Genomic DNA, 72,089 nt, shown 5'->3' with positions numbered 1-72,089 from the left:
ACACAACATATCGGCATCTCTGTATGTCTCACTCATGCATGATCATTTGCACATTAACACCTATCTATGTCTCTATCACATGCACACCGTCTCCACATTGCCCTTCCGCCACAACACACATATGGACACATCCACGCGTTCTCTCTTAGTAACACACAAAATCAGTATTAAAAAAATGTCTAGGGTGCACCTAAAACGTCCAAATCCAAATAAGCACGAACTGAAGCTAATTTCAAATATGTGGAAATATTTTAGCTCAAAAATCTTTTTCAGGAAAAAGTAGAGTAATGTTTTGTGATTGTTTTCACACACACGAAAAGGTTTGGTGGATGTCCTTCGAGCGTGACACGGTGACGCACCGTTCGATCGACCACGTGGCCGCAGTGCACGTGCTTGCATAGGATTCCGTATCGATGCTATGCTAACTAATGTAGTAGTATAAGCGCTGCCTCAGTCTAATGTTTACATGTACTAGTACGGCGTTCTTTTAAGTTTGATCAACCCTATATAAAACTAAACTTAGCTCCCATACGCGCACTCATCAATATGTCACCGCAGCCGTTGCACATGCCGGCACCCGCCTGCTCTAGCCGACCATTTCTCGCGCATCAGCGATGTGTCCCCGCCTTCCCTGTGCCATGAAGCTGAAGGCTCGCCAGCTCATGCCGTCTGCAGTCCCTCCTCGCGATGCCGCCCCACATCCAAGCACGCGAGCAGGTGGAGCCGCATCTATGCCCGCAGCGCATAAAGAGGAGGACGAGCGCGTGCTCCAGCAAGCCGGCAAGGAGGAGCGCATTCTCCAGCATGCCCGCGCGAAGGAGGCACACATGGTGGTTGTCACGGCGGAAGCTGGCCGTTCCCGCACCATGCCTGCAAACCAGGTGCGGACGTGGAATCTACCTTCGAGACCTTGAATGCCACACTGATCCTGCAATCTGAAGGAACAATTTGGGTTAGTCGACTTTTCTGAGCCGTTGGATGCAATACGGACGGCTAGAAGGGCTTCTTCAACCTCCAGAAATGATGCATTGTTTATCTTCTCTCTCGGGCATCGAGCCGACAACCCGCCACGGTCCTAACTGCATGCCGCCCTGCCCTGCCCTCCCCTAAACCGCTTGCCACCGCCATGCTCCCCCCAACCCCCGCCATCCATTTATCCTCGGGCATGATCCATTTTTTCCGGTGAACTGCATTCCACACCCAACACTCATAAGATAGATCATGGGCACCCTACCACCCTAATATAGGTACTGGGGTAGCTTCTCTACCGTCTTCTTCCTTCACTCCGTCGAACTTCTTTCACAAATTGACTGACCCAAATAATACTACTAGTACCTATTAAGTACAATAGGAACACGAAGATACGAGTAGTAGTACCAACTACATGAAGAACAGTAGTAAGACATACTTGTACTACTGTACGTACTAAAGAGTTCAAATAACGAGAAAGAACATAACATAGTTTTTCTGGGGGCTCAGCACAACACACCCCTAAAATAAAACTAAGCAACTAGTCTGCTTGACACTACAGTAGGAGCAGCATGAGCAACTGCACTGCCACCTTACTCGGAGTCCGAGTCCACGTCCTCGTCCCTATTCCTCTTCCTCTTTGCCGACACTTCTTTGCTTGAACCGAACACTGGGCACTTCTTCATCATCCAACCCTTGTAGGTATTTAAACAAAGGTATGCATTTGTTGCTGCATACATGATGTGATCTTCATCTATTGTCTTCGACTCCCACGCATGATGAAACTCCGGGTGAGGTTTCTTCAGTTGACCGTACGAAGGATCAATCATGGTTGTTGCCAAGGTTAGCATTGAAGGCTGAGAGGAGGAAACCAGGCTTTCCTTCTAGAGATCGAAGGGCTGGCCTACAAATAGGCCTACCTGATCCAGGACTTTCCTTTCGTTCGTAAAGTCTTTAGTAACGAATTTCACTCTTTTGTCCTTGAGGAAGAACTCAGAATCCTGGCACCTAATGTCTGCATTGCATATGTGGTAGACCAAACACAAGTTATGTATGCAAACCTGGATCATGGTGGGCTTCTTCATCTCTGCCACCTTTAGAAGCTTCTCCTTTTCCAGGACTATGGTGTACTCAACATCTAGCCCAGCGACCCACTCATCCTTTGAACTTTTGAACATGTGTAGGAAGCAACCAAAGCATGCTTCCACTGTCGTGGATCTACGGGTGTAGATGACAATGAACTTATCGCCGGTTATGGTTCTAACCTTTTACTTGCCGCTAATCATGGAGATTTGGGAGACCATGGATTTTGGAGGCGGGTTAGGAGAAGTGGAACTGGGGTAATGTGAAAGGACGGGACGACTGGGAGCGAACTGTTGTAAGGTAGAAGATGGGGACGAGTAGGGCGTGCGAACAGTGTGGGGTGGTGGCTTGCCCGGTGGATAAATAGCTGCATGCCCCCAAAGACTTCTCGAGTACTATGCGGGACCCACTAGATGTCATGTCTACTAGACCCCATCGTAGGCCTGACGGTATAGCTTCTTCGTGTTCACATGCCATGCCGGTGCATGCATGTAACTTCACTTAATTCCGTTAACCGTCGCGCCACCCATGACCTTCTCCTCCCTCGCTCGGTCGCGCCCTTTGAGACATCGGACGGCTATAAATGAGCATTTTTTGCCTACTCTGCATGCATGATACTCCCTATGGTCCTTTTTACTCCGCGTAAGATTTGTGTCAAGTCAAAGTTTGTAAAGTTTGACCAAATTTATACTAAAAATATCAATATCTACAATACTAAATATATATATATATATATATTATGAAACTAAATTTCATACTGAGTATAATAATATTGATTTGACATTGTGAATGTTGATACAATGTTCTATAAGTTTGGTCAAAGTAGAGGTACATTGACTTCAGACAGAACCTGTATGCACAATGAAGACTAGTTCCTCCATCCAGGTGTGTGCCATGTCCTATCTAGTCATCACAACAAGGTTAGCTATTAGAGTACTACTACCTCCCTTCTAGTTTAAAGGGCTAGATTCAAAATTTTCACCTACTCTTACCAAGTTAGAGGCGGTGGAATAGTTTCTGTAGTCTACAAAAGTACTCAATTAATGCTCTCGTTCTTCACAAAAAAATGTGTTTACCAATGCATTATCGCATTGCATGCATGCATGAACACTAGTAAATGAAAAATATTTTTACATGCATTAGTCAATATTCTCTTTAGGCTACTCACCGTGGAAAGTATCATATACTAGTATCATGTGCATGATACTAGTGTATGATACGGGACTGCCTTTATAGTGCCATGCATGACACAAAGTAGCATTGTATTTAACATGATATGGTGTCTACCTATGTTACTCTAACCCCCTCTCTTCTTTAATTCTTTGCCACATCAATTCATTTGCTATCCTGTGTGCATTATACCAGCTATGGCCAGCCTTAATCATTGCATGCAATAATTTAGTGCACCTTGAAATTTGAACATGTGTGGGGCGTGTATGTCTTTAATGACTTGAGATTATATCTAGCCCTACATGCAATGGTCAGTTCATTGCATGTAAGATGACTTATTATGCACTGTTCCCCATACCTATAAGAAGCCCGTTCGTCTCCAAATCTTTTCCTCCCTATTTGTGAAAACAATCTTCCTGCTTGACTCTCCTTCTCCCTCTGAGAGTCCCACCACTCCACCCTGTGTGAAAAAAATCTTCATGCGTGACTCTTCTCCCCTCGCGCTTGTCCAATTCGTTGTGAGAAGAAACCCCTCCCCCGTAATTTACTCCAACAAATATGCCCACCTAGCTGTTACGTTAATCACGGAACGTATCTTATGTAGGTGTGCCATTGCTCGATGTAAATACTGTGCCTCCCATGACATTCGGAAGAATGCTCACATTCATCGCTATCTCCTCCCCCTCCCTCTCACGTCGACCACCATGGCATCGCCCCTCGCAAGACCTAGGAACCCCTCGCTGCCCCATGGGGAGGGTCACACATCATCGTTCCGTTCCTCGCCGCCACTTGTCGAGGAGGATGCATCGGTGTTCCACTCCTCGTCGTGACGCATCGAGGTAGACGCGTCGGCGTTCCACGACTCGCCGCGATGCGTCGAGGTGGAGGCGCCGGTGTTCCCAATCTCGCCAGCACGCGCGTCGAAGGACGCATCGGCTCCCCCCTATGAGGAGAACATCGTGCCGCCCCCCGAGCCCCCCAGCCTTGAGCAGCTTTGGAAAGAAATGGAAGTCGTCTTCTGGGAGGCTTTGCCGCCAGCAGAGCGTGCCAAAATAGAGGTGGAGAAGAAGGCCGAGGAAGAGAAGCACGCCGCGAGGCATGCTGCCTGGCAGGCTTATGTCACGTCCGTGGCAAAAGGCTCGTGCGAGGGCCGTGAGGGTGGCGGAGGAAACCAATGCCAAAGCCCTGAGTGTAGTCGGGCCCAAGCGCCTCATCTATGGTTGGCGGTACGTGGACTAGGTGCATGCTTCCAGCAAGGAGGAGTACCTGTTGGCGCCGGATCACCAAACTGGTAAGATCGTGCTCGTGTGCCGGCAAGCCGCCAATCAGCACCTCGCGAGTTGCGAGGCTGAGGAAGAGGCGTTGTGTTGACAAGCTAGGAAATGGCCACGAACCAGGGCACTTGTGGTGTGCCACAATCACTCCTACGAGCATCGTGGCTTTTATTAGGAATAATTTAGTTTCATAAGGCAATCTCATTAGTTTTGGGACAGAAATGATAAATCCCGAACATTCGGGAATTATTAGCATCCTTAATTAAGTTAGTAAAAGGAAAAGTTTGGAAACCTTGTGTATCCGTACATGTTTTGTAATTACGTGCATATAGCACAAACTTAACTATATATCGCACTACACGTCTCTCTCTATATATGCTTGCAGACTGTGCTGCTACTATTACTTATGTACATGCAAATGCACGTTTTAACATTACGATGCGGTTTTGTAAAAGTAGAAAAACAACACTAGTCAAGCTTGTGAAATGATTCAATGCAAAACAAATGAAAAAATGACCGTTTGATTGTTTACTTTTAGCTTCCTTCTCTGTGGTTATTTCTCTATCGTACTTTGTATGGAGTATCTCACTGGTCAGGAAGGCATGCAAATTCCCAAACCACTTCGTACACCCTGTATCGAATTTTTTGCCTAACAAGTTGTGCCATGCAATTGGAATTCCAACTTGAGTATTACTACTTGAAGTACCAGGGGCCAGTTCTTTTAGCCACAATGAAGAGTACCTACACTAGTAACATACACATATCCCTAGACTATGTTACTACCTTCATAGTAGTAACATAAGTGTGGTGTCATGCAAAGCTTCATTTATTAGGTTATAGACTCATATTGCATTGGGACATGTGATGTTACAGTAACTAGCTAAGTTACTCAAACTACCTCTCTCCTCATTAACTCATTGCCACATAAGAAAATTTGCTGAGTTGGACTTGATGTTACTGCTGAAGTTACTCCCACTTGGCTAGTCTTAGGCTTCTATATTAGTAGTCCCGTATCTACTACCTCTGTCCTTGTTTATTGGTCCCCATTGTAGTCCGTGTCAAATTTTGACCATAAATTTAACTTATGACATCTTTATGCATGTCACCAAAAATTATATCATTGGAAATTATGTTCAAATACGAATCCAACAATATGACATTTCTTGACATGCACTAACATTTTATTAGTTAAATCTTTGGTCAAACGTTTAGCACAAATTACAATGGTGACTTATAAACCAGGACAAAGGAAGTAGTTTAGAAGCCCAACTGAATGAGTGAGGCGTGTTATGTTACTCTCCACTGTGACTAGTCTTATGGGAAAACCTGGGGAAGAGACCGCTTATTTTTTTAAGACGCCAAAAGAACTAGCCCTAGGAGTAGTAGCTAGGGATACTAGGGTAGCTTGGGATACTAGGAGAATTAGCTAGGGATCGAGTGTGCATGATGAGCTTGACAAAGTAAATGCAGAGAGATGTGAAATGAAAAAAAGACAGAGGGGTGTGATGGTAGCTTGTCAGTTTATTTTACCTCGCCACTTATTACTAGGAGTGGTGGGGTTTTGTGATATGACGGCTTTATAGCCGCATCACGAGTTGGTTGAGACTCCCGTGCAGCGCCGCCCTCTACACTAGTATTGTACTACCTCGGTTGTGGTTTATTAGTCCCTAATGTAATTTGACTAAAGATTTAACTAACAAAATGTTAGTGCATGTTAACAAAAACTATATCATTGGATTCGTATTTGAACATAGTTTTCAATCATATTATTTTTGATGACATGCATGAGCATTTATCATGCTATATATAATGTTAGTTAAATTAATGGTCGTACTATATATAGTAAGGTGCCCGTGCGTTGCACGAAACAGTAAAATACATCGATCGGGGAGCTGTTTATATTGGCAAAGTATATGGGGGTCACCTCATGTGTACGAGTATCGATAGGTTTCTTCAGATATTATTTCTTCTCCAGAGCTCACAAGCATCCGGGTGAATAGTAAATGTAGGATAAATAGATAAAAAGGTATCTTTTGCAAACAAAAGCGTTCAACTGTTCAACCTGCATCCAAAACTTTTTAAGAAATAACACTTATTGTGCTTTCCAAGAAATGATCTTTAAGAATTATTTTTTCAGTATCGATTTTGTTTATTTTTTCTAGACCACCATAAATGTAAATTGAGATGACTTGGAAGGGGGCAGAGGAGATGTCAGAAATGGTTCATCTTCAGTCTTGCACCGTTACTGTAGTAAAATTTGCAATTAATCTCATAAATGGCAAGCGAGAACTCTAATGGAGCAAAAGCATACAAGGAAGATTCTTGACTAAACCATAAAAAGATACACTTTAATTGAAGCGCGCTACTCTAATAGAGCAAGATCATGCATGGAAGGTTCTATACTATATAAATAAGAAGTCTCCACATGCTTAGACATCATTTACGTTGAGCAAAGACTAATGATGAATAGTTAACTTGGTAATGCATATGACCAGGTGAACCTCCTTGGAGTCCATGTGCATCATCTTGGGGTGAAAATCATACCAGCTATCTTCCATGTGCACATTATCGGGAAAGGAGCAACTCAACACAGTGCCATTCGGCGTGAGGGAGGTGACAGGGCCATCCTAGTAATTCGAAGGGGCAGTAACAGTGAGCACACACCGGTACAGTAGCCTCGTGTCAGCGTCAGTGGTGTTGCCCCTGGCGCACACTAGAGAGACGGGGCGACGGCCTGCGCGGGCCTTGTCGGTGCCCATGGCCAAGAGGAAGACGCTATCGTCCTCCTCCGCGACTAGTAGGTGGTGGTGATCCTCCATCAACTCCAGCATGGCAAACAGGTAGCATGCGCGGGCCAGTAGTGATTGAGGGACGGTGCCGTGACGTGATCCATTAGGCTCGCTGGAGAGCCCTCAAACAATGGTGTGCACTCGTAGTAGTAGAAGGGCGCATGCGCGCATCTGGAACTATGCTCTACCAGCGAGTGCTGGTCGATGTACCTCTCACAGCTGAGACTCTTGTAGAAGCAGGGCACCTTGCATGCATTGACCTGGTTGTCCATGAAACGGGAGTGGCTATAGGTGACGTTGCGCTCGCCGAATGGAGCGCAGGAGTAGCACATGAAGCAGTAGATAGTGTCCTTACTAGTACTCCCTCCATTGCTCTGCTCTCTACTTTCTCTACTTCTCTACTTTTTTTCTCTACTCCAATAAAAGACTCAGTTGGTGAGGATGGTGTGTCTGCCATCCCTCATTCCTGACCATTAGATCTACATCTAACGGCTGTGAGGTAAGTTGTGGCATTTTTGCAACAATAGCCCACTTCTCTGCTCCAATTTGTAGAAAACCCCTTATTATCTTATAAGCAACCACATCCCTCCCTCACCTCGTCAAAACAGCCTGAGAGATATATTTTGAGTGAAAATTAATATGTTTTTTTGTGGTATATATGTATATCAAAACAAGAGTGTTTTCTTTCAAGTTTGTGAACAAGTACTATTCTACTTTGGATCCGTTGCAACGCACGATTACATTGCTAGCCATATAAAAAACCGAGTTGGTGATGATGGTGTGCCTGCCATCTCGCAATATAGGCCGCTCGATCTATATCTGACGGATCAAAAGGAAAGTATGACAATTTTGCAAAAAGATACCCGCACCACTCTCCATGTTTGCAGATTAGGCCTTCCCTCGTTCATCCTTATCTCGCACAACCTCATTGTTGAGCATTTTAAAAAGGAAGTCTCTTGAACAATCTGGCATGGTGGCCATTGCCGGCGCCGTCCATCCCCATGCCTCCGCCCAATCTGACCACAAGTCGCCTCCACGCCCCACTCCTCCTCAACTTTTCTCTCATCTCTCTCGAGATAACATTTTTTCGATGAAATTCTTGAGATACCATTTTTCTGATGAAATTCTCTAGATATCATTAGTTTTTACACTTGGGATTACTCCTGCATGGGTTAATCACAATAGGTGTTTTGTAAAAAAATGAATCTTGATGTTCCGTGCAATGCACGGGCATCTTGCTAGTTTGCATATAATTCCAAACACCACGTAGACACGTTCTTTGACCATTTTACAACTATGTCAGTATCATTGTTAGTGGTCAGCCGGTGCAAGTTATATCCCCGGGTGTTTTAACCTTTTTTGAGTAATGATATCTAGTGATTGTTTGCCACGAGTCCAATCCCGGCGAATCCCACATAACTGTCAGATTTCCATCCAACGGTGGCCTGTTTTTATGCCATAGTATTTGAGAAAACCGCCATCCTTACACACGTACTGTAACTGCATCGCATGCGTTTGCAATTGCCATGTCTCCCAGCGAACATTTGTTGGGGATTGGAATTAGCACCGATGGTGGTTCATAGTCGTTCCACGCTTGGGCATTGAAGTTTGTAACTATTTTACAATAGACTACTCCTTCGGTGCTAATAGTAGAGTCATACGTCTCCAACGTATATATAATTTTTGATTGCTCCATGGTATTATATTATCTATTTTGGATGTTAATGGGCTTTATTTTACACTTTTATATCATTTTTAGGACTTACCTATTAACCGGAGGCCCAGCCCAAATTGTTGTTTTTGCCTATTTCAATGTTTCGCAGAAAAGGAATATCAAACGAAGTACAAACGGAATGAAACCTTCGGGAACGTGATTTTCTCAACAAACGTGATCCATAAGACTTGGAGTTGGCGTGAGGAAACAACCAAGGAAGCCATGAGGCAGGGGGCGTGCCTACCCCCCTAGGCACACCCTCCACCCTCGTGGGCCCCTCGTTGCTCCACCGACCTACTTATTCCTCCTATATATATCCACGTACCCCCCAAAAATCTAGAAGCACCACGAAAACCTAATTCCACTGCCGCAACCTTCTGTACCTGAGAGATCTCATCTTGGGGCTTTTTCGGAGCTCCGGCAGAGGGGGCATTGATCATGGAGGGCCTCTACATCAAGTCCATGACCTCTCCGGTGATGTGTGAGTAGTTTACTTCAGACCTACGGGTCCATAGTTATTAGCTAGATGGCTTCTTCTCTCTCTTTGGATCTCAAGACAAAGTTCTCCTAGATCTTCTTGGAGATCTATCTGATGTAATCTTCTTTTACTGTGTGTTTGTCGAGATCTGATGAATTGTGGGTTTATGATCAAGTTTATCTATGAACAATATTTGAATCTTCTCTGAATTCTTTATGTATGATTGGTTTATCTTTGCAAGTCTCTTCGAATTATCAGTTTGGTTTGGCCTACTAGATTGATCTTTCTTGCAATGGGAGAAGTGCTTAGCTTTCGGTTCAATCTTGCGGTGTCCTTTCGCAGTGACAGCAGGGGCTGCAAGGCACGTATTGAATTGTTGCCATCAAGGATAATAAGATGGGGTTTATATCATATTGCATGAGTTTATCCCTCTACGTCATGTCATCTTACTTAAAGCATTACTCTATTATTATGAACTTAATACTCTAGATGCATGCTGGATAGCGTTCGATGTGTGGAGTAATAGTAGTAGATGCAGAATCGTTTCGGTCTACTTGTCACGGACATGATGCCTATATACATGATCATACCTAGATATTCTCATAACTATGCTCAATTCTATCAATTGCTCGACAGTAATTCGTTTACCCACCATAATACTTATGCTCTTGAGAGAAGCCACTAGTGAAACCTATGGCCCCCGGGTCTATCTTCCATCACATTAATCTTTCAACAATTAGTTATTTCTATTGCCGTTTATTTTACTTTGCATCTTTATTTCTCTTTATCATAAAAATACCTAAAATATTATCTTATTATATCTATCAGATCTCACTCTCGTAAGTGGCCGTGAAGGGATTGACAATCCCTTTATCGCATTGGTTGCGAGGTTCTTATTTGTTTGTGTAGGTGCGTGGGACTCGAGCATGATCTCCTACTGGATTGATACCTTGGTTCTCAAAAACTGAGGGAAATACTTATGCTACTTTACTCCATCACCCTTTCCTCTTCAAGGGAAAACCAATGCAGTGCTCAAGAGGTAGCAAGAAGGATTTCTGGCACCGTTGCCGGGGAGATTCACGCCAGGTCAAGCCAAGATTTGACTCCCGACAACGAGCCATTTCTGGCACCGTTGCCGGAGTCTACGCACAAGTCAAGACATACCAAGTACTCATCAGAAACTCTTATCCCTCGCATTACATTATTCGTCATTTGCCTCTCGTTTTCCTCTCCCCCACTTCACCCTTGCTATTTTATTCACCCTTTCTTTTTCCGTTCGCCTCTTTTTCGCTTGCTTCTTGTTTGCTCGTGTGTTATTGCTTGATTGTCATGATGGCTCAAGATAATACTAAATTGTGTGACTTTACCAATACCAACAACAATGATTTTCTTAGCACTCCGATTGCTCCTCTTACCAATGTTGAATCTTGTGAAATTAATGCTGCTTTGTTGAATCTTGTCATTAAAGATCAATTCGTTGGCCTTCCTAGTGAAGATGCCACTACCCATATAAATAGCTTTTTGATTTGTGTGATATGCAAAATAAGAAAGATGTGGACAATGATATTGTTAAATTGAAGCTATTTCCTTTTTCCCTTAGAGATCATGCTAAAGCTTGGTTTTCGTATTTGCCTAAAAATAGTATTGATTCATGGAATAAGTGCAAAGACGCTTTTATCTCTAAGTATTTTCCTCCCACTAAAATCATCTCTCTTAGAAACGATATTATAAATTTTGAGCAACTTGATCATGAACATGTTGCACAAGCTTGGGAGAGGATGAAATTAATGATACATAATTTCCCTACACATGGTTTGAATCTTTGGATGATTATACAAATTTTTTATGTCGGATTGAATTTTTCTTCTAGAAATCTTTTAGATTCGGCCGCGGGAGGCACTTTTATGGAAATCACTTTAGGAGAAGCTACTAAACTCCTAGATAATATTATGGTGAATTATTCTCAATGGCACACCGAAAGATCTACTAGTTAAAAAGTGCATGCAATTGAAGAAATTAATGTTTTGAGTGGAAAGATGGATGAACTTATGAAATTGTTTGCTAATAAGTGTGTTTCCTCTTATCCTAATTATGTGCCTTTGTCTACCTTTATTGAGAATAGTAATGAATCTATGGATATGAATTTGTTTGGTAGGAACAATTTTGGTAATAATGCGTATAGAGGTAATTTTAATTCTAGGCCGTTTCCTAGTAATTCCTTTAATAATTATGGTAGTTCCTACAGCCATTCTTATAGAAATTTTAATAAGATGCCCTCTGAATTTGAGACTAGTGTTAAGGAGTTTATGAATTCACAAAAGAATTTCAATGCTTTGCTGGAAGAAAAATTGCTTAAGATTGATGAGTTGCCTAGGAACGTTGATAGAATTTCTCTTGATGTTGATTCTTTGAAAATTAGATCTATTCCACCTAAGCATGACATCAATGAGTCTCTCAAAGCCATGAGAATTTCCATTGACGAGTGCAAAGAAAGAACTGCTAGGATGCGTGCTAAGAAAGATTGCTTTGTGAAAGCGTGCTCTTCTAGTTTTCATGATAATAAAGATGAAGATCTAAAAGTGATTGATGTGTCTCCTATTAAATCTTTGTTTTGCAATATGAATCTTGATAATGATGGGACTGAAGATGAGCCACCTTTACCTAGAAGGCGTTCCAAAAATTCAGAGTTTTTAGATCTTGATGCAAAAATTGGTAAAAGTGGGATTGAAGAGGTAAAAACTTTAGATATCAATGAACCTACTATTTTGGATTTCAAGGAATTTACTTATGATAATTGCTCTTTGATAGATTTTATTTCCTTGTTGCAATCCGTGCTAAATTCTCCTCGTGCTTATAGTCAAAATAAAGCTTTTACTAAACATATCGTTGATGCTTTGATGCAATCTTATGAAGAAAAACTTGAGTTGGAAGTTTCTATCCCTAGAAAACTATATGATGAGTGGGAACCTACAATAAAAATTAAAATTAAAGATCATGAGTGCTATGCTTTGTGTGATTTGGGCGCTAGTGTTTCCATGATTCCAAAAACTTTGTGTGATTTGCTAGGTTTACATGATTTTGATGATTGTTCTTTAAACTTGCACCTTGCGGATTCCAGTATTAAGAAACCTATGGGAAGAATTAATTATGTTCTTATTGTTGCAAATAGGAACTATGTTCCCATAGATTTCATTGTTCTTGATATAGATTGCAATCCTTCATGTCCTATTATTCTTGGTAGACCTTTCCTTAGAACGATTGGTGCAATTATTGATATGAAGGAAGGGAATATTAGAGTCCAATTTCCGTTAAGGTAAGGCATGGAACACTTCCCTAGAAAGAAAATTAAATTACCATATTAATCTATTATGAGAGCCACTTATGGATTGCCTACCAAAGATGGCAATACCTAGATCTATCCTTGCTTTTATGCCTAGCTAGGGGCGTTAAACGATAGCGCTTGTTGGGAGGCAACCCAATTTTATTTTTATTCCTTGCTTTTTGCTCCTGTTTAGTAATAAATAATTTATCTAGCCTCTGTTTTGGTTGTGTTTTTTGTGTTTAATTAGTGTTTGTGCCAAGTAGAACCGTTGGGAAGACTTGGGGGAAGTCTTTTTGATCTTGCTGTAAAAAACAGAAACTTTAGCGCTCACGAGAATTGCTGCCATTTTTATTTGGAAAGTGATATTTAGTTATTTATTTTTGCATATGATTAATAGATAAATTCCTCACTTCCATCACTTTATTTTAGAATTTTTGGGGTTGCATAAGTTTGCGTTAGCTACATATTACTACAGACTGTTCTGTTTTTGACAGATTCTGTTTTTCGTTTGTTGTTTGCTTATTTTGATGAATCTATGGCTAGTAAAAGTGTTTATAAACCATAGAGAAGTTGTAATAGAGTAGGTTTAACACCAATATAAACAAAGAATGAGTTAATTACAGTACCTTGAAGTGGTGTTTTGTTTTCTTTCGCTAACGGAGCTCATGAGATTTTCTATTTTGAGTTTTGTGTTGTGAAGTTTTCAAGTTTTGGGTAAAGATTTGATGGATTATGGAAAAAGGAGTGGCAAGAGCCTAAGATTGGGTATGCCCATGGAACCCCAAGGTAAAATTCAAGGACACCAAAAAGCCTAAGGTTGGGGATGCCCCGGAAGGCATCTCCTCTTTTGTCTTCGTCTATCGGTAACTTTACTTGGAGCTATATTTTTATTCACCACATGATATGTGTTTTGCTTGGAGCGTCTTGTATGATTTGAGTCTTTGCTATTTAGTTTGACATAATCATCCTTGCTGTACACACCTTTTGAGCGAGAATCACATGAATTGAAATTTATTAGAATACTGTATGTGCTTCACTTATATCTTTTGAGCCATATAGTTTTTGTTGTAGTGCTTCATTTATATCTTTTAGAGCACGTTGGTGGTTTTATTTTATAGAAATAGTTGATCTCTCATGCTTCGCTTATATTATTTTGAGAGTCCTTTAGAACAACAAGGAAATTTTCTTTAATATAAAAACTTTCATAGAAGTGCATGAGAAGTTTGATACTTGATAATTGTTTTGAGATATGGAGATGGTGATATTAGAGTCATACTAGTTGAGTAGTTGTGAATTTGAGAAATACTTTTGTTGAAGTTTGTGATTCCCGTAGCATGCACTTATGGTGAACCGTTATGTGATGAAGTCGGAGCATGCTTTATTTATTGATTGTCTTCCTTATGAGTGACAGTCGGGGACGAGCAATGGTCTTTTCCTACCAATATATCCCCCTAGGAGCATGCGTGTAATACTTTGTTTCGATAACTAATAGATTTTTGCAATAAGTATGTGAGTTCTTTATGACTAATGTTGAGTCCATGTATTATACACACTCTCACCCTTCCACAATTGCTAGCCTCTCTAGTATCACGCAACTTTCGCCGGTACCATAAACCCACCATATACCTTCCTCAAAACAGCCACCATACCTACCTATTATGGCATTTCCTTAGCCATTCCGAGATATATTTCCATGCAAATTTCCACCATTCCGTTATTATGGCACACTTCATCATTGTCATATATCTTGCATGATCATGTAGTTGACATCGTATTTGTGGCAAGGCCACCGTTCATAATTCTTCATACATGTCACTCATGCATAATTGCACATCCCGGTACACCGCCGGAGGCATTCACATAGAGTCATATTTTGTTCTAAGTATCGAGTTGTAATTCTTGAGTTATAAGTAAATAAAGTGTGATGATCATCATTTTTAGAGCATTGTCCCAAGTGTGGAATGGATGATGGAGACCATGATTCCCCCATAAGTCGGGATCAGACTCCGGACAAAAAATAAAAAAAAGAGAAAAGAGGCCAAAAAGAAAAAAAAGGCCCAAATAAAAAAATGAGAGAAAAATAGAGAAGGGACAATGCTACTATCATTTTTCCACACTTGTGCTTCACTTCATGATAGAGAGTCTCCTATGATATCACTTTCATATACTAGTGGGAATTTTTCATTATAGAACTTGGCTTGTATATTCTAATGATGGGCTTCCTCAAAATGCCCTAGGTCTTCATGAGCAAGCGAGTTGGATGCACACCCACTTAGTTTCTTTTGTTGAGCTTTCCTACACTTATAGCTCTAGTGCATCCGTTGCATGGCAATCCCTACTCACTCACATTGACATCTATTGATGGGCATCTCCATAGCCCGTTGATACGCCTAGTTGATGTGAGACTATCTTCTCCTTTTTTCTCTTCTCCACAACCACCATTCTATTCCACATATAGTGTTATATCCATGGCTCATGCTCATATATTGCGTGAAGATTGAAATTTTTTGAGAACACTAAAAGTATGAAACAATTTCTTGGCTTGTCATCGGGGTTGTGCATGATTTAAATATTTTGTGTGGTGAAGATAGAGCATAGCCAGACTATATGATTTTGTAGGGATAACTTTCTTTGGCCATGTTATTTGGAGAAGACATGATTGCTTAGTTAGTATGCTTGAAGTATTATTATTTATATGTCAATATTAAACTTTTATCTTGAATCTTTCGGATCTGAACATTCATGCCACAATAAAGAAAAAATTACATTTAGAAATATGTTAGAAAGCATTCCGCATCAAAAATTCTTCTTTTATCATTTACCTACTCGAGGACGAGCAGGAATTAAGCTTGGGGATGCTTGATACGTCTCCAACGTATCTATAATTTTTTATTGCTCCATGCTATTATATTATATATTTTGGATGTTAATGGGCTTTATTTTACACTTTTATATCATTTTTGGGACTAACCTATTAACCGGAGGCCCAGCCCAAATTGTTGTTTTTTGCCTATTTCAGTGTTTCGCAGAAATGGAATATCAAACAAAGTCCAAACGGAATGAAACCTTTGGGAACGTGATTTTCTCAACAAACGTGATCCAGGAGACTTGGAGTGGGCGTCAAGAAACAACCGAGGAAGCCACGAGGCAGGGGGACGGGCCTACCCCGCTGGGCGTGCCCTCCACCCTTGTGGGCCCCTAGTTGCTCCAGCAACCTACTTCTTCCTCCTATATATATCCACGTACCCCCAAACATCCAGGAGCACCACGAAAACCTAATTCCACTGCTGCAACCTTCTGTACCCGAGAGATCTCAACTTGGGGCCTTTTCCGGAGCTCCACTAGAGGTGGCATTGATCACGGAGGGCCTATACATCAACTCCATGGCCTCTCCGGTGATGTGTGAGTAGTTTACTTCAGACCTACGGGTCCATAGTTATTAGCTAGATGGCTTCTTCTCTCTCTTTGGATCTCAATACAAAGTTGTTCTCGATCTTCTTGGAGATCTATTCGATGTAATCTTCTTTTGCGATGTGTTTGTCGTGATCCGATGAATTGTGGGTTTATGATCAAGTTTATCTATGAACAATATTTGAATCTCCTCTGAATTCTTTTATGTATGATCGGTTTATCTTTGCAAGTCTCTTCAAATTATCAGTTTGGTTTGGCCTACTAGATTGATCTTTCTTGCAATGGGAGAAGTGCTTAGCTTTGGGTTCAATATTGCAGTGTCCTTTCCCAATGACAGCAGGGGCAGCAAGGCACGTAATGAATTTTTGCCATTGAGGATAAAAAGATGGGGTTTATATCATATTGCATGAGTTTATCCCTCTACATCTTGTCATGTTACTTAAAGCATTACTCTGTTCTTATGAACTTAATTTTCTAGATGCATGTTGGATAGCGGTCGATGTGTGGAGTAATAGTAGTAGAAGCAGAATCGTTTTGGTCTACTTGTTGCGGATATGATGCCTATATACATGATCATACTTAGACATTCTCATAACTATGCTCAATTCTATCAATTGCTCGACAGTAATTCATTTACCCACCGTAATACTTATGCTCTTGAGAGAAGCCACTAGTGAAACCTATGGCCCCCGGGTCTATCTTCCATCATATTAATCTTTCAACACTTAGTTATTTCTATTGCCGTTTATTTTACTTTGCATCTTTATTCCTCTTTATCATAAAAATACCAAAAATATTATCTTATCATATCTATCAGATCTCACTCTCGTAAGTGACCGTGAAGGGATTGACAACCCCTTTATCGCGTTGGTTGCGAGGTTCTTGTTTGTTTGTGTAGGTGCGTGGGACTCAAGCGTGATCTCCTACTGGATTAATACCTTGGTTCTAAAAAACTGAGGGAAATACTTGTGCTACTTTACTGCATCATCCTTTCCTCTTCAAGGGAAAACCAACGCAGTGCTCAAGAGGTAGCATAGAGCAGAGTCCTACTCCACTATATGCAAACTAGGGCATATACGTAGGTATTGCAGTTTATTGTACTAGTATTGGGGTAACTCAAGTAAGTTGTCTGGCATCAATATGGCCCTACACTGCTGGGATGTGTCCCCTAAGTCAACCGACATGTAGTTTTCATCATCACCTGTCCACTTCACGCAACACATATTTGCTTCTCCGTCCTCATCTACACATAATCGTCCAATCTTCCATCCCCGCTAGGCGCCTCCCCCCTCTTCCTAAACCCAAGCACTAATAATGGCAGAACCGAGCAGCATCTTCCGAAAGAGTGGCTGGAATTCGCTCCCATGAATGTAATCAAGTTCATTTTTTCGCGTGTAGACAATCTCAGTACAATGCCTCTTGCTCATTGGGGCTGTACCGTTTACTCAAAGCCCTCAGGCCGAAGCTTTTTAAGCTAGCTCCTTGCTTGCTAATGCCTCCTAATCTTCGGAAACAGCGTGTCATGCAGCATAATGATCGTAGGGTGGCGGGCATCAACCCCCTTGACTATGATCTGATCCCTGCCACCCTCAACTACATTAATGGTATGTACTGGGTCTGCATGACCACGTCTTTGATGATGCTCGTCGACGGTCGCGTCAGTTGGATGCTCGTGGTGTTCTACACCCATTGATTGATCCCCCATCCTTCGATTAACACTGCACTGCTTTGGCACCGCGGCCCAGAATACTTGAAATCTTACTGTAGCCACCATGATACCAAGTTTGATTTCCTCAAGGTTGTAATTTGCCAAGTGCTCACAAGATCTGCGAATTATAGAGACTTCAGGCTAATTGCGTTACTCAACCATAGCCTCGCCTACCTGACAGGTCACTGCGGTAAGTGGATAAATCTGCACGTCCATCATAGGATCATACATCCTCCATGGTTCTCTGATGCTAGTGAACACAAGGGCTTCATTTACGATGTGGACTCCTTCTATGGATGGACATATTGCTGGCCTACTCCAGTCATCGCTACAAACGACAGTTATAGCAGTATGTTGTGATATCATGATGGCTTTTTTATATTAATGTCAACATTTAATTAAAAAATATTCATGCTCATAATGTGTTGTTCTTAAGATTGACTACAGTACAAGCCCCTTTTTATTTGACTACAACCTGATATGATGTTGTAGGCCGCCTGGTGTCCTAAACCATCCTAATGCCAGAACCTTTCAAAGAAAAGTGGCATGGCATTTGCAGGAGGTTCCTGGCTCGATCAGACAACGGTGAACGATTGATGATATTTCGCACGTACCAGACATGTTGTTTCGCATAATACAATTACAGTCACTCCAAGGTCTTTGAGCAGGATACCAGCTTCTCTGGGCCTTCAGGAATTTTTTACCGAAGGCTCGTAAGTAGTCTTGGTAAATGCTCTCTGTTCCTCGGACTGAATTATCCGATTAACCAGGAGATAACCGATGGCAAGGATCATGATGGCAACGCGGTTTCATTCATCAGGCAAAACTATGTGTACACAACGTACCATGCGTCTCTCCATGCACCATATCCTGATATGTGCCGCCACGCTCTGCAACCTATGTAGGGCAGAGGGTAGTAATTATCAGACTTCGACCTGCTAGCTGGAGTTCCCCCCGTTAGGCACCCATCTGGTTCAAGCCGTCAGCTAATCTCCACTGCTTAATAAATAGTAACGTCTAACTGAGCCAGTTAGTTCGATGCATACACTTGCTGTAGTAGGATCTTTATTTAGTTCGATGCATACACTTGTTATTTTTTGCTGTCCCTTTTGTAATGATGGCTGCTGTTTGGTTTGGAAGGGAGAGTTGTGGCTTTACTCTTCTGGCCTACTTATTTCTTCTGTTTGCACCACCTGCCGTGGTTGCTGTTGCTACTGTTTTATATGTACAATCAGTAGTATATTTCGTCTGTTGGTTGAACAAATGTATTGTTAGAACGACAAACACAATGTTTTGGAAGTCGTTGCACGGTCTCATCCATTAGTGCCCCATACGTAGCGCATACTATTTTTGGTACGGAACACATTTTCCACTTGTTGCAAACATGCAGCCCTATGATGAAGGCCCAATGGAGGAGCCCATAACAAACTGGAAGGGAGGCTCTCACATGAATCCGGCCCAGGTATATGCCCATGGTCCCCTAAACATAAATAAGTAAGTAAGTAAATAAATAAATAAAGCAAAATGCTCATGCACCAGTTGTTTAAATTTATGAGTTGAAAAGTCAAAATTTGACAGGAGGATATTATTTCCTATGAGAGTGTTGTTATATTCAGTCGATATTATTCTTAGGCAAAGATAGTGACCAATATTTTTTCTCCCACCATTTTCTTCCTGCAACCAGTGGACCCATGCAAATCATATTCGACATCGTAAATAGTCCAGGTCCATTATTATTTTTTGATAGGAATGCCCAACCCAGCCGAACACATTGGCGGCACCACTTTATCCCATGGCTTCTAAATGCGCTCGGATTCACACCTCAAGAAGAAAATTATCTCAAAAAAACCTCAAGAAGAAAATGGTCCTCCGCAGCATTTTACAATAAGTTTTGGCCATATAAAATTAATTCTTATAATCCAGCATAATGAGTTTTTGGGTTTGACTAGTCCAGCCGCCAAAACCAAACATGCGCTGGTGGGAGTGCATGTTCCCGCGTTCTACGACTGGTTGCACTGTCGTGAATGTATCGCCGCAGTGTCGAACCCTGAAATGCTGGGCAGGCCATCCCTTTACTCCCCCCTGACATGCTATTCTTCTCCAGCGAAACCAGGCTACCCCGCACCAGAACCAGTGAACCCTCATACTCCCCTCCGCCTAGGTCCACACTGCCGCATGTTCCCCATCCCCTGTTCATTCCCGTCTGAGGCCTCATCATCGTCCTCTGGCTTGGTGCACTCGCAGCGGCACCACCGTCCAGCCCTGTCAACATAGTGAATAAGGAGAGGACTGTAGTTGTGAGTACGATAGTACGGACCCACCAAGTCCACTCCCGAACACAAGCAAGCACCTCTTTTACTACTGAGATGCACCCCTCGTTTTTTACTCTAATCCACCCTGCTGATATCTGGGACACACATCATTGTCATTGTATAGTCAATTAACGACATAATTGCACAATGTTTTTTTAGGATTGGTTCAGAGGAGCAGGCTATAAACTAGGTTGTGCGGTCTTTGTGGCACGTCTAACAACATGACTAGCCTAGCAGTTTTTTCTTTGGGAAAATAGGTAGCCCACTATTTCTTTTTGAAGAATACCCAAGCTAGGCCTATTTATTTTCTCAAACTCCCTGGGCTGCAAATCTTTCAAGACGGGGAGGGATGCATTCCTGCATGGCCGAAGGGGATGGGCAGTAAATCTTAAAAGTAATATGAAAGGGGTTGCAAATTCCAAAAAAATATAGCAAATGGGCAATTATTTTCATTTTTTTGTTTTTGTTCTTCACTGATATTTTATATTTCATTATATTTTCACATAACATATTACTACTTTATTTCTAAATTTGTTTTAGTATGGCTACTAATTTTTGGACTAAGAATATTTTGTTCCCCAGCAAAAATATGCGAATTTTTAAAATTTTGCTTATTTTTAGGTGAAATTTAATCCTGGCACTCACCAAAAAAATGGGCAGCAATTCTAAAAATGGAAAATGGGCTGCAATAAATTCCATATGAATTAGCAGATGGGCTGTAAATTATAAAAATAATAGCAAATGGGCTGTACACGCCACGGATATCGAGGCTGACTTGTTTACGCAAGGCTTTTTCAGTCAACACATGATTCTAGCAGCAGTGTCTATTGGATGTCCATCCAATAGCTGACGTGCTTCTTCAATCTCTGATCTTCCTGCTACAGCCACCTAAACCAGCGCTGGCGGGACTGCTTGCTCCCTCCTCTTGTGGCCGGCTGTGATACCGCGCAGGCTTCACCGGCCCACCCTACTCCCTCCGCCAGCATGGCCATCCGTCTACCCACCCGCACATCATGTTATTCTCCGGTGACTGCAGCCTCACACCTTAGCCAAACCAGTCAACCGTCATACTCTCCTTAGCGTGGGCATCCACTATTGTGTCTTCGCCTGCTCCGGGTCGTTCCATTCCTAGGCCTCACCGTTGTCCACCGCATTGGTGCTCTAGGCGCAGTGTGTTCAACATTCTACAAATGACAGCCATCGGAATAGGGATGTACGTGGAGAGGCTGACAGTAGGGACCCCCATGGTCCATGGCCGCACACAAGCAAGTACGTCCTTATTACGCGAAAAAAATTATTCCTCCCACTGACATCTAGGGCGCACCAGTCGGAGGCTGACCTGTGGACCTACTAAGTTGACGCGTACGCAGGGCTTTGTCAACTTAGTCAACAAATGATTCTAGCAGTAGTGACCGTTGGATTTTAATCGAACAGTCCTGCTGCTTCTTCAATCCCTGCTCTTCTTGCACTAGCCGCCCAAACCAGAGCCGGCGAGACTGCCTGCTCCTGCCTCCAATGGCCGGCTGTGCCACCGCACGGGCCTCACCGCCCCACCCTACTACCACCGCTGGCCATGACATCCCTCTGCTGACCCAAAACCTGTGTTATTCTGCGGCGATGGCACCCTCACACCGTAGCCGAACCAGTCAACCCTCGTACTCCTCTCCGCGTGCGCATCCACTCCCGCGTCTTCCCCGGCTCCGTGTCGTCCTCTTCCAAGGCCTCGCCGACGTCTACCGCCTTGGTGCTCTAGACACAGCATGGTCAATGGGGTGAAGGAACGACTTCCATCGGAAGAGGACTATACGTGGAGAGGCTGACAGCTGGGGCCACGGCCGCAGCACGGAAGTGCCTCCTTATTAGGCGTAAAATAATTATTCCTCCACCTGACAGCGGGGAACCACCGAAAGGGACTCTGTATTTTGCACAGCTGGGACCTACCAGCTACATCTTCACACGCAAGGAAGTGTGTCCATATTACGAGCAAAAAAATGATTCTCCCAGCTAATCGCTGGGACCCACTATCAATAACTTCGCATGCAAGGAAGTGCCTCTTTATCTCCCTGACAGTCGGGACCCACCTGTTCCAAGTGTACGTAGCATTGCTATTCTGGTCGCAAATGTGTACGTACATACTGGTCGATCGGTCTCTCTACAACGATGAACCGTGGCCGAGCAAGCAGCGGCATATGTAGTAGTAAATCCCCCGACGTAGCACCTCAGGCACACCAGTGAAAACCATGTACACATATGTACAACTAGATGCTAAAAAATACGTCCATGTACGTAAATATGGGCAGGGTCTCGAACGCCTACTCGCGCATATGTAAGACTAGGGACCGTGTACATTGAGAGGCAACAGATGGCAGCAACGGCGTCCTATTCATCAGCAGCCAACCGGCTGAGTTGGAACAGAGAAATAGCATCCTGTTCATCGGGAGGCGACAGACTAGGACGGAATGGGTCATGTTCAACGAGAGCCAACTAGCTTGGACGGAACAGCCGGAACGAGGTCTGGCGTACTGCAAAACGAAGGAAAACAGTCTTCTGTTCGACCACGTACGGTCGAAGCGGGGTCATGTTCATCAGGAAGGGTTTGTCGTACCGCAAAACATAGGGAACATACCTGTGTTCGAGAGCCTATGATCGAAACGGGGTGCTATTGATCGGGAGGGTGTGGCGTACCGCAAAACGAGGAAACATTCTTGTGTTGGTGCACATATGGTTGAAACGGGGTCCTGGCGTACCGCAAAACGGGACTCCATGGGCTACTGTTTATCCACTATCTACTGCATCGCTCCAACCTCCATGGGTACTGTTCATCCACCGTCGACTTCCTCGAGACTCCACCTGCTACCGTGCATCCAACGTCGACTTCGTCCAGCCTCCACCAGCTAGTGTTCACCACGGTGTCCTGTTCATCCAGCCTTCATGCGGCCACCACGTGGCGCCTGGGAGCCGGAAGGGCCTGACAGGCCACGCGCATGACAGGATGGGGCGACGGCCTGGGACCCGTCGCCGCACGCCCTCGTCCCACGCGCGGGGATTTATTGCGGCGTCCGCGGGTTGGTTAGCATTCTCGAGGCAGTTACTGCATGCGTACGTGCGCACTTATTGCGGGGAAGTGGGAGGGGCTAGCGCAAACGATCCGACTTCCCCACATTTTGAATCATGGCCTATATATTGGGCGCGAGGGGGGCGGCAGAGATCATTCACGCTCGCGCTCCCCTGCCTCTTCATCCTCCCTCTGCTTCCGACGGTCACCGCTAGTTGCAATGCCTGTCGTCCCGAGCAGAGCTTTCTTGCCATCTTCTTTTCCCTCTCCTTCTTCTCTTTCGCGCACGGGTTGATGGCGCTGCCGTCAGGGAGGAGGAGCTCTGTGTCGCGACATGTATTTCTTCTTCATGCTCTTTTCTAGTGGGGGGGCGCTAGCGCACCCACTGGGTGTAGCCCCTGAGATTCGGGCCAACTACGTAGCAGTTGGGTCGAATCTTAAAACAGTACTTTGTCGCTGAGTTTTTTCTTCTGCAGCCGAGGTGCTGTCTTGGAGGACCCGACTGATTTGGGCCGGTTTTTGCTATGACCGGCTCATCGCAGACGTCGGCCAGCTCGGGGCCGAGGTGGAGACGGCGAAGGCGGAGGCGACGGTAGCCTGGCGGGTGCTTGACAAAGCTAGCCGGCTGCGGGAGCAACTGGCGGGTGACAAGATTCGCCTCGAGGCCGAGGTGGAGCGCCTCAAGGCGGAGGCCGCCAAGGTCGTGGAGGCGCAGCAGGCCCTTGCCAAGGCGGACTAGCAACACGGTAAGCTGGCCGACGACAAGGGGTAGCTCTAGGCTGAGGTGGAGCGCCTGAAGGCACTGGTGGCCACGACGGAGGAGACACGGCAGGGGGAGACCCGGCTCCGTGAGGAGGCCGTGAAGGCGGTCGAGCTGAAGGGAGCCCCTACCAAGGTCGCCGACCTGGAGAAGGCACTGGAGGAGCATGACCGCACCATCGCCCGGGAGTGGCACGGTAAGTTGCTCGAAGCGCAGCACTTGGAAGAGTCCTTCTCCATTAAGTGCTTTCTGTTGGTTTTGTTGTTGTTGCCGGGTTGGGACTCCGACTTCCTTTCCTTAGTAATTTTCTTCTAACTTGCTCTTCTTCTCGGCAGGGGCCTTTCCGGAGACGCGCCTGCTGGCGGAGGAGGCGGTCCGCTTCCAGCGCGACCCGCAAGGGATCGTCGGCTCTAGGACCGACCCGCAGGTGGCCTGGACCTTCCCGGAGAACGTTGCCGCTGCCGAGGCCCGTCTGCGAGTCTTGAACGAGCAGAGGGGACAGCTCTCTGAGGCCGGCGTGGCGATGAAGGCGGCCCTCTAGCCGGGTGCCGTCGCGCCGACCAGCTTCACGCGGCTGGCGCGGTGGTTGGAGGCGGGCCCGGACCGCATTCACGAGTTGCGGGTTTCCATTGCTCGTGCTGGCGCTGAGATGGCGCTTCGGTTCATGGTGTCATGGCATCCGGACTTGGCGCTGGATGCATTGATGGGCCAGCGAGCCGGCTCGGAGAGCCAACTGCAGGCGGAGGCTGGACGGATCGCCGCCCGTGCCAGCTACATCGCCGAGTTCGCCTTTGATGATGAGTTCCAGCCGGAGCGGGCGGAGGATGGCGGAGTCGTGCCTGCCGAAGACTACTGCCTGCTTATGGATGACCTGGAGGGCAGCTCCAAGAAGTCAGACGTCTACCGTGACGCGGACGCCGAGGAGGATACCGGCACCTCTGCAGACCCGGTGGCTGCGCGCTCTCACGGTGGCGATGCCTGATTTCTTTTAACTTGTAGAAAATTTCTGTTTGGTAGCAGGTCCACCCACCCACTGGGGGTTGACTGGGTGTAATGAATTCTGGCCTTGGGCCTATTTAAATTTATGATGTATGAGCTGTGTGAATGTTTGCGCCTTTGCTTCTCATTTTTGGAGTTGTTTTCTTGCGATTGCCTCCCTTTGGGTTTCACCCCAGCAAGTCTGACGGCCAGGGCTCTGGTCCGTGACAAGGGGTTTGGCCTTTGAGAGGGATGTGCAATACTTGGGATTTTGAAGCGTTGAGCGTGAGCGAAACACCCATTGGGCCTGCTGGTGGCAATCCGGCGAGCCGGGTTGGCGAGCATCCGGTCGTGCAGTAACTTAAAGTGGTGGGGCCTGGTTGAGCGATCCGGCGATATGCAGAAACTTTGTGGATGCCTACGCTTTCGCTTTTCATTTTTAGAGCCATTTTCTTGAAACTCTCCCTCTTTGGGCCTCCCCCCCCCGCGAGCCTGACGGCCAAGGCTTTGGTCTGTGACAAGGGGTTCGGCTTTTGAGAGGAGCATTAAATACTTAGTCTTTCAAAACGTTGATGGTGAGCGAAACACCCATTGCCATCCGACGGGGCCGGGTTGGCGAGCAGCCGGTCGTGCGGCGACTTAAAGTGATAGGGCCGGGTTGGGCGACCCGGTGGTTCTTGACTGAGTGTTCGTGGCGCGCTGGTGCTTTTGTTCTCATGCGCTTGCCAGCCCACAGCCGAAGCCGGATCTACAGCTTAGGGCGAAGCGAGAAGCTATGGCGAGGCAACACGTTGAGAACCGCTAAGAAAAAACGGCGAGTGGCCAAGATGGCCAGCCCCCGAGCCCCCGGGTCGAGCAAGTCAACCCGGTGGCCGGGTTCGGCTTAAGATTTAAAGTAGTGCACAAATGTAGGAGACACAATAGCTTGGTCACAAAAGGGGCAGCCCCCGAGCGTCGTTTGGGGACCCCATAGTTTCAGATGGTTACGAAAGTCAGCGATACATACGTGCACTTGGCTAACTGTAAAACGGGCGGAGGAGCTCTGCATTCCATGGCCGGGTTGTTTCTTCGCCGGCGGTGTCCCTCTTGCGCTTGTTTGTATTGCGGGCGTCGATGAGGTAGTACGTGTTGCGGTCGCATAAGGCCTTGCTGACGATGAAGGGGCCCTCCCAAGGGGAAGACAGCTTGTGTTGCCCAGTGTGCTCTTGGACGAGTCGGAGGACGAGGTCTCCCTCTCGGAAAGCGAGGGGCTTGATCTTCTTGCTATGGTAGTGCATCTGACCTTGCTAGTAGATGGCAGAGCGACTGAGCGCTAGGAGATGTGCTTCTTCAAGTAGGTCAACGCCGTCTTCGCGGGCTTCCTTTGCTTCGTCTTCCGTGTACATCATGACGTGCGCCGAGTCGAACTCGACGTCAGTCGGGATGACGGCTTTTACTCTGTAGACGAGGAAGAACGGGGTCAACCCGGTCGACCTGTTTGCGTGGTGCGGAGACTCCAGAGGATGGCTGGCAACTCGTCAAGCCAGCTGTCGGGCGAGCAGATGAGCGGCTCGACGAGTCGCGGCTTGATGCCAGATAGGATGAGGCCATTGGCCCACTCGACCTGGCCATTGGACTGTGGATGTGCAACGGAGGCCAGGTCGAGGCGGATGCCGGAGACAGAGTAGTACTGCGCGAGCGCGCCCTTGGTGAAGTTGTTGCCGTTGTCCGTGATGATGCTGTTCGGCATGCCGTAGCGCACCGCGATGTCTTTGATAAATTGAATGGTCGTTGGGCCGTCCAGCTTCTTGATTGGCCTCGCCTCGATCCACTTGGTGAATTTGGCCACCGCCACCAGCAAGTGCATCATGCCGCCTCGAGCGGTCTTGAAGGGTCCCAGCATGTCGAGTCCCCAGACCGCGAAGGGCCAGGCGATCAGGATGGTCCAGAGTGCCGACGCCGGATGGTGGCTGCGCTTGCTGAAGCGTTGGCATCCCTCGCACTTGAGGACGAGCGACTCAGCGTCTTTGAGGGTCGTGGGCCAGTAGAAACCGTGGCGGAGAGCCTTGGCCACCAGGGACCGCGAGGCGTCGTGGTGCCCGCACTCGCCTGGTGTATGTCGAGGAGGATCTCAATGCCCTGGTTCTGTTCGATGCAGCGTTGGAATGCGCTGGTGGAGCTACGCTTGACGAGCTCGTTGTTGATGATGTTGTAGGCAGACGCTCGGTGTTGTACTTGCCGAGCTTCGGTCTCGTCCATGGGGAGGACTCCGTTTTCCAGGAACTCTGAAATGGGCAGGGCCCAGGATGGTGCCGCGACCCTAGTGAGGGCGGCCATCGCGATGGGTTCCAGGGTGGGAGCCCCTGAGTCGGGTTCAACGACTCGAGGGCCGGGTTGGGGTGTGGTCGGGCTGGCTAGAGCAGTCCCCGGGCTGGTTTGAGGCGCGGCCGGGTCGGTTGGAGCAGTCCCCGGTCCGGGTTGAGGCGCGGTCGGGTCGTCTAGGAGATGGCTGGACTCGGAGTCCGAAGAGGGCTTGACGGACAGCTTGTGCAGGTGCTCGAGGGGGATGCCGGACGGATTGGACTGCCGGGACGAGGCGATTTTGGCGAGCGTGTCGGCCGTTTCATTCTCTGCGTGCGGGACGTGGAGGAACTCTCAGCCCGCGTAGAATCCGGACAGCTTCTGGACAAGGAAACGGTAGCTCGCCATGTTGGAGTCGTGGGCGTCCCACTCGCCAGAGCTCTGCTGCACCACCAGGTCTGAGTCACCTTAACACAGGATGCACCGGATGCGAGTTCCTTGGTAAGCTGGAGGCCGTGCACAAGGGCTTTGTACTCGGCAACGTTGTTGGAGGCAGCGAAGTGGATCTGGAGCGTGTACTTGAGCCGGTCGCCCTTGGGGGAGGACAGCACAATGTCGGCCCCCAGGCTGAGTCGCATCTTCGAGCCGTCGAAGTGCATGCGCCAGTGTGTCGAGTCCGGCGGTGGCGACAGCTACTGGGTCTCGGTCCAGTCGACGAGGAAGTCGGCTAAAGCCTGGGACTTGATAGTGGTGCGGGGCTCGTAGAAGATGGTGTGGCCAGCTAGCTCGAGCGCCCACTCAGCGACCCGGCCAGAGGCATCCCGGCACCCGATGATCTCGCCGAGAGGGGCCATATTGACCATGGTGATGACGTGCTCTTGGAAGTACTGCTTCAGCTTCTTGGCTGTGAAGTACATGCCGTAACACATCTTCTAGTAGTGCGGGTAGTTCTGCTTCGAGGCGGATAGCACCTCGCTCATGTAGTAGACGGGACGCTGGACGGCGTGGACCCTGTCCTTCTCTGGTCGCTCGACCACCATCACCGTGCTGACCGATCGTGAGGTCGCGGTGATATAGAGCAACAACGGCTCCTTCTCGTCCGGTGCGGCCAGGATTGGTGCGGTAGGGAGCATGCGCTTGAGATCCCGGAAGGCTTCGTCCGCCTCGTCATTCCACTCGAACGGCGTCGTGTTCTTCATCAGCTGATACAGGGGCAAGGCCCTCTCACCCAGCTGGCTGAGAAACCGGCTAACCAAGGCCAAGCAGCTAGTGAACTTCTGGACATCGCGCAGCCGAGCCGGCTTGCGCATGTGCTCGATGGCCTTGATATTCTTCGGGTTTGCCTCAATGCCGCGCTCCGAGACGAGGAAGCCGAGTAGCTTTCTGGCTAGGATGCTGAAACCGCATTTTTCTGGGTTGAGGTTAACCTTGTATTCATGCAGGTTGGCGAAGGTTTCCTTCAAATCGTTGAGGAGTGTGAGGTGCTGCTTGGTCTTCACCACGATGTCGTCCACGTAAACGTGGATGTTGCGGCCGAGTTGCGGCAGCAAGCATTTCTTCATGCAGCGCTGGAAGGTGGCGCCGGTGTTCTTCAAGCCGAACAACATGGTGATGTAGCAATATGCCCCGAAGGGCGTGATGAAGGACGTCTTTAGGGCGTCGGCTGGGTCGAGCTTGATCTGATGATAGCCAGAGTAAGCATCCAGGAAGGATAGGAGCTCGCACCCGGTGGTGGAGTCGATAACTTGGTCGATCCGCGGGAGGGCGAACGGGTCTTTGGGGCAGGCCTTGCTTAGGCTGGTGTAATCGATACGCATGTGCCAGGTCTTGTTCTTCCTCAGGACGAGGACTGGGTTGGCCAGCCACTCGGGGTGAAATACTTCCATGATGAAGCCGACCGCCAAGAGCTTGGCGACTGTCGGGACCCCGATTCTAAGTCACACCGATCTAGCATGTAACACCTCATATCACTTTGCGGCCTCACGCACGGTATTCCCACGGGTGTCGCCTTACCATGGCCCGGGACCGTTTGCGCCTTTTGGCTCACGTATATGATAGTGTCGCTAGCATCCGTATGACAGAGAACCCGGGCCGACATGGCTAGTCGTGAACCCAAAGCGGCACAGACCTATGGAGACAGGCATACATGAATCACATCGAGCATGTCGGTCAAAGTGTATGAATCTGGGCTGTAGCACTAGGCTAACAGGACTCCGGAAGTCACCGCGTGACATTTCCCCGAAGGAACAGACACAGGAACGAAGTGAAACACATGCCGGCCAGTCAAGTGTCCTGAACAGTAGTGCTGGGCTAGCAGGACTCCGGTGAACCGGGTTGTAGCGGACTACTATGGCTCAAGGAGACACTAGACTACATTTCCCCATAAGAGAGGCTGACAAGGATAAACAACTAGATTGTCGGATCCCACACATAGCAATACACGTTACACGTACGCATAACATGCAAGTATGTGCTGTATAACATGGCATCACAACATAACGCAAACTCATATAGATAAAGGCCCAGAAGAGCCACATGGCATTAATACAAATAGGGGTCATATGACCCATCATTCAGAGCATACAAGCAACGGAAGCATTACATGTCTGAGTATAGACAACTACAAAAGAAAAAAGCCGAGAAGCCTGACTATCTACAAGTCCCTCCAAGGTACAAGATCGTAGCTGAGGTAACAAGCTACTCGTCGAAGTCCAAGCGGTACTACTAGTGAGACAGATGTCTCACCTGCAAAACATAAATAAAGCAAACGTGAGTACAAAGGTACTCAGCAAGACTTACATCAGATCCTATCATACATGCATTTGTATCAAGAAGGTAATGTGGGGTTTAGTTGCAGCAAGCCAGCTTTGACTCGGTGGCTATCCTGTTCTACGACAATGAGAAACTTCTTTGAGGTGAGGCAGCGCACACGAGTCCACTAATCACCACATCAATACACAACTATGGATTCATCCCCGTCTCTCCTACAAGAAGGCCATCCATAGCACTCACGCTTGTCTTGAGAATTTTAGAGTATCCACTTTAAGTTGTCTATGTACCACGTAAGCATCCAAGAAGTCCATAACCGAGGACACGGCTATTCGAATAGATCATGATAACCCTGCAGGGGTGTACTTCTTCACGCACGCTCTCACCACTTATCACCATATACACGTCATGTATCTCGGCAACCTTCAAGCGGAAGCCTGGCGAAGGTGTCGGCCACGACCTGACTAACCACGCAAGGCTCTAGTCCAGGTTTATCACCTATTTGGGTTCCATCCGCAAGGAGATCCGGCCAAGGTTTCGCTCACAGCCCCAAACGATGTGTACAGGGTTCCCGAGCCCACCATCCAGGTGCCACTCGGTACACCGGGCCACGTGTGCCTAGTCTGTCCCAAGTCCACCCTGCCGGGTGCCACTCGGTAGAAAAATAGCACTACCTACAAACACCAGAAACTATTTGCAACTCCTGGACAGAGTTCAAGGCGGTTAATAAGTCGAGAGAGCTTGGAGCGCCCGGAGCCCAATGTGTGGTAGTAGCTAGTCATTGGACAACTTACACAGAACTCAGTTCTTAAGGACGGTCCCAATGAGACAACCCACCATGTACTCCTACATGGCCTCTCACCGCTACCTTTACCAAATCGTGTTCACATGCTTAACTCTCAGCACCAGAACATATCATAACACTCCAATTCATTCCCGATGAATCATACCTGACACAACTCTAAGCAATAGCAGGCATGGCATGGTAGAAGCACATCATGGCTCAAACAACTCCTACACATGCTAGTTGGTTTCAACTATTTACTGTGGCAATGACAGGTCATGCAGAGGAATGGGTTCAACTACCGTAGCATAAAGTAGCAGTTGAATCATTGTTGTCCTAATGCAATAAATGAGATCAGGAGCGAGAGAGTAGGATTTTATCGGAATGAACAAGGGGGGGTTGCTTGCCTGGTAGATCAACAGGGGGCACTACTCCTCAGACAGGTATTCTCGAACACTCTCCGAAGCAGGACCTATCGAGAAGGAACGGTGTCGGAAATCAAACACAAGCATATGCAACATTATGATGCATGAACATGGCCTGAGTATGTGATGTTGTTTGAGTTAATGCATCTAGCATTTATTTGGTTGAAGTCCATTTGAACCAAGGGTTCAAATACAACTCCAAATTAAGTTCTTAAATATGCCATAAGTGTGTTTTCATATATACAACATGTATAGATGGTTTGTCATGCATGAAAATGGTATAGATGGATAGATTGAATTTTTCTGATAATTTTTCATATATAAATTATTTCAATCTGAGCTATGGTTGAATTTCTATGAAATTTTGATGTTTATATCATTTTTTGGAATTTCCTAATTTATTTTTAAACCAGAAAATGATATATTCCGTCAGCATGATAGCAGCATTGGGTCAGCAGGTCAAACCTGACGTGTGGGGTCCACACGTCAGTGTCTGTGGCTAATCCTAATTAAATTAAACCTAAACTGGCTTAGTTAATGGGGTTGGGCCCACGCGTCAGTGACCCAATTAGTTAACAGGGTTAAATTAGTTGTTAAACTAATCCTAACTAAAAATTAATAGGGCCGGGCCCCACATGTCAGCGACCCATGGGAGGTCAAACCTCCTGGTCAGCGGGGTCAAAACCCGCCGGTGGCTTGACGCCGGCGAGCCAGACGCGGCGGAGGACCTCGGATTCGTCGCTCCGGCGACCATTCAGGCGGCGGAGACCACCTACGTGAAGCCCAGGCTCGCGCGCATCCAGTGGGACACGCAGGAGACCGTGGGGTGGTCGGAGCTCGCCGGAGCGAAGCTCGCGGCGGCGGCCGAAGCTCGACTTGAGCGGCAGAGGGGCTAGAGGGCGCCAGAGAGGCAGGGAAGAGGGGGGTTCAACGGCGGGGCTCACAGCGGATCCAACGGAGGGGACGGCGAGCTCGGGGAAGGCTCGGTGTAGCCGGAACGTCGCCGGCGATCTCGGGTGGCTGACGAAGAAGACGACGGCGGTGACGACGATACGGGGCGCCCGGAGTTGCCTGGCTTGACGGAGAGGACGAGGAAGGTGGCGCGGAGCTTGTGGGCATGTCGGAGGGGCGAGGCCGGGGCGGTGGTTGCGGCTATGGCGAACGGCGGTGACGGCAGCGTTCGGGCGCGGTGAGAGAGAGCGAGGGAGAGGAGAGAATGGGCACGGGAGAGTGAGGGGGAAATGGGGCGGCGCGTGGCGTCGCGCGGGGAGGTTAGAGCGACGAGGAGGGGAAGCAGGAGGTGGCGGGGAGACGTGGCCACGACGTGTGTCGTGCCCGGCTTCTCCTCTGCCTACTGGCAAGAGGTAGAAGACGGGGCTGCCCCTGGTGGGCTGGGCCGCCAGGTGGGCTGGCCAGCTGGGCCGCCAGGTAAGGCCAAGTAAAAGTTTTCTTATTTCCTGTTTTCTATTTTCTGACATTTGTTTTGATTTGATAAAAATACCAAATCGTTTTATTTAATTCTGACAATTTTTGCAGGGACCTAAGGGATTATTCCAAAGCCCCTCACCAAAAATTCAGAATTTTTGGACATATATAAAATATATAACATATATATCCAATGCAAATAAATATTAGATTAATTCCAAATGCCCAAAATAAATACTTATGAGATCCTAAAAATATTGGTTTGATTTTTATCTCTGTCCAATATTTTCAGAGTGCAACATGAACATTTTATTGGACCTTTTTGGAGAAATTTTTATCTAGGTCATTTCCAGAAATGATTTCTGAGGGTTTCGCAATCCCCATTTCAAAGTTAAATGAAATTTAAACATGATGCACACATGTCTAGCTAGCCTAGGTCATACCAGAACTAGGGATGTGACAGCGACCTCTTCACCGATGGTCCTTCTCTTCTCTTCGGAAAAGCGTCATAGGGGTTGACGGACAGACTTGGCGTCCTTGCGGACGTGGAGTTTGTGCTCGGCGTACTTCCTCGGGATACCTGGCATGTCCTTGGTGGTCCATGCAAAAATATCCCGATTCTCACGAAGGAAGTCGACGAGCTCGCCTTCCTATTTGCTGTCGAGGCCGGTGCCCACGACAACGTACTTGCTGCAGCTGGAGTCTTCTAGGTTTAGCTTCACCTTCTTGGTCTCCTTGGAGGACTTGAACGCGGCCTCATCGGCCGGCTCCTCGATTGGGATCTGAGTGGCCGATGCCTCCTGGGCCAAGGCGACGATCCGGTCGAGTTGGCACCGCTCCTCGGCTATGACCAGTGACTTGGCTAGCTTGGCGCCGTCTCGGGCGCAGTCCAGGGACTTGCGGTAGTCGCCGGTGATGGCGATGAGGCCCTTTGGACCCAGCAGCTTCATCTTCAGGTAGGCGTAGTGGGGGACCGCCATGAACTTGGTGAGCGCGGCCCTACCCAGCAGCGCGTGGTACGCGTTGGATAGGTCCACCACGTCGAACCAGACTGGCTCGCGTCGAAAGTGGCTGCTGTCGCCGAACAGGACGTTGGGCAGGATCCGGCCAATTGGGGAGCTGGAGAGGCCGGGAAGATGCCGTGGAAGAACGTTTGGGTCGGCTCTAGGTCCTTGGCCTCGAGGCCGAGTTTGGTCATGGCGTCGCGGTAGAGAATGTTGATGTTGCTGCCGCCGTTGACGAGAACCCAGGAGAACATGCATGTTGCACGTTGGCGAGCTGGTTGAGGCTGTCTTGCTGCACGTTGGCCGCGGCGAGGAGGTCGTTCACCCTCTTGAGGCAATCCTGCAGCTCCTTGCCCACGAGCTAATCCATGCCGGCCGTGGCCAACTGGTCGGCGCACATGTTCTTCATGGGAGTCTCGTAGATGGGAGGGAGGGTGCCGAAAGCACGCCCAATCGCGCCACCCCGGGCACGCACATCGTCGACCCGGCTTAGCTCGGGGGAGGTAGGCGTGAAGCTGTAGGCGGCGTCGCGCTCCAGCTGGGCGGAGTCAAGGCGACGCTGCGTGGTGGCGAGTGTCTCGGTGAGGTCCAGCAGGTGCTGGCAATCATCGTTGAGGCGAGTCCGAGCCTCGGCGATGTTGGAGGCGTCGATGTCGGTGCCGATGGGAACGCAGAGGCTCTGTATCATGGCATGCAGCGGGTTGGGTGAGCCGGCCCTATCCGCCGCGGCCTTAGCTTCGGCGACCTTCCTTGCCACGCTCGACGATGAGGAGGCGTCGATGTCGGTGACGAAAGCCTCCACGCAGAGGTCCATCGCGCCGGTGGGAGCCCCGTCGTTGATGGGGAGCAGGGAGTCAAAAAAGCTAAGTACCTCACGGGGGTAATCGTCATCCGTAGGCTCGTCGGAGATGCGCAGCTTGGCAAAGGAGGCGGTGAGCGCGTCGATGACGTTGTCTGGCAGCGTGACGGGATTCTCAGAGTCGGAGAAGATCCCCGTCTGAAGCATGCTCCCGGCCAGTACCTCGAGCGGCCCCATGGTGGGCGCCAACTATCGTGGTGGGCGCACGATAGATGCCAAGGGATGGCTAAAGATAGGAGGAGGCTCAAGGGCACTGGTGGGGCTCTCGGGAGAGATAACACCCCTAGTTCTGCCGGCTGTGGTTTGTATGTAACAGTACAGAGCTGCTCCTAGAGCTGTATGGAGGAAGAAGGAGGTCTGGCCAAGGCTTAGGCTGCTCCCTCTCCTCGGGTGTTGCTTGCTAGGTGTGTGTGTGATCTCCTGTGCGAATGAGGTGGTTGCCCACATGCATGGGGGATCCTGGGGGGTTTTATAGGTCAACCCCCAGGGGTACAAGGGTAATGTTACAAGGCCGTAGGGTCGGGTTGTCATTGTCTAGGAACTCGGTGCTGGGACCCGCCGGGTACCATGCGCCTAGGGGGCACTGTGCACCGTCTTGTCGATCGTCAGGGCATGGCCGAGTTGAGTCGGCTACAGTGGCGCTCCGTCAGGTCGCCGCTTGTTGGCGTCATGGGTCACGTCGGGTGCACTGTTGCTACGCCAGCCTTGGTCAGCGGGTAGGTGAAAGGCACTGTTGCTTCGTCCGGCTGACCAGAGGCATGGGCGGGGTACTGTGGCTTCGGTCATCATTTGGTGGAGACTCGTCCCATCGTACGGCTGGGATGGGACGGTAGCTGACCCTCAGCCGGGTTTGGAGAACACGCCAAGGGCGGTGCTGGCTTGCTGGGGAAGTCTTGAGCTTGGTTGTGGGTGCCAAGTTGAGGAGTTTGGCCGGGTCGCAGAGGTCGGCCGGGTTGAGGGACCCAGCCAAGGGCGAGCCGGGTTGAGGGGCGATGATGGCCCCGTTGGTTTGAAAAGGATCCGGGTTCCGTTGACTGCCTGGGGTCCATCCCCCCGACATCTACGTTGATGGAGACTTCAAACCACGAAGGGTAACGGTTGCGCGAGTCCACGGAGGGCTCCACCTATGAAGGGTCCACGAAGAAGCAACATTGTCTATCCCACCATGGCCATCGCCCACGAAGGACTTGCCTCACTAGGGTAGATCTTCATGAAGTGGGCGATCTCCTTGCCCGTACAAAATCCTTGGTTCAACTCCAGAATCTTGTCGGAGGCTCCCAAGTGACACCTAACCAATCTAGGAGACACCACTCTCCAAAAGGTAATAGATGGTGTGTTGATGATGAACTCCTTGCTCTTGTGCTTCAAATGATAGTCTCCCCAACACTCAACTCTCTCTCATGGATTTGGATTTGGTGGAAAGATGATTTGAGTGGAAGCAACTTGGGGAAGGCTAGAGATCAAGATTCATATGGTTGGTATGGAATATCTTGGTCTCTACACATGAGTAGGTGATTCCCTCTCAAAAAATCAATGCTGGAAGTGTAGGCACATTTTGATGGCTCTCCTCACTGATGAAGGTAGGGTAGAGGGGTTTATATAGCCTCCACACAAAATCTAACTATTACACACAAATCACCAAACTCACTGGGACCGAATCATGAAACACGGTCAAACTGATTTAGTTCAAAATGTGAATGTTAGGCTTTTTAGTGGGACCGACATGTCAACTCAGTGGGACTAATTTCATTAGGGTTAGGGCATAACGTAATCTCGGTGAGAACGATTACACAAACTCGGTGGGATCAATTTTGGTAATGAGCTAACCAGAGAGTTGGTCAAGCAAACTCGGTGGGACCGAATCGCTCATTTTGGTGAGACCGAAACATTACGAAAGGGAAACATATAGTTTGCATTGTGTACTCGGTGGGACCGGTCGCTCATCTAGGTTGGACTGAAACATTACGAAGGGAAACAAAGAGTTTGCAATCCCATCTCGGTGAGACCGAGATCCCTACCGGTGAGACCGAAGTGACTAGGGTTTCTGGCAGTGGCTATGTCAAGAGAACTCGGTGGCGCCAGATAGATCTAATTGATACGGCCGAGTTTGACTTTTGGTTTGGGACATATGTGGATACGAGAAAGTGGTTGAGGGATTTTGGAGCATATAACTAAGAATTTTGAGCAAGCAAGCCATTAAGCAGCACCTCATCCCCTTTTAATAGTATTGGCTTTTCCTATGGACTCAATGTGATCTTGGATCACTAAAATGAACATGTAGAGTCTTGAGCTTGAGCCAATATGGGTCCTTAGCATTTTGACGGGTCCACATTGCTAATCCATGCCATGACAATCATTGAACTTTCTGAAATGATCATCTTGAAATATCATCAGTTCAATTAGCTATATGTTGTTAGTAATTAGCAAAACCGCCCAGGAATAGTTGCACTTTAAATCTCCCCCTTTTTGGTAATTGATGACAACATATAAATCAAAGCTTCGACAAATGATAATAAGATTTATAGTACATCATTGCTTTGAGAAGTATGTGATAAGCAAGAGTTCCCCCAAAGTTTGTGCACTATTTAAAATTTGCGCTTGAATGCAAATGCACAATCGATTAGGATCATGGGTTACTCTTCCAAGTCACATACATCTTGGTGGAGAGCTCAAAATGATAGGAATTATAACATGCACTCATCACCAAGCAAAGTGAATGATCATATATGAGATAGCAAAGATAATATCATCCAAGCAAGCATTAAAGTTGAATATGATCATACAAGTATCTCATACACAAACATAAATAGTATCAAACGAGCACACACAAAAGTATCGACCAAATAGCAAGAGAGACAAATAAGAAAAACACACTCTCTCGAAGCCTATGATCTATACATTTCTCCCCCTTTGGCAACAAGTTACCGGAAAGTTTGAGAATGCATAGTTCTATGTGTCTCTCTAGGCTTGATCTTTGGGAGGTGGTGTAGAGAGGACTCCAAGGATGAAGGCATCAGTAGATGTTGTTGGAGCTGGTGGAGTGGCAATTGCAGGTGGCACTGAAGCTGTTGCTGCCGGTGCTGAAGTAGTTGCTCTAGTGCCAGGCAATGGCACTGCGGCAGATCTCTAACCCTGGGCACTCTCCGAAAATCATCTGTAGTAGCCTACCCTTTCCTCTCCTATGCTTCCTCCTGGAGCTGCTCAATAGCTGACTACATCTCAGTTACCTTAAGACCAAGATCATAAAATTTGTTCTCTATGATCCTCTCCAAGCTCTCCTGATTCTTGTTCAGGGTGGCCAAGCCCTTCTCAACCTTCAAAGTTGCTTGAATTAGATATGCAAGCTGATCTTGTTTTGGCTTCGGAAAGACTTGAGATGCCTCCTTAACACTTGGCATTTTTGCAGCCTTCTCAGCCTTTGCCTTTGCTCTCTTCTCTTGTGCTTGCACTGATGTGGAATCATGCTCATTCATCACAACTGTGTTATCCTCAAATTCTAGTGATATTAGCAAAGGTGTCCCATGATACGTCTCCAACGTATCTATAATTTTTAATTGTTCCATGCTATTATATTATCAACCTTGGATGTTTTATATGCTATTTTATATGATTTTTTGGGACTAACCTATTAACCCAGAGCCCAGTGCCAGTTTATGTTTTTTCCTTGTTTTAGAGTATCGGAGAAAAGGAAAATCAAACGGAGTCCAATTGACCTGAAACTTCACGGAACTTATTTTTCAAAGGAAAGCAACCCGGGAGACTTGGAGTGCATGTCAGGAAAGCAACAAGGAAGCCACGAGGCAGGGGGCGCGCCCTCCACCCTCGTGGGCCCCTCATGGCTCCCCTGATGTATTTCTTCCGCATATATATATACATATATATATATATATATCCATATACCCTAAAATGATCGGGGAGCACAATAGATCCGGAGTTCTGTCGCCAGAAGCCTCCGTAGCCACCGAAAGCCAATCTAGACCCGTTCCGGCAATCCCTCTCCGGTGGTCATCTTCATCATCCCGGTGCTCTCCATGACGAGGATTGAGTAGTTCTTCCTCGGGGGTGAGGGTATGTACCAGTAGCCATGTGTTTGATCTCTCTCTCTCTCTCGTGTTCTTGAGGTGATATGATCTTGATGTATCGCGAGCTTTGCTATTATAGTTGGAACCTATGATGTTTTCTCCCCCCTCTACTCTCTTGTAATGGATTGAGTTTTCCCTGTGAAGTTATCTTATCGGATTGAGTCTTTAAAGATTTGAGAACACTTGATGTATGTCTTGCCGTGCGTATCTGTGGTGACAATGGGGTACCACGTGGTTCACTTGATGTATGTTTTGGTGATCAACTTGCGGGTTCCGCCCAGGAACCTATGCATAGGGGTTGGCACACGTTTTCGTCATGATTCTCCGGTAGAAACTTTGGGGCAATCTTTGAGGTTCTATGTGTTGGTTGAATAGATGAATCTGAGATTGTGTGATGCATATGGTATAATCATACCCACGGATACTTGAGGTGACATTGGAGTATCTAGGTGACATTAGGGTTTTGGTTGATTTGTGTCTTAAGGTGTTATTCTAGTATGAACTCTAGGGCTGTTTGTGACACTTATAGGAATAGCCCACCGGATTAATTAGAAAGAATAACTTTGAGGTAGATTCATACCCTGCCATAATCTCTTCGTTTGTTCTCCCCTATTAGTGACTTTGGAGTGACTCTTTGTTGCATGTTGAGGGATAGTTATGTGATCCAATTATGTTATTATTGTTGAGAGAACTTGCACTAGTAAAAGTATGAACCCTAGGCCTTGTTTCCTAGCATTGCAATACCGTCTACGTCACTTTTATCATTAGTTACCTTGCTGTTTTTATATTTTCATATTACAAAAACCTATATCTACTATCCATATACCACTTGTATCACCATCTCTTCGCCGAACTAGTGCACCTATACAATTTACCATTGTATTGGGTGTGTTGGGGACACAAGAGACTCTTTGTTATTTGGTTGCAGGGTTGCTTGAGAGAGACCGTCTTCATCCTATGCCTCCTACGGATTGATAAACCTTAGGTCATCCACTTGAGGGAAATTTGCTACTGTCCTACAAACCTCTGCACTTGGAGGCCCAACAACGTCTACAAGAAGAAGGTTGTGTAGTAGACATCATCCCGATGTTTTGATGAGTTGGTGGCTATTGTTTTCTGTGGGAGTCGACCTTAATGATCCGACTACGAACGTGCGAGACGTCGCGCCTTAGCAATCTCTAAACGAACTTTCGAGGGCTTATTGACCACGCCGGAGCACGATCAACCTGACCACGATGGTCTGTTTCCTGCGAGCAAACGAACAACAAGCAAGAAACTGAGGTTGCAATCTCGATATTGCGAATATAAGATGAAAGCTTTATTGATCAAGGTGGGCTTCTGTGATGCCTTGGTCTGGTCGTTGAATACAAATGAAGTATGCGAAGTTGCAGCCATGCTGAACTTTTAATCTAAACAAAACCCAAAGTCTAAACGAGGCCCTAAGGGATGTATATATGGAGGAGAGAGGGGGTAATTTCATGGCCCTTGGAGGAGGGGTCTGAAACCAACCCTAACTCTTGTTTCCAGACACATACGGACTCTAAAAACAGCCTATAATGAAGTATTTCGAAATTACATGGGCCTGGCCCAAAAATAAGGTGACGCAGCACCTAGGATAGCCTCTGGATGAAATTTATGATGTGGAATCTTGTATATTTCGTCCAAGGCTTCATGCACTCATTATGGTGGTTTCAAAGTCCTAGAATCATCACTTGTAACTCCGTTCCTGTTCCCCTTGCGCACGCCATCATCTCCATGCTTGAACTTGCTCCAAGGTTCTTCTGTCTTGTCCAAGCTAGGCCCTTCATTTGTAAGCAAAACAGATGTATCCAATTTAGGCAGCATCATATTGTCATGAACATTAGAATCGTTACCAAGAAATGAAAGTAGCTCATAATTTAATTAGCGTGCACGAGCTCTAGTAATTGATCCAGTATGTATAACAGCCGGGGCTGTGGGTGTAACAATGGTATTAATGTCCTCATCATCCTCCTCTTCTTGAAATGAAGTCGTCCTCGACGGAAGCTCATCTTCCTCACCCAAATAACGCTTCAAATCTGCAATGTTATAAGTGGGACTAACCCCATAATCTGCAAGAAGCTCAAGTTTATATGCATTATCATTTATTTTCTCTAAGACCTTAAAAGGACCATCAACATGTGGCATTAGCTTTGATTTGCGCAAATTAGGAAATCTATCCTTACGCAAATGTAACCAAACAAGATCTCCAGGTGCAAATACAACATGTTTTCTACCCTTATCTCCAGCAAGTTTATATTTAGAATTCATACGCTCAATGTTTTCCTTAGTTAACTCATGCATTTTTAAAATCAATTCAACACATTCTTTAGCATCAAAATTAACCTTCTCCGAAGATGGAAGAGGCAACAAATCAATAGGTGCACAAGGTAGGAAACCATACACAATTTCAAAAGGGCACATCTTAGTAGTAGAATGCAATGAACGATTATAAGAAAATTAAATATGAGGCAAGAATTCTTCCCACCTTTTCTTATTATTCTTCAAAACAACCCTAAGCATAGTAGACAATGTTCTATTGACTAGTTTGTCCATCAGTTTGGGGGTGACAAGTAGTACTAAAAAGCAGTTTAGTCCCCAACTTAGCCCATAAACATCTCCAAAAGTGGCTAAGTAATTTAGTATCACGATCTGAAACAATAGTATTTGGCACACCATGCAAGCGGACAATTTCACGAAAGAACAAATCAGCAACATTAACAACATCCTCGCTTTTATGAGATAGTATAAAGTGTGCCATTTTCGAGAACCTATCCACGACAACAAATATGCTATCCCTCCCCTTCTTTGTTCGAGGAAAACGTAAAACAAAGTTCATAGATATATCCTCCCAAGGAACACTAGTTATAGGCAAAGGCATATATAAACTATAAGGATTGAGTCGTGACTTAGCTTTTTGACATGTAGTGCAGCGAGCAACAAAGCGCTCAACATCCCATCTCATCTTTGGCCAAAAGAAATGTGTAGCAAGTACGCCCTCCGTCTTCTTCACGCCAAAGTGTCCCATTAGTCCTCCTCCATGCTCCTCTAGCAACAACAAAAGACGAACAGAGCTATCTGGAATGCATAGCTTGTTAGCACGGAACACAAATCCATCATTAACGAAGAACTTGTTCCATGTTCTTCCTTCTTTACAATTCTGCATTACATCTTTAAAATCAGCATCATGCACATATTGATCTTTGATGGTCTCCAAACCAAATATTTTGAAGTCAAGTTGTGAAAGCATAGTATAGCGACGAGACAATGAATCAGCAATAACATTTTCTGGACCCTTCTTGTGTTTAATAATATAAGGGGAAGTCTCAATGAATTCAACCCATTTAGCATCTACGATTCAGTTTAGCTTGACTTTTAATATGTTTCAAAGATTCATGATCATAATGTATAACAAATTCTTTGGGCCGTAAATAATGTTTCCATGTCTCTAAAGTCCGAACAAGAGCATATAATTCTTTATCATAAGTAGAATAATTCAGACTAGGCCCACGTAATTTTTCAGAAAAGTATGCAACAAGTTTGCCATCTTGTAATAACACACCTCCTAATCCAATTCCACTAGCATCACATTCAAGCTCAAAAGTCTTATTAAAATTAGGAAGTTTGAGTAAAGGAGCATGTGTCAACTTATCTTTCAATACCGTGAATGCTTCTTCCTGTGCGGTACGCCAAACAAAAGGCACATCCTTCTTCTAAGCTCGTTGAGAGATGCAGCAATGGTGCTGAAATCTCTCAGAAAACGCCTATAGAAACCATCAAGGCCAAGGAAACTCCTCACTTGTGTGACCGTTTTGGGCTGCGGCCAACTCTCAATAGCTTCAATATTGGCTTTATCAACTTCAATTCCCTGTGGAGTAACAACATAGCCAAGAAAAGATACTCGGTCGGTGCAAAAGGAGCACTTCCCAAGGTTACCAAACAAATGTGCATCACGTAGAGCAATAAAAACAGCACGTAAATGTTACAAATGTTCCTCCAAAGATTTGCTATAAATCAATATGTCAACAAAGTAAACTACCACAAATCGTCCAATGAAAGCACTAAAACTTCGTTCATTAATCTCATGAAAGTACTAGGTGCATTAGTTAACCCAAAAGGCATGACTAACCACTCATATAATCCAAACTTAGTTTTAAATGTTGTTTTCCATTCATCTCCCAATTTCATACGAATTTGATGGTATCCACTACGCAAATCAACTTTGGAGAATATTGTAGAGCCACTCAATTCATCAAGCATATTATCTAGCCTACGAATAGGATGACGATAACGAATAGTAATAATACTAATGCCTCTACAATCAACACACATACGCGACGTACCATCCTTTTTCAGCACTAAAATGATAGGAACATCACAAGGACTAAGGGATTCGCGTATATAACCTTTGTCGAGTAGCTCTTGTACTTGACGCATAATCTTCTTCGTCTCCTCTGGATTGGTACGGCATGGTGCACGGTTGGGTAATGATGCACCGGGAATTAAGTCAATTTGATGCTCAATCCCTCGAATAGGTGGTAATCCCGGTGGCACGTCTGGTGGAAAGACGTCAGCGAACTCCTGCAAAATGTTAGTGACAGCAGGAGGCAAAGAGGAAGGCACGTCCTCGAATGAAAATAATGCCTCTTTGCACACAAAAGCATAGCAAACAGATTTGCTAAAATCTAGATCATCAATATCAGATTTGGTGGCAAGTAAACATGCACTTTTCAATTCAATTTCAGAAGCAACACTAGATGGTTTATTATTTGTCTTCATGTGTTGCTCAAATTCTTTTGCCACAATCTGATTTTCACTCTTATTTTGCTCCTGTTTTTCTTTATTAGCTCTATTAATATCATCTTCCAAAATGTAATCAGGAGTCATAGGAAGCAAAGTAATATTTTTTCCTTATGAACAAGAGTATACTGATTGTTTCTACCATGGTGTACATATTTTTTATCAAATTGCCATGGTCTACCAAGTAATAAGGAACATGCTTGCATAGGTACCACATCACAATCAACATAATCAGCATATGTAGAGATACTAAAATGCACACGAATGGTACGTGTTACCTTCACCTTGCCACTGTTGTTGAACCATAGGATGTAGTAAGGATGTTGATGCGGTCTTGTGGTGAGAGAGACCTTATCCACCATCTCCATGCTAGCCAAGTTGTTACAGCTCCCTCCATCTATGATGACGCGAACAGAACGTTCCTTCACAACTCCCTTTGTATGGAACAAATTATGCCTCTGATTTTTCTCAGCTTGTGTAACCTGCACACTCAAAACACGTTGAGCAACTAAACATTCATACCCGTTAGCATCTTCAGCAGCCATGTATTGTGTCTCATGATCAGAATCATCTCCACCGTGTTCTTCATGTGTAATAAGAGCCAAATTCTCCTCATCATAGTCACTAGCGGACTCATACCCACCATCCTCAGTAGCAATCATCACGCGCCGAGATTTGCATTCTTTCACAAAATGCCCTCTTCCCTTACAACGACAACAAATAATATCACTTGTGTGCCCTGTTGATGCCATGGAAGAAGAAGAGCTCTACGCAGGCCGACAGGTGTGCTCTTGGCAGATAGTGGTGGTTGTGCCTGCTTTCTTGTATCATGGCTAGAGGTGGCACCTGATGGAGGTGCTGGTGCAGTGGAATTAGAGGATGCACGTGGTGTCCATGATGAAGATCGACCTGCAAAAAAGTTAGTTCGCTCCGATGCCTGTCGATCCTGCACTTCACGTTCAGCTTTACAAGCAAGATGGAATAAACGAGTGATATTAGTATACTCCTTATACTCTACAATGGTTTGAATCTCTCTATTTAATCCACCCATAAAACATGCAAGCATAGCTTCATTCTCCTCAACAATACCACATCTAATCATGCTAGTTTGTAATTCCTGATAATATTCTTATACGGAATTTTTTCCTTGTCTTAAGTTCTGTAATTTTTGATGTATTCACGTTGATAATATGGTGGAACCCAACGAGTACGCACTGCAGTTTTCAAAGCAGCCCAAGTAGATGGAATAGGATATAATCTACATTGTTCAGACCACCAAACACATGCAAAGCTAGTGAAAGCACAAACAACAGCAGGAACACGTCTCTCCTCGGGATATTTCAAACATGTAAAATGTTGTTCAGTTTCTAACTCCCAAGTAAGATATATATCAGGAACATATCTACCCTCAAATGGTGGAATATTCAATTTCAGTTTAGGGAGATGGTCATGATCTCGTACCTGAGGGGGAGCCCTACCATTTCCATTATTTGCATGTGGACGACCTGGTGGTTGTGGTGCTGGTGGTTGCACGTAGTTCTGATTTTGATCAACCTCATCCTCGTAATCTCCCGCAAAATCATCCTCCTCCGCATCAGCAGCGGGAGCCACAGAAGTATCAACAGCAGCACCAATAGTTTGGCCAGGTGCAAGAGGGCTGTTTCGTGACGTGGAGGTAGTCATCATCATCATTGTTGTTGTTGTTGTTGTTGTTGTAGAGGTGCGTTAGGTGCAGCCGATGGTGGTGGTAGAAGACGCGCGAGCAATTCATTAAACTTGATATCGAGCTTTGTTTCGAACGTCTTCTCCATGCCATCTATCTTCTCCATGGCCTCTTCAAACCTGTTTAGCACATCTTACACCTATCCACTCATCATTTGCTGAAATTTATCATGCAACTCCTTATTCGTCATGTTCTCCCAGTCAGTCTCATCGGCTTGTGATCCTGCCATGGTTAGCAGGAATAGAAACACACAAGAATATGATCCTACAGACTACTAACAAGAGGTGGTGGTGGGTGTCACAAGTCCATCAAGCAAATCTCAAATTCTTACTAGTTCTTACCCAGCTGCAGGCGGTGATCGTCAACCGTCGTAGTCAAAACTCTCAAAGCTTGGATAGAGCGATTACCAGGGAGATTCAAATGCATGACGTAGATGTATGTGGAGCTGGGAAGGCTTATAATATGGTAGCAAAAAGGGTCAGCAATAATCAATTCAGAGATGCAAAGTTGAATAAACGCTTAATGACGGTACTGTGCTGGTCCTAGGCTAGACCATGCTAGAGACGCGAGCCTAGAACACTAACAAAAATCATGACACTGCACGGAAACAAGGGAGGAGCACGCTCTGAATTTATTTTCTTTTTTTCACTTTTTTTCCTCTCTTTTTTTGCTCTGCAACAATTTTTTTCGAAAAGGTCTACAAATGGTCTAAAAACTGCGTAGCCAGAATTTTCCAGACTTAGTTTTTTTTGAAACTGGAACTATTTTTTCTACTATGGGTAGCAAGGAATATCGGGAGCCCTACTCTATCACGACTCGAAGTATCGCGTGATCTGGAACTCGAAAGCAAGGCAACAAATACTGGACTCGGACTAGGACTGGTGGCAGAGATGAATCTGGTGGAACTCGGACTGGTGGCGAATCTGTGATGGAGGTGGACTCGGATTATCGTGATGGTGGGGGATATGTGGTATATGGCAACGGCAATGACGATGGTAGTATATGGCAGCGGTGATGGCGATGGTGGTATATGGCAGCGGTGACGATGATGGTGGTATATGGCAGCGGTGATGATTATGATGATGCGGCGGCGGCGTGACTACTTGTGAACAAAACTCGAAACTCTAAAGCACTAGACACTAAGACCAACAACTAGACACGACGATGAAACCGCAAACTCAACAATACAAAACCCTAAAAAGATTATGCAAAGGCTCAGATTGGTTCGGATATGATGAACTAACCCTAATTTTTTTGTGGCTTTTTCGTGGATTGTAGGTATGAAGAACAGACTCGATCTAAACTACGAAAAAACTGTAAAATCTCACCAAGCAACCTGAAAATCTGATACCACTTGATAGAGGCGAAGGTTTCCCGATGTTTCGATGAGATGGGGCTATCGTTTTTGTCGGAGTCAACCTTGACGATCCGACTACGAACGTGCGAGACGTCGCGCCTTAGAAATCGCTAAACCAATTTCCGAGGGGTTATTGACCACGACGGAGCACGATCAACCAGACCACGAGGGTCTGTTTCCAGCGAGCAAACGAAGAACAAGCAAGAAATTGAGATTGCAATCTGGATATTGCGAATATAAGATGAAAGCTTTATTGATCAAGGTGGGGTTCTGTGACGCCTTGGTCTGGTCATTGAACACAAACAAAGTATGCGAAGTTGCAGCTATGCCAAACTTTTAATCTAAACAAAACCCAAAGTTTAAACGATGCCCTAAGGGCTGTATATATGGAGGAGAGAGGGGGAATTTACTGGCCCTTGGAGGAGGGGTCCAAAACCAACCCTAACTCTTGTTTCCCCACACATACGGACTCTAAAACAGCCTATAATCAAGTATTTCGAAATTACTGGCCTGGCCCAAAAATAAGGTGATGCGGCACCTAGGATAGCCTCTGGATGAAATTTATGAAGTGGCATCTTGTATATTTCGTTCAAGGCTTCATGCACTCATTATGATGGCTTCAAAGTCCTGGAATCATCACTTGTAACTCCGTTATTGTTCCCCTTGCGCACGCCATCATCTCCATGCTTGAACATGCTCCAATGTTCTTCTGTCTTGTCCAAGCTAGGCCCTTCGTTTATAAGCAAAACAAATGTATCCAATTTAGGTAGCATCATATTCTCATGTACATTAGAATTGTTACCAAGAAACGAAAGTACCTAGAAATTTAATTGGCGTGCGCGAGCTCTAGTAATCAGTCCGGTATGTATAGGAGCAGGGCTGTGGGTGTAACAATGGTATTAATGTCCTCATCATCTGGTCTCAAGGGTAAGTGCTCCTTGTCCAACAAATAAGTGTATGTGCCCATCTTGGAGTTGATGAGCACCTGAATGTGTAGAGCATACCCACAAGATCTCTTTTGATCAGCAGATGTCCTATTGATTGCCTCAACAATCATACTCATGACCTTGAATTTCTGAGGCACATCAAATATCTGAGCAAGTTTATTGAATGGCCACTGATCATCTTGTGATCTCCAGATTTGGGCAACAATGTATGCCTCAAGATTGTGTTGATTGTTGCTAGACCAGACAACAAGTAATGTATAGATCCAAGCTTGTGTATTTCCAAAGCTTTGTTTGTGATCTCTTTGTACACGTTGGCCATAGAGTTGTGATGTTTCTTCTTCTTGGCATACACATCCAAATTATCCTCATTCTCTTCAAGGGCATTTATCAACATGGACAACTCATCAACAGTTGACTGGTACCTTGTACCCTCATACATCCACACAATCCTACCATCTGGATAGAAATGAGAAGCGGCGTAGAATTGCATGATTAGTTCATCATTCCATTTGGTCAGCTCTTGACCCACAAATTTGTCAACACCGCATTATTTGAAGCTCTCATGTACACCGGGAAAATAGTCTTCATTCTCATCAATGAATTCCCAGTCAACCCATTTCATATCACAGACTATAGGCTTCTTGTCAAGCAAAATAGTCTCATAGAAATCTTGTTGTTCTTTGGTGTGGAAGCTATAGTCCACTATAGTCCTCCTTCTCACAGCATATGATCAGACTGTCCCCAAAGTCTAAGACCTGCATCCTTCCTGATGTTCATATCCCCTGCCACTGGCTGGGTGTCATTGTGATCTGGAATCTTTGGTTTAAGCTTTATGAGCACTTGGGCTTGAGCATCTTCTACTTCCATCTTAGGCACTGGGGTCTTCTTCTTCTCTTCAGCTGGAATGTTCCTGGTGCTTCTCTTGGGCTTAGAAGTCTTTTGAACTTGAGCAGCGGGCTTGGGCGTAGTCTTGCGCTTTGAAGTGGTAGCCCCTGACTTAATGGCATCCCCCATAAGCTTTTGGGACTTGGGTGCTGGTGCAACATCCTCTTCATCTTCATCTTCTTCAGTTGGATCTCTGATTATAGAGGATCTACCAATGACTCTGGCAGTGGTCTTCTTAACCCTCACTTCCCTTTTCTTACTCTCTCCAGTAGCCTCTTCAGTTGGCTTAGAAGTTTCAGCAGTTGAGGCCCTGGCCTTTAAGGTTGGGACCTTCTTGGCAGGGGCCTTCTTATGCAATCCAGGCTTTGTTGTAGCAGCTGTACCATATTCCTTCTTTAGTACTTTCTTTTTGGAGCTCACTTCTTCCTCAACAGCCACATAGTCCTCATCCTCATAATCTAAGGTTTTATTCTTCCTTGATCTGGTGGCTACCTTGGGCAGATTTCTTGGAGTGCTCCTGCTGCCCTCATCATAGCTGCTTGAGGGACTAGTGCCCTCACTCATGTGCACTTGCTCTTCTGATTTGTTCTGGCTATCACTCTGGTCAGGCATTCTGGCAAGCAAACTAATAGCATACCCTACGAATAGAAATAGATGCGGTAGAGTGGATGAGCATCACAAAGTGCAGAGTTTTTGCAAAACTGATGAGTCAAAAACTTAGTTTTAGTTCTCCACATAGAGCATTTCGGAGCTACCGATTTGTTAAACTCGGTGACACCGAAGCAACTTTTGGAGTTTAAACTAGTGAACTCGGTCAGACCGAGTCACCGTTCGGTGGCTCCGAGATTGCTAGGGTTTTGTAGAGAGTCAAACTAGGTCGCACCGATTTGCAACTTTCGGTTAGACCGAAAAGTGCAAGTGCAATGGCCTAAGCCAAATCAATGAGACCGATTTCTACAACTCGGTCGGTCCGAGATGAGTTTGACGGAAACCTAAACATAAATTTTTGAGTCAAACCTAACCTAAAGGAAGTTTTCTCTGGATAGATTGATCTCATACGTGGTAAAGAACATGGCATTGCATTGTGCTAAGAATCAGAGTAAGGAATTAGCACAAAAGATCGAACTCATACCCTAGTTTGGCGGTGAGTTCGCTACGGCGGCAATGGTGGGGTTGAATCCCATTGATGGCGACGGAAGCCAGTGGCGGGAGGTCACTGGCGACGAGAAGACGATCCGGAGACCCAAGGCAGCAGAGCAGGACACACGCGGGCTGAGGACGTTTGAAGAAATTTCCAAAATCTCACCCCTGGGTATATATATCCTAACCCTGTCAGTGTGACCGAGTGGAACAACTCGGTGGCACCGAGATGCAGAATCACAAGCGGTTACTGCAACTCGGTGTGACCGAAAAGTTCAAATCAGTTGCACCGAGATTGAAAATCTAGAACAACTCAGTGAACTCGGTGTGACCGATATGGATGGATCGGTCAGACCGAAATGCACAGAGAGATTTTGCAAGTTTAAGTCTATGATGAATCGGGGACTCCGAGTGCTCCTGACACGGAGTGGTTCGAAACTGACTTGATCTAACTTTGTGATGTAGCATCAATAGTGTTTGAGACGAGAAAAGCATAGATAGCTAGAGGAGGTTCTCAGGAATTCTTGTCCATCCATTTGGCAGAAGAGAAAAAGCCAAAACAATCAAAACAACAAGTGGATGTCCTCGAATGAGTAAAATATGCAATCAACATGCTCACACGATAAAATGGCAAATGAAATATGTGACAAAGCATGCACAAACACTCTAGCATCTATCAAGCAATTGGCAATGACTAGGTCATCTATACATGAGTATATTGACTGAGGAGTCAAATACAAACATTTGATCGTAGGTCATACTCAACGTTTAAGCACAAGTGGGGTTACCACTTTCACATAAAGCATTGTTGTGTTCACACCATTAGAGTTGCTTTAGCTCAATTGATTAGAGTAAAGCTCACCGTAGATGTGATATCCCCCCTAAGAGGGATGAACTAACCTTGGATTTTGTCGATGATGACTTCATGTAGATGTTGAAGATGCGGATGCTCAATGTTGATGTAGATCATTTGGAGCAATTTATTGGAGTGAGTTGCACTTTCAATACCTACACGGGTTAGTCCCACAAGGAACAAACCAGGATATCCGTAGACATAGAGTGATACACACACAATATGATGTCCATGAAAGCATTAGGTTACCTTGTCCCTTGTCTTACCAACAAGAGGGTTTGTGGCTCCTTGAACTAGTGCAAGATGTGGAAGTTGTTTGCACTTGTCCTCGCCAAAATGATATGAGTGTAGCATGTTAGCGGAGTCACCCTCAAGAACTCTCTAGTTCTTCTTCTTCGGGATCCACATCATCTTGATGGGAATCCTTGGAGTTGTAGTCATACTTGATGAAGTAGAACTTGGTGTAGTCTTGGGAACCCACTTGACCAAGGCCCTAGGAGATTCTTCAAATGCATTAATCTGCTCTTGAAGCTTGTAATTGCCCTTTTTCTTGTGGTCTTGTGGTGGAACATCATCTTGAGCTTGTGTCCCTTGGAAAGAGGTAGAATCATACTTCTCTTGTTGAGGAACAAACTTCGTCTTGGGGTATTTATCTTCATCCCACTCAATTCCATTGGCATTGAACTTCCGTTCAAAACCAATACCTTGATTCATCCGGTGCCTTCCTTGCTTTCCTACAATTTCCTCAAATTGCTTTCTCCCGGCAAGGCTCTTGTAAACACCTTTCTCTATAATTCCCTTCAATAACCTATTTTCTTGCTCAAGGGTAACTTGCTAATAGAATCATTAGTGGAATCAAGAGAACTACTAGAAGCAACAACATTGGATTTGACATGATTATTGTTACTACTAGAAGAAGATTCTTTCTTCCTCCTGTTGCTAGATTTTACTTGTGGCATATAAGTATACAAGAGTAAACGTTTGGAAATGTAAAAAGAACTTTTCTTGCGAAGATCATCATTGATTGCTTTTAAGAAACCATGCTCTTGCTCAAGGTTGAGATTTTCAAAGCATAGCTTCTCATGACTCTTTAAAAGCTCTCGATGATTTTCCAAGATAGTTTCATGAGCTAACTTAAGAGTGTTTAGTTATTTAGTTAGACGCTCAATCTCCTTCTTATCATCATCATTCCTTTAATTTCGATTGGCATGATTAATAGAAATTTCATCATAGTTTTCATCACTAGAGTTGTCAACAAGTAAATCATCATCACCTAGCAAATCATCTTCATCACTATTGAAATCAACATACTCGGGGTGTGATACCTTTGGGACTTTAGCCATGAATCATCTTCCAATTCCTTCATTTGCTGAGTCAAATATGTCATAGGAGTTGGTTGACACAAGTGCTAGACCGGCAACACCTTCATCTTGAGTATATTCGGAGTCAGAGTGACAACTTCTCTTGGAGTGATTGTCAGAGTCGGAGTCGGATACCCATTCACCAACATGAGCTTGATGTCTTCGTTTTGTGTAACTCCTTGATGACTTGTGCTTCCTTTCCGAATCCTTTCTTCTTCGTGATGTTCTTCGCTCATAACGATCATCTCTACTCCTTCTTTCTCTTGGTGGTGATTCTACTCTTTTACTTCTCCTTTTGGGTGAATCTTCTCTTTGTTTATAGGGAGTTGTACACTCATTGGAGTAGTGTCCGGGTCTTCCACAATTGTAGCAATTGCGTTCACGACTCAAAGATCTTTTGTCATTGTAGGACCTTGACTTGGAACTTCTTTCCTTGCTTCTACTCTTGTAGAACTTGTTGAAGTTCTTCACCATTAGGCTCAATTCTTCATTGAAGGCTTGTTTCTCACTTGATGATGTAGGAGCATCACATGAGGCTTTGTAAGCACAACTAGACTTGTTGTGAAGCTCTTCCTTATCCTTGAGTGACATCTCATGAGGAACAATTCATCGAATGACTTCCGTTGGCTTGAGATCTTTATAATTAGGCATCATTCGGATCAACATGCACACGGTATAATACTTTCCATCCAAGGCTCTTAGGATCTTTTTGATGATGAATCTATCGGTCATTTCCTCACTTCCTAAGCCGGCAATCTCATTTGTGATGAGAGAAAGCCTACAGTACATTTCAGCGACACCTTCACCATCCTTCATTTTGAACATGTCAAGTTGACTTTGAAGCACATCCAATTTGGGTTCCTTTAAGGAGTCGGTACCCTCGTGCATATCAATCAAAGTATCCCAAATTTCCTTTGCATTCTCAATACGGCTGATTTCGTTGAATTCTTCGGGGCACAATCCGTTGAAGAGGTTATCGCAAGCTTGAGCATTGTATTGCAGCATGTTCAACTCTTCTGCGCTAGCTTCATTGTTCAGTTCTCTCCCATCAAAGAATTCACCTTGCATGCCAATACACACAATAGCCCAAACGGTGGGGTTATGTCCAAGAATATGCATTTTCATCTTATGCTTCCAACTAGCAAAATTAGTACCATCAAAGCAAGCACCTCTACGGTGGTAATGTCCCTCGCTAGACGCCATACTCTCCTAGGTTGTGAAACCAAGGCTATGATCACCAAAAGCTATGGAAATTAAGGCAAATGGAGACTAAAGCACTGATACCACTTGTAGGATCGAAAGTATGGCTAGAGGGGGGTGATTAGACTACATGACCAAATAAAAATCTAGCCTTTTCCCAATTTTAAGCAAGCAACCTGCACATGCAAGTCTAAGAGTATAGCAGCAGAATGTAAAACATTGCATATGAAGGTAAATGGAGTTTGGAGGGAGAAAACGCAATGTAGACACAGAGATTTTTGGCATGGTTCCGATAGGTGGTGCTATTGTACATCCACGTTGATGGAGACATCAACCCATGAAGGGTAATGGTTGCGCGAGTCCACGGAGGGCTCCACCCACGAAGGATCCATGAAGAAGCAACCTTGTTTATCCCACCATGGCCATCGCCCATGAAGGACTTGCCTCACTAGGGTAGATGTTCACAAAGTAGGCGATCTCCTTGCCGGTACAAACTCCTTGGTTCAACTCCACAATCTTGTCGGAGGCTCCCAAGTGACACCTAACCAATCTAGGAGACACCACTCTCCAAAAGGTAATAGATGGTGTGTTGATGATGAACTCCTTGCTCTTGTGCTTAAAATGATAGTCTCCCCAAGACTCAACTCTCTCTCATGGATTTGGATTTGGTGGAAAGATGATTTGAGTGGAAAGCAACTTGGGGAAGGCTAGACATCAAGATTCATATGGTTGGAATGGAATATATTGTTGTCAACACATGAGTAGGTGATTCTCCCTCAGAAAATGAATGTTGGAAGTGTAGGCACGTTCTGTTGGCTCTCCTCACTGATCAAGGAAGGGTGGAGGTGTATATATAGCCTCAACACAAAATCTAACCGTTACACACAAATCACCAAACTCGGGGGACCGAATCATCAAACTCGGTCAAACCGATTTACTTCAAAATGTGAATGTTAGGCTTTTCGGTGGGACCGACATGTCAAATCGGTGGGACCGATTTCATCAGTGTTAGGCATAATGTAATCTCGCTGAGACCGATTACACAAAGTCGGTGGGACCGATTTTGGTAATAAGCTAACCAGAGAGTTGGTCAGGCAAACTCGGTGGGACCGAATCGCTCATTTTGGTGAGACCGAAACGTTGCGAAAGGGAAACCGAGAGTTTGCATTGAGAACTAGGTGGGACCAATCGCTCATCTCGGTTGGACCGAAACGTTACGAAGGGAAATAGAGAGTTTGCAATCCCATCTCGGTGAGATCGAGATCCCTATTGGTGAGACCGAAGTGACTAGGGTTTCTGGCAGTGGCTATGTCAAGAGAAGTCGGTGGCGTCAGATAGATCAAATTGGTAAGGCCGAGTTTGACTTTTGGTTTGGGACATATGTGGATATGAGAAAGTGGTTGAGGGCTTTTGGAGCATATCACTAAGCATTTTGAGAAAGCAAGCCATTAAGCAACACCTCATCCACTTTTAATAGTATTGGCTTTTCCTATGGACTCAATGTGATCTTGGATCACTAAAATTAAAATGTAGAGTCTTGAGCTTGAGCCAATATGTGTCCTTAGCATTTTGAGGGGTCCACATTCCTAATCCATGCCATGCCAATCATTGAACTTTATGAAATGATCATCTTGAAATAGCATTAGTTCAATGAGCTATATGTTGTTAGTAATTACCAAAACCACCCAGGGATAGTTGCAATTTCACATTGGAAGCAAGATCTCATTTGCCTCTATCGCGCATCCCAGAAGCAATGGACAAGCTGAGAGGGCGAACGTTGAAGTGCTGCAGGACTCAAAACAAGAACCTTTGATACACTGCAGAAGTACAGCAGGCGGTGGATTGAGGAGCTGCCGGTAATTCTCTGGTCCATCAGAACGACACCAAACCAACATATCGGGCAGACTCCCTTGTCCCTAGTCTATGGGGCAGAACCAGTTATCCCCACGAAACTCATTTACGGGTCTCCTCGAGTCCTTGCCTATGATGAAGTAGCAAAATATCAGCACTGGCGTGACAACACTGTGCTACTCGAGGAGAACCTTCTCCGGTCTGCTACACGTGCTGCATGCTATCAGCAAGCCCTGCACCGCTATCATAGCCACAGGGTTCATGCCCGGTCTTTTGAGGAAGGCGACCTTTTCCTTAGGCGCGTTTAGTGCACAAAGGGTACAAACAAGTTGACACCGAAGTGGGAAGGCCCTTACTGGGTAGTTCGAGTCACCAGACCTGGCGCAGTCTGTTTGGAGACTAGAGATGGCATTCAATTGCAAAACTCATGGAATATTGAGCATCTCTGCAAATTATACACGTAAGGCGCATCTGTCGGGCCCTGCTCTGTAGCCACCCTTTTGTACACGCCTTGCCTCACTTGCGTGTAAGCCCTTGTACAAAGCCAGGCACAGACCCTGAGCAATAAAGAAATAAACGAAGCGTTGCCCCCCCGACAAGTTTCATGCATGCATAAGCATAAGCATAAGAGCATTGCATAAGTATTTCATGAGCATTTGCATATGCATATAGATAGGGTTGCATTTTGAATCATTCCCATCCGCATAAGGATGGAGGTTCATGCCGTGAGCTTGGTCTCTACCGGGAGTCGGCAAGATGAACCAACATTGTGGTCTCTGGAAAGCCAAATAGATAAGTTCGACCTCTTGTCCATATGTGTTTTGTAAGCTGAAACTTGTGCATAAGAAAACCTCGCCGCTATTTGAAACTTAGGTGCTCCCATCCTTGGACTCGAACGTTGCTTCGGCTAGGATGGTCGAAGTGGCCTTTAGTGAAAGAGATTAGCAGGGGGCTGATCCCTTTATTTATGCCCAGTAGGCTCAGTCCTCATGCAACAAAATGAAAGGATATCGGTAGGATAGCCTGTCGGGGAAAACTCATTTATTTGTATAAAGAGGCATTCCACCTCTGCGTGGACATACACAAGCACGAGTTCCCAGAAAGGTTCACCCTTTTCAATAATATGTTGATAATACAACTACAAACCCTACCAAACACAGACATGGACTTGAGAGATTACATTAGTTGAACTAAAATTTGGCTAGTGCCTATAGATTTATGATTGAAAAAAGATAAGTTCCCCGTGATCTCCCTCTTTTTGTTTCCCTCCATCAGGTATTGTGGGGGGAAGAGGAGAGGACGAAAAGGGGCACCCAAGCAGGAGCCCACCCCGATCCCGCGCCAACCTACCGGGCGCGGCCTGACAAGATCGGGAGTGGCGAGGCTGTGAAGGAGGGACACAAAGAGCAGAGCGGTGGTCCCCTGGTCACCGCCACCAGGACTAGCAAGAAGCCCCGGCTTGGGCACCGGTGGAGTCATCCACCAAAGCCCAGCTGGAAGACTGCTGGAGGAGAAGCGAAGGCACCAAGGGAACATCCCTCCCCAGCTATCACCCAATGAGGCTGGGTTATGATGGTGCCGGGGAGGGAGGGGGAGATCGGGAAGACAAGGCGGCAGGTCGCGAGTCAGAGGCGAAGGCATCCACGCCATCGTACTTCGACCTGACGCCCTGCCACCTGCCTTCTCTGTCTTCCCTCATTTTCTCTCCCGCACAGCTACTCCGGAGAAGCGCCAGGACCCCAGCCCCACGCCTTCCCCGAGGAGATGGCGAGTGGACAAAGCGGCTTGGGGGCTCGGGGCGCACCGCCCCCACCTTGGCGTGCAGGAAGGCGCGCCTCTCATCAACATCAACCCCAAAGCCTCTAGAAGAGGTAGTGTTGGGATTGCCAACTGTCCCCAGCCCTGCTTCCCGGGCGAGCGTCGAAGACACCGGAACCCTGGTCACCGAGCCAACAAGCGGCAACAGCCTGGGCTGAGTGCCGCGCTACACGATGGATAACCAGCCATAGTGGAAGGAGCAAGCATTTTCCCACAATGCGAAAGCCTGACATCCCCCGCGCCACGAGCGCTTTGTCCGCTGCGTCTTCTCCAGGCTTGGACCAGGCTCACTCCCCAAGCATCAGCACAAGCATTTGATGTCACCAACCTCAAGCAGGAGCTCGGGGCCTGGCTCCAGACTCTTCTCTTCAACATAATCAACAGAAGGAAGAAATTGGAGCGGAAGGGATGGGAAGATGGATGACCGCACGCTCCCCTCGCCCTCCCTTTTATAGGTGGCCGAGGAAGAGAGCCGCTCCCTCGACGGGTGACCGCCGCCCTCCTCTGCCAATTCATGAAGACCGGGGCCCCGCTTTGACACTCTCCCGCACCACGCGCCTCCGTTACCTACCCCGCGCAATGCATGCAGCATACGTGGCTAAGGATAAGGGCGTGGTGTGACGCCCCAAGACCGGAGGTTCAGATGCCTTCCTTATTTTCCGAGTTTTCTTCGTGTGATTTGTTTTGTTCGTTGCATTCATCATTGCATCATACGCATTGCATCATGTCTTTAATCTTTCCATCTCAACTAAATAAATCGTATGGAACTTCGGTACATTTAAACCGAGGGAACTTACATGGTAGTTTCTCTTTAAAACATACCCTCCCGGCATTTAGCGAGATATTATAAACTATTCCATTATTTTGGAATCACCCATGAACCCACTTGCATATTAAATCCCTTGGCCTTTTCTTCATCAAGTTTTGACTCTCTAGCCTTGCCAATAATTCTTTTACCTTTTTCCGGAGCTCTACCAAAATTCTCAACATTTTTGGATACTCCTAAAACCTCGTCCTAGTTCAAACCCATTTGAATTAAATTCAAATGAGTTTGAATTCTTATTGTTTGATCTTGGCAATTTCTATTTTCTTGGAACCAGCGGATTTTTGCGAGTCTGGGAAAATTATCCCCGTGCCCAAACTCTTTCTCTAACCTTTCTTTTCTTCCCTTTTTCTTTCTCTTTAATTTTTTCTGTTTTGAAAAGAGTAAGAGAGAGAGAAGGAGCCCAACAGTCAGCAGGCCTCCTGGCCTTTTTCCTCTCCCCACCTAATTGGCCCAAGGCCCAGCCACCGGCCTCCCTAGGCGCAGCCCTCCCTCTCTACTAGGCCGGCCTCCCAAGGCCCACTCCCCCGTCTAACCCTAGCGCTCCCTCACCCGATCCCCTGCACCCCTCCTCTATTCGCTTGCGCCGCCAGCGCTGATCCCCTCGATTCCCCTTGTCCTCCTCCCGAGCGTTCCCACACACAGGGCGTGCCCAATTCCCCTCCTCCTCCCTCCAGCGCCGCGCTGCACCCGATCCTCCCCGCGCACGCCATGGCGCCTCCAGCTGCGTCACGCCGGCCGGCCATCGGAGCTGTTGCCCCTGCCGGCCCACTGCTCCTTTCCATGCCATCCCCCTCTTCCTCAACAGCCAGGAAGCGCTGCCATCGCCTCCCACCGCGCCATGCTACTTCTGCATCCATTCGCCGCCGCCATCAAGCTCCGGCCTGGAGGTCAACTCCGGCGCCCCCTGCCTCGCGTCGTCCCACCGCCTCTGTCGCGTCGGGGACCTTGGCCCGCCATGGATGGCCGGTTCTGCCAGGCCAGGACTCCCTCGCTGCCGCAGGACCTCCCCGACCTGCCTTCTCCGAGGCACCAGCCTCCCATCCACGAGATCCGGCGATGCCGGCCACCAGGACCTGCTACTGCTCTGGCCGCAACCACCTCCGGTCTTCAACTCCGACTCCCGCCATGACCCTCCTCGCGCTGCTTCTCGTTGGAGTCACCCATGTCAGCAACCAGCACGACCTCGAGGCCGCACTCTCCTTTCCCCTGCACAGGAGCTCGCAACTACCACCATCGCCTCCTTGCTGTTGACATCCCGAGGCCCCTTGTGTTGTTTTGTGTTGGACGTCAAGACAGGCAAGGTCGACTACAGGGACACCAAGTACCACGACACTGAAGACCCGAACTCCATAAAAACCAGTACTCGGTGACCCTGGGGTGCGCCAAGTTCCATTGAAAGATGTTCAACTACATCCGATGTGGATTTCGACAAGTACCACGATGCCCGGAGCCTTCGGATACGTCAAGTTTGACTACACTGCGAGACGAAGAATGGCAAGTACCTCTCTGAAAAACGAACATGTACCACTACGCCCGGAGGCATCAGATCCCTCAAGTCCGAAGACCCTTAATACCACGACAACCCTGAAGGGATTTGTATTCTTCAAGTTCACCTTGAAAACGAGTACCACTACTGTCGACCCTCGAAGACTCCGTGGACGTCAAGTTCCTCGCGTGACCCTGAACATCTACGGAAACTTGTGCGTCTAAGAACGTGAACCACTACCATCAAACCCCGAAGGACTCGGATTCGTCAAGTTCCCCTCTGAACCGGGAACCACTACTTCCGTTAACAACGAACCTGAACCGTCCGGAAATGCATGCTTCGAAGGTATAACCCCGATACGACCGCCCGTGAACGAATGCATGTGATGTATGAGATGATCGTGGTTGCACCGTGTCCGAGTTGTTCTTTGCGAGTTCCTCATTGCATTGTCGTTGACATGTGGGAACCCGGCATCCGGGAGCACCCCATCGTCTTGCATGACACACTCATACCCACTTCCTTTTGCACTGGTATCCTTGTGAGCTACCAGATCATCGGAATGTTGCCGTGGCATCATTTCCGTTTCGCCGCCGTGGCACCTTTTTCCGTCGTAGTTGTCGTGGCACCCCTTTCGTTTCTACCACGATGACAAATGCTTCATATCATGCTCTTATCAACATTTTCATTATTATTACATAAAACTTGCAAATGTCATCCGCATCATGATAACAACTTTTAAAATGTTTAAATTGTTGTTTGCCTTAAATTGCTAAATGCATATGGGGTTTTACCGGAATTGTTGTTTGGTGCTCCGGCCTCATTTAAACTTGCCTAAATAGATAATTTCTTTATGCTTCTCCTCTTGCCATGTTTAACAACATTTAATATTGTTGAGTACCTAAACGAGAGAGACCTAAATAATTCTTGTGGTGTTTCGTCAATATGCAACTCGGTGCATATTCAGCTCCACTTAATTTGTAGTAGTGTTTGTGCACTTTGCCATGCCATACCTCATTAAACCGGACATGCATCATACTTGGTTGTGCATCATGCTATGATTATGTGATGGTTGTTTACTATGTTGTTTGCTTCTTTCCGGTGTTGCTTCTTCGGGTTAGTTCCGATAATGTCGCGTTTGTGGGGATTCGTTCGACTATGCCCGTTTGTCTTCTTCATGGACTCGTTCTTCTTCCTTTCGGGATCTCAGGCAAGATGACCATACCCTCGAAATCACTTCTATCTTTCCTTGCTAGTTGCTCGCTCTATTGCTATGCCGTGCTACCTACCACTTGCGATATCATGCCTCCCATATTGCCATGTGAAGCCCCTAACCCACCTTTTCTAGCAAACCGTTGTTTGGATATGTTACCGCTTTGCTCAGCCCCTCTTATAGCCTTGTTAGTTGCAGGTGAAGATGAAGTTTGTTCCATGTTGGAACATGGTTATTGTTGGGATATCACAATATCACTTATTTAATTAATGCATCTATATACTTGGTAAAGGGTGGAAGACTCGGCCTTATGCCTGGTGTTTGGTTCCACTCTTGCCACCCTAGTTTCCGTCATACCGGTGTTATGTTCCTTGATTTTGCGTTCCTTACATGGTTTGTTGTTATGGGGACCCCTTGACAGTTAGCTTTGAATAAAACTCCTCCAGCAAGGCCCAACCTTGGTTTTATATTTTCCTAACAATCTATTACCCTTCCCTTGGGTCAGCCAACCCAAGGGTCATCTTTATTTTAACCCCCTGGGCCAGTGCTTGTCTAAGTGTTGGTCCAAACCTGTCAGCCGCCGGTCGCCACCAGGGGCAACTCTGGGCTGGCCTACCGGAAGTTTGGACAATCCGGTGTTGCCCTGAGAACAAGATATGTGCAGCTCCTATCGGGATGTCGGTGCATCGGGCGGTCTTGCTGGTCTTGTTTTACCATTGTCGAAATGTCTTGTAACCGGGATTCCGAGTCTTATCGGGTCTTCCTGGGAGAAGGAATATCCTCCATTGATCGTGAGAGCTTGTGATGGGCTAAGTTCGCACATCCCTGCAGGGTTTTGAACTTTCAAAAGCCGTGCTTGCGGTTATGGGCATATGGGAATTTGTTAATGTCCGGTTGTAGAGAATTTGACACTTAACTTAATTAAAATGCATCATCCGCGTGTGTAGCCGTGATGGTCTCTTCTCGGCGGAGTCCGGGAAGTTAACACGGTTCTTGTGTTATGCTTGAACGTAAGTAGTTTCAGGATCACTTCTTGATCACTTCTAGTTCACGACCGTTGCGTTTCTGCTCTTCTCGCTCTTATTTACATATGTTAGCCACCATATATTGTTAGTGCTTGCTGCAGCTCCACCGCACTACCTCGTCCTACCCATAAGCTTAAATAGTCTTGATCTCATGGGTGTGAGATTGCTGAGTCCTCGTGGCTCACAGATACTTCCAAACAGTTGCAGGTGCCGATGATACCAGTGCAAATGGCGCAACCAAGCTCAAGTGGGAGCTCGATCAAGATCGTGTTAGTTGTTTTGTTTCATTTCCTGTTGTTCAGTAGTGGAGCCCAGTTGGGACGATCGGGGATCTAGCATTTGGGGTTTTCTTCTTTTATTTTGGTTCCGTAGTCGGACCTTGATTTGTATTCTGGTTGATTTATGCTATATTTATGTATTGTGTGAAGTGGCGATTGTAAGCCAACTCTTTATACCTTTCTTATTCAGTACATGGGATGTGTAAAGATTACCCCTCTTACGAAATGCCTACTATGCGGTTATGCCTCTAAGTTGTGCTCCGACACGTGGGAGATATAGCCGCATCGTGGGTGTTACACGTGGTCGGAAGAGTGAATTGGCAGTTTCTACCCCATGCGTTAAAATCATTCACGGGCCATTACAAGGGTGGCCCCACCACTGTTGGCTTTACATGATGCGTGGGAAAACTGGAAAATGGCCTAGACTCAAGATTAATGAAGAGCCATAGAAGATCTCAAGAGGCCAGCCTCTTCCGCACCCCTACGTGTGCACTTATCAGGACCTACCCCGACGACGCTCGATAGCGCGTTCGGGCAGGCCCGGGGGCTTTTGTCGGTGCAACTCACACTGACTCCATTGCCCAGATTATGCATAGGCATGGGAGGAAGTTTACAGCACCAAGGGCAGGCAAAAGCACAAGAAATCAAGATTCTAGGAAGGCCAACATGCAGATCAAGAGGACCACGGCCAAGCCAGAGAAGTCAGCAACAACCAGGAGAAAAGCCTCCCCAGCCGGGCAGGTGATGCCGGCAAGGACGGGGTTACCCCTGGAAGAAGACCTCCAATATGCCCCGGCAGGGCCAGCCGGACTCAAGGAGACGTAGCCACCTTACTAAAGCACCTCACCACGACGCACGTCATAGATCAGTGCGGTGTCAAGCCACAGAGTGACTAAGTAGCAGCCATCTGCCACATGGCAGCCTCCTTCTACAGGGAATGCCCACAGACAACACCCGTCCTACGATGTGTCAAGCGAGCACGTGCGAAGATGGCAAAACTACCCGGCAAGGCTTGCCGAGCAAGCGACGATGTGAGGTTGTGCGGCGCATTTAATGCGTTATGTTAGCCTATAGAGTTAGGTATGATAGCACTGTTTGCTATCTTATCCGTGCATAATGACTGATTTGCCACTGTGGTGACCCCTTAATCTATAAAAGGAGGCCCGAGGTAACCATAGAAAGGGTAGGACACGGGATTAGCAAATTCACCCCCCTCATATTGCATATGCATGTAGCCGTTTAGCCCTGAGGCAGCCCTGGCGGGCAAACGGGCTACGACCACCACCATTTTTTCCACCATCAATGCACCAAAGCAGGAGTAGGATGTTATGCCTTGCGGCGGCCCGAACCAGAATAAAAATTGCTTGTGTGATCCCTGCCATGCTGCCCCACGCTCCTCCCCTCTTTGTGCAACGTTCCATCCCCCCGCCGAACCAGGAAGGGACCCTTGGTCCCACAGGTGGCCGTGGTTTCCCACCACACTGGCGCTTCGCTATCCACCTCTGGGAAGTTACCATTTTTATGGGCCGTGCACTGTTTGGGGCCTAACTTAACGTGCCCCGCGACATGTTTGGCTCAGGCCCGGGGGCTTTTGTCGGGGTGGACAAACAGGGGTGTATGTTTCCCCTGACTTGTGCATGGACAACATGCGTCAAACCCCGGCAGCTGAAGCTTGGCGAGGGCACAACAGGAACCAGCCCCCAAGACAAGCCCGAGCCAGAGAACTAGCTTACTAGGACATCACTAAGGAAAAACCTCCCTTACCAGGCAGGCGAGCCTGGTCAGGTCGAGGCCTCACCAAGGGCAAGTCCCAAGATTTCCCCCGCAGGCTTGCCGGGGCCGCCAAGGGCGAGTCGCCACGCCAACACTCTACTACTCCACCGCACAACGACGCAAGTCACTTATCAGTGTGGTGTCGAGCCCCCAAGTGATTAATTCGCTGTTATTTGGCATGTCGTAGCCATTTGGAAGGAACATTCCCCCTATAGAGGCATGTCATGTAGATTGGTAGAAGATGGTTAAGCGGCGTGACAGGCTTGCCGGGCTGCATCCTCAGCGTGACACCTAGCAACGCATTTAATGCACTTTGTCCTAACTGCCAGAGTTTGGTATGATAGCACTGTTGGCTATCTAATCAGTAGATAATGACTATCTTGCCACTTTGGTAACCCCTTAGCCTATAAAAGGAGGGACATGGCAACCTAAAAGGGGTTTCGTACCCTTGTATACTCACACCCGCATAGAGGCTCTACCCAAGGTGTCCCTACCGGGCTTGAGCGATGCGTGTCCATTGCGGTCCATCCCTTCAATCCACAAAATCAGGTGTAGGATTTTACTATTCTCAGCGGCCCGAACCTGGGTAAAAACCACCAGCGTCACCCCTGTCGTGTTGTCTCATGGATTTCGTTCTTTGTGCAACGTTCCCTTCCCCCTTGCCAAACCACACGGGGCTGTTGGCCCCATAGGTGATCATGCTCCACAACGACATTGTTATATCTATTGTGTTCCAACTTCTCCATGGTTCATATCCACCGATACTACCCATAGATTCAACAAATAAAGCAAACAACACAACCTATAGTAATCTGGAAATTTCATATACTTCTGTAACTCCAACAATTCTGAAAAATTAGTACAATCTAGGCAATTTGTATAGAAATATTTTATAAAAAATTCAGAATTTTATCACGCTCTAGTGGATTATAAAAATTCTGCTACAAGGTGCAAATGTTTTTTGTTTTTCAGCAATATCAAATGTACTGTCACCTAGGACCATCCCAAAGGTCTTACTTGGCACAAACACTAATTGAAACACTAAAACACAATTACTATAGAAGTAATATTGTTTATTTATTGATAAATAGAAGGAAAAACAAAAAACACAAAATAAAATTGTGTTTCCTCCCAACAAGTGTTATTGTTTTATGCCCCTAGCTAGACATAATGCAAAGATCTAGGTATTGTCATCTTTGGTATTTAATCCATAAGTAGCCATCATAATAGATTCTTATGGTAACTTAATTTTCTTTCTTCGTAAGTGTTCCATGCCCTTCCTTAACAAAAATTGAAATCTAATGTTTCCTTCTTTCATATCAGTAATTGCACCAATCGTTCTAAGGAAAGGAATACCAAGAATAATAGGGCATGAAGGATTGCAATCTATATCTAGTACAATAAAATCCATCGGCACATAGTTCCTATTTGCAACAATAAGAACATCATTAATCCTTCCCATAGGTTTCTTAATAGTGGAATCCGCTATATGCAAATTCAAAGAACAATCATCAATTTATGGATACCTAGCACATCACATAGAGTTTTTGGAATAGTTGAAACGCTAGAACACAAAGCATTGAACTCATAATCTTTAGTTTTAATTTTAATAGTAGGTTCCCATTCATCATAAAGCTTTCTAGGGATTTAAAATTCCAACTCAAGTTTTTCTTCAAAAGATTTGGTCATAGCATCAAGAATATATTTAGTAAAAGCCTTATTTTGTTTATAAGCATGAGGCGTATTAAGTATGGATTGCATCAAGGAAATAAAATCTATTAAAGAACAATTATCATAATTAAAATCCTTGAAATCCCAAAGAGAGGGTTCAATGCTCCTTAAAGTTTTGACCACTCCAATCCCACTTTTATCATTTTTTTCATTAAGATACTCACTCTCCAAATTATTGGGATGCCTTATAGCTAAATTTGACTCATCTCAAATACCTTATTTATCAAGTTTTATATTAGAAAACAAAGATTCAATAGGAGTCACACCGATCACATTAAGATCTTCATCATTATTATCACAAAATCTAGAAGAACATGCCTTTTCTATCAAATCTCTCTTAGCACGCATCCTAGCGGTTCTCTCTCTACTTTCATTAATAGAAAATTTTAATAGCTTTCAGAGATTCATTAATATCAATCTTGGGTGGCATAGATCTAATGTTAAAAGAATCAATCTCATGAGGAATTCTATCAGCCAAATCATCAATCTTAAGAAATTTTCCTTCTACCAGAGGGTATATTTTTATAATTTGCAAAAGAATTGTTGTAGGAATTACCATAATTACTGGAGGAATTAATAGGAAACGGCCTAGGGTTGAAGTTTCCTCTATATGCGTTATTACCAAAAAAATCCTACCACCAAAATTCACATCCATAGATTCATTATTATTCTCAATCAAAGTGGACAAAGTCATGTCATTAGGATCAATAGGAGTAGTCTTACTAGCAATCAATTTCATAAGTTCATCAATCCTTCCACTCAAAGTATTAATTTCTTCAATCATATGCACTTTTTTACTAGTAGACGATCTTTCGGTATGCCATTGAGAGTAATTTTTTCGGGACCCCGATCCTAAGTCACTTTGATCTAGCATGTAACACATCATATCACTTTGCGGCCTCACGCACGGTATTCCCATGGCTGCAGCCTTACCTTGGCCGGGACCATTTGCGCCTTTTGGCTCACGTATATCGTTGTGTCGCTAGCATCCATACGATAGAGAACCCAGGACGACATGAATAGTCGTTAACCCAAGGTGGCACTAACTTACAGGGACAAGCATACGTAACCCAGCATTGAATGTGTCAGTCATCAATGGATGAACCCATGTCATAGCAAGCTACAAGGACTTAAAGGAACAACGTGTGACATTTCCTCGAAGGGACAGACACAGGAACAGAGAAGGATACATGCCGGCCAACATGAGTGTTCTGGAGCAGTAGCGAATTACCATGGCTCGGTGGAAGCACCATGAGTCATTTACCCATAAGGAAGACAACCAATTATAAAAATCTAGGTGTCGGATCCCACACATAACAATACACGCTACACGTATGCATAACATGCAAGTATGTGCTGTACAACATGGCATCACAACATAACTCAACAACTCATATAGATAAAGGCCCAGAACAACCAACATAGCATTTATTACAAGCAGTGGGTATAGACATCTCAAAAGAGAGAAGGCTAGAAAGAATGCCTATTTACAAGACCCTTGAAAGGAACCAGACCTCTGTCTCAGATTCCCATGCTAATCGTCGAAGCCCATGTGACACTACTAGTGAGACCGAAGTCTCTCTGCAAAAACATAAATGAAGCAAATGTGAGTACAAAAGTACCCAGCAAGACATACATGAGAACTAGCTACAGATGCATCAATATCAACAAAGGGGTGGTGGATTTTAACTACAACAAGCTAACTTTGACTCGATGGCTATCCTAAACTACGATTTCCCGTAACTTCTTTTAGGTGGCGCACAGAGTCCACATATTCACCATATCAATACACCACCGTGGATTCATTCCTGTCTCCCTACGAGAAGGCCATCCATAGCACTCACGCTTATCTTGCGCATTTTAGAGTATCCACTTTAACTTATCTATGAACAATGTAAGTGTTCCAAGTAGTCCATATCCGCGGACGCCGCTATTCGAATAGATGATATGTAACCGTGCAGGGGTGTACTTCACACACGCTCTCACCACTTATCGCCGTTTACACGACATGTACTCGGCAACCTTCAGGTGGAAGCCTAGTGAGGGTGTCGGCCATGGCCTGACTAATCACACAAGTGTCTATTCCAGGTTAATCGCCTATTTGGGTTCCATCTGCAACGAAATCCAGCAGGGGTTTCCACTATAGCCCCAAACGATGTGTGAAGGGTTCTCGAGACCACCAAATGGGTGCCTCGGTACACCATGTCTGTCGGCGTCCTAGGAACGGAGATACCCAGACCTGCCTGCCTGTAGCCCAGGGTGTGGCATCACCAATGGCCTGGTACGGCCCATCTTCATTAGCAACCACTCAAGACCCTTGCGAGGTGGACAACACCAAGACATCCTCAGGGGCGGCCTCGCTAGGCTGGCTCTTGAGGAGCGAAGATATCTATGCAAGGGGCACCTCGCGAGGTCCGCGTGATGTGAGCCATGATGACCGAAGCCAGACGGGCGCCAGCGGGCGCAGAGTGCCAGTTTCCTCTTTGGTGCTAAAGGGGCAAGAGAAGGCAAGGATTCCTGAGACATCAGGCAAAGGTTTCCATATCGGTGCAAGAAGACCAAGACCAGTAGGACGTCAGGACTGAGGTCACCACAGAGCCCACGGCGTCGTCACCACCAGAGCCTTTGGCAGGCGAAGACCACCTTTTGTCAGGATAACTTGTACTAGTTGTCTCCATTCAAAACTGGCCGTTGTGGGATCCCTTCTCGCCTAACATTTGGGAAGAGGACCAGGGCCTCTATAAATAGGTCTAGCCACCACCATAGCAGGGAGGGATCACTCGGACCATCCTCAAACACACCGGCTCATCAAGCTCAAGAACACCTCTCCTCAGGAGGTTGTTAATCCATTGTACTAGTCCATCCGTAGCCCACGAGGTAATCCACCACACCACACTGGAGTAGGGTATTACACCACAATGGTGGCCCCAACTAGTATAAACTCTCATGTCTCTAATTCCTTAGGTTCGGTGGTCTAGGCCTTGAGATCATTGCGAGAGTGAGCTAGGGAGAGATCTTCGTGCGCACCCCAGTGTTCGACATTTGGCGCGCCAGGTAGGGGTGCGCCGAAGCTTTCTTCTCTGTTGACCGACCTGCCATTGCCCCGCAACTCCAATGTCTAAGGGCCCGAGGACCCAAGCCGACCACTGGGTGATCTGGCCTGCCCGGGCGCCGCCATCCGCTCCAAAAGACCTCCACTCCACGGTCCAGGCGGCCGGCGCACCGCCTAACACCCGCGGGCGCGGGCAGCGCGAGCCGCCGCCTGCCGCCCTCACACCGCGGCACACGCGCGCAGCCGCGCGATCCTCAGGTTACGCTGAGGCAATGGCACTACACACCCGGCGGGAGCAGGCGAACATGAGAACCGCCCTCATCGTGGCACGGGAGCTGCTGCGGTGCAGGCTAGCGGAGAGCGGACATGATGCACTACTAGAGCGAGCCGCCGAGCTAATGGACGCCACCTGTAGGGGTACGCCGCCTTTCTGCTCCTTGGCCACACCCCAGGTCATGGAGGAAGCGCACGCGAGGCCTGGGCGAGCCCGCGCACCCCCTGGGGCGTCAGGGGGATCCGGCGATGCCGGCGCGGGTCCTGGCGCGGGCCGTCCTGCCGCGACCACGCCATTGCTAAGAGGGACAAGCACCGACGGCCCGCCGTGAGGGCGCGTCAGGATGCCACATGGCGGCTACCAGGGCCAGTCACCGCTGCTGGTGGCTCAAGGCGCGGGGCACCTGGGCGGCGGCTCTGGTGTGGTGGTCACGGACACCTACGTGCCCTCCATGGTGAACCGGAATACTTGCTGGGGTAGGCCCCAATACGTTCCCTGGACTAGGATGGGCGGCTAGAGGGCCTCAAGCACAGGGCTTCCTCGAGCCGCCCGGAGGCTTCGCTGACCCCTTCAGCGATGACGACAGTGGGGTACAGCCAATATCTCCAGAGCAAGCTTACGCTAACCCCGAACTGCAGGATGACCAGGCTGCGGCAGTAGTTAGAGATATCAGGGCAGTGGCCCAGCCAGCGGCAGGAGTGGTGCTCTAGGGCTGCACGGGAGAGGCCCAGAGCTAGGCCCTCCCCCACGCCACACGGACCAAGGTGCTGCACAGAGGTAGGCCCTCTGCTGGGGGAAGCGCCAGCGAGCCTTTCCCCCCAGGCAGAGGACCCGTGGTTGCCGAGGGCGCCGCTAGCATCCTCTTTGCCCATTGGTCTCGTCCTGGTTTCCGGACTCCCCAATGGTGGTCAAGGGTGGCATAGGGCAGGCCCTTGCCTAGCCATATGAAGTAAGGCTCGCGCTTGTGAAGGTCTCCACTCGTGACACTCTTACGTAATAATGAGTGGGGCTGTACACGCCCCGGAGCCTCCGGAGTGCCACCCTCGGGCCTCGGGGGCTCCCGCCCATGTCCTAGTGGAAGCACCATGCTCCGCGCTGGCCGTCGACACTGTCCCCCAATGACTATGCTCACAACCAGTGAAAGCACTTAGCTCCGCGCTGGTTGGAAGACAAGAAGACTAGCTAGGTGCCGTACGCGGCCATTTGCTTTCAATACCTTTTTTTGTAGCTCGATTTGCCACCTTTTTGGATCTGAACTTGATGTCGTATTTTTTTTTGCAAGCGCAGGGGGCGTATTCTCTCGTTCATGTTGATTTTCTGAGTTTTCTGGTTCAGTGCCTTGTTTCGAGGCTCGCGCCTGCTACCCTTTTCCCTTGCGAGCACGTCGCGAGAGGGGCCTGGGCGTGGTATGCACGCGCGACGCACGCAACCTGCCATAGTCTAGCACTCGCTTCTCATGAGGCCCTCTCGGACGGACTAACAGGCTCTTCAGAAGCCCAAAACCTCGCGAGCTCATGAAGGACTCCTCTCGGGAGCCCGCGGAGAACTTCCCTCTGGAGGAATGCACTGTGACGCCTCGAGACCGATGTGCCAGGGGTCCTCCAGTTATTCGCTGTTGTTGCCTGGTCATTGCTTGCGTGTCATGCATTGCACATCATGTCATCATGTGCATTTCATTTGCATATAGGTTCGTCTCATGCATCCGAGCTTTTTCCCCATTGTCCATTTTGCAATCCGGCGCTCCTATGTCCTCCGGTGTCCTCGTGTTAAACGTTTTCGGATTGGACCGAGACTTGTCATGCGGCCTTGGTTTACTACCGGTAGACCGTCTGACAAGTTTCGTGCCATTTGGACTTCGTTTGATACTCCAATGGTTAACCGAGAGACCGAAAAGGCCGCGTTTGTGTTGCATCCCAACACATCTCCAAAGTGGCCCAAAACCCACCAAAACCCTCTCCATCGTCTCGGTCGTTCGATCACGATCACGTGGCCGAAAACCGCACCTCATTTGGACTCTCCTAGCTCCCTCTACCTATAAATATGTGATCCCCTCGCAATTTTCGCGGATGAAACCCTAGCTCCTCCTACCTCGCGCCATCGGACAAAATCTCCCCACGCCGGACATGTCCGCGCCACCGCCTCCAGCCAACCGGAGCTCGCCACCTCACCACCGCCGCCTTCTCTCTCCTCCCACCACGCCAGGCCCGCCGGGACCGCCGGGCCCGGATAGGGACCGCGGAGCCCATCCCGCCATCGTCGCCTCCCTGGCCGCGCCCGCGCCGGTCCCGCCTCCCGCGCCGCCGCCCTTCGCCGGGGATCGCCGCCGCATGCCTCCTCGCCGGCGCTGGCCACTCGCGCCGCCGCCCGCCGGTGACCCGCGCCCTTGTCGCCGGCGTGAGCACCCCGCCGCCAACCGCCGCCCAGGCCTTGCCGGACCTCGCCATCCGCCTTCCCGTGCCCAACCGCGTGTCGCCGTGCCCGGATCCGGCGCCGGCCGGCCGGACCTCGCCATCCCCGCCCCCGGATCTCCTCCTCGCCGGCACCCAAGCCCGTCGGAGTCCGCGCCCAAACTCGCCGGAATCCGCTCCAGATCCGATCCGGCAAGGTGGATCAGATCCAACAATTCCCTGAACGAAACACCCTCACCCAGATCCGGATCCCTCCGTCCCGCATGTCTCCGTCCCGGGTTGACTTTTCCCGGAGAGGTCCAAATTTCTTCTAAGTCCCCAGATCTGCTATGTTTTTATGCAATCTTCATCGCATTGTATCTCTGCATCCGTAGCTCTGATTTGCTCGTGTAGCATATCAAAATGTTCGTCTCGACGAGTACATCATTTCATCTCATTGCATCATATTCGTCTGAGCCCATCTTGATGCCCGAAATGCTGTTGGAAGAGGGCTATGCGATGAATTTGTTAGATCTGTTTCAGCAAATAGCTATTTGTCATTTTGCCATGATTAATGTGTGCATGATATGATCCTGAGCTCTACATGTGTTTTGTTAAATGCCATGCCATCTTTACAGGGGTGCTTGCCATGTATATTTGTGATCTATGTGGTGACTAGCACAAGCTTGCAAAGTAGCGTAATAGGTAATGCTTATTTCAGGGACTTAGAATTTCACAAAGTCCTTGTCCTGATTTTGTCGTTATGCCATATGTTCATGTTGTTTGCTAGTGATCCATGCCTCTTTTGAGGATGATCACTAAGGAGGTTTTGATAATATTGTGGTGCTCTATCCGTCCATGTCTTTTTTTTGAATTTATGGAGCACCATAGCTTGAGTCAATCGAGCTCTAGTTTTGCTATAAAATGTTCCTGGCAGATTGTTGACATGTTTAGCGATTTTGCCGAGGATGTTGCTATTGATCCGTGCATGCTATGTTGTTGTTCTTGCGATGCCTAGATTCTATGCCATGTATTCTTGATGGGTGTATGCTTAGTTTGTCATGCCATGCTCTGTAGTGAGTGCATCGAGCTCGTAAACATGCCTACTCGTTAACTGATTTGCATGCTCCAGTTTTTCACCAAGTCTGAATCTGTTTATGTTTTTGCCATGTTCACATGCTTGCAATTGTATTTTATGATCCCTTTTGGCTCAAGGCCACTAAGGGACTTTTGTTAAGTGCTTTGAGTAGCTTCATGCCATTCCTTGCTTTTCCATGATATGTTCCTGTAGCATGTAGTTTTCATGCTCTAAAGATTGCTTCCTGCTGATAAATTCCTGCTGACAAAGTCTGAAACCTGTTATCGTTTGCACTTTTGCCATGCTTGTTTGAACCTGTTATTGAGTGAATTAGCCGTAGCTCAGTATTCATCTTTTTTCAAGCA

Source organism: Triticum urartu, chromosome 4 (genome assembly GCF_003073215.2).
Source record: "Triticum urartu cultivar G1812 chromosome 4, Tu2.1, whole genome shotgun sequence".
NCBI lineage: Eukaryota > Viridiplantae > Streptophyta > Magnoliopsida > Poales > Poaceae > Triticum > Triticum urartu.
Note: the sequence above shows the minus strand (reverse complement) of the source record.